Here is a 62,019-nt window from a genome sequence, read left to right as displayed (position 1 = left end):
GTTTCAGTGTCTCCAGGAACTTGTATTGCGCAATTTATTGTCACTGACCTTAGCAGACCTTCTGTGCAGAGTACTAGAACAGATTGCACAATACACTAGATTTAATGGGCCCAAATTCACACATGTTTCTGTTTGTTGGACATTTGGTTATTTTATCTGACCTTCATTCTAAACCTCCTTTATGTTCTGAGGCAGCCTGCTCACGTGTAAAATCATGTAGTGATTCCAGTGAGTGAGAGCTTGGTGTTACCACCCAAAACTTTTCTTAATCATTTGAAATTATAGACTGATCTAAGTACAGATGTTCCAGTACCAATATCAGATAAAATAATCAGAGATGTCATCAAGTAAAATCCTTTGTTTATGAACAATCAAGTGAATTCTAATGTCTTTAAGGTGTTCTCATGCGACCATCTCATTCTCAGCGGCATGGTGAAATTTGAGATTTGTACTGACGTGGTGTATAAACAGAATGTTCCCAACAAAAGCTACAGTTAAAGATCTTTTGCACTTTCACTTTCCTTGTGACTCCATGCACTGTTAATTAGTTTTGTTCCTTTCTTAACATAGCTGATTAGTACGACGCCGTTTTAAAGCCAAAAATATTTTTTTAAGTTTCGATTTCAAGAATAAAGTTGAAATTATTTCGAAAATAAAGTCGTGTAGGTTTTGATTTCAAGATTAAAGTAGAAATGATTTCGGGATTAAAGTCGAAATGATTTCGGGATTAAATCTCACTTTAATCTCAAAATCATTTCGACTTGAATCCCGAAATCATCAATCTGCACATCAGCACCAGTTTGTTATTAGTGTAAGGACGCTGAAACGGCTTTGCAATAAACTGAGTTTATTTAGAAGAACGTCACCAGTACTTCAGCCGAGCCTTATGGACTCGTACAATAAACTGAAGCCGTATGGCATCTCTATAAATGGTTGCACTGACGGGTTTAGTTGTCATGTTATGTGGATGGAAGCGTACACTACAAACGACCCTTTGGCCATAATATTTCGACTTTATTCTCGAAATAATTTAGACTTTATTCTCATAATCATTTCGACTTTTTTCTCAAAATTTAAACTTATACGACTTTATTCTCAAAATGAAAACATAAAAATATTTTTTTTTTACGGTGGCCCTAATACGTCGTTGTAGAGTAGTCTTAAAAATACCCAAGCACACTTAAACCCCAGGGAAATTTTCTGTTGGTCACAGCATGGAGAAAATTAGTTTATTTCTATTGGAAGTGAAAGGAAAAGTTCCAGTATCTGTGTTTCTGAAAACAAAACTAATTTGAAGACGTGTTTTGACATGCAGGCACATTTTAATAAAACAGAACAGCAACCAGGAGCTTGGGTGACAGAGGTCTATTATGGGAAATTTACTATATACAGTAGTGTTCAAAAAAATAGCAGTGGTTTTAAAAAAGTGAATAAAGCACAAAATCATTATGATAACTTTTATTTCCATAAATGCAAATGCACTGAAAATACTCCACTTTCAATTCTAAATCAAAACATTAACAAAATTTAGCCAGTTTGTGTTAATCCTTTACAGAAAGTTAAAAAAAATGAATATTAGGCTGTTCAAAAAAAATAGCAGTGCCAGCATTTTTCTTTAAAAACTCAAAAAATGTATCTATAAACTGAAAAAAATGTTTGAGGTTTCACTTTACTTTAATATTTAACTAATAATAACTAATATTTAGTGGCATAACAATTGTTTCTGAGATCTGTGTTGCATGGAGTCGACCAACTTCTGGCACCTCTGAACAGGTATCCAGTCCAGGATGATTAGACGACATTCCACAGTTCTTCTGCATTTTTGGGTTTTGCCTCAAAAAAACGCGTTTCAGATATCAGAACACAAGTTCTCTATGGGATTGAAGTCAGGGGATTGTGCTGGCCACTCTATTACCTTAATCTTGTTTGTCTGTAACCAGGATGGTTTGGGTCATTGTCATGTTGAAACACCCATTTTAAGGACATTTCTTCTTTGACATAGGGCAACATGATCTCCTCAAGTATTCTGATATATTTAATCTGATCCATGATCCCTCGTATGTGATAAATAGACGTAACACCATGGTATGAAAAACATCCCCATATCATCATTTTGTACCACCGTGCTTTACTACCTTCACAGTGAACTTTGGCTTGAATTCAGTGCTCGAGGGTCGTCTGACATACTGTCTACGGCCACTAGACCCAAAAAGAACAATTTTGCTTTTACCAGTCCACAAAATGTTGAGCCATTTCTCTTTGGACCAGTCAATGTGTTCCTTGGCAGATTTGAACTTATTCAGGACACGTCTTTTTCTTAACAATGGGACTTTGCAAGGAGTTCTTGCTGGTAACTTGGCTTCACTTAATCATCTTCTGTACTCACTGCTAACTTCAGATGTTCCTTGATCTTTCTGGAGGTGATCATTGGCTGAGTATTTGCCATTTTGGCTATTCTTCGATCCATTTGAACAGTAGTTCCACGCTTCCTTCTGCGTCTTTCAGGTTTTGGTTGTCACTTCAAGGCATTTGAGATCATTTTAGCTGAGCAGCCTATAATCTGCTGCACTTCTCTGTATGTTTTTTCCTCTACAATCAACTTTTTAATAAAAGTACGCTGTTCATCAGAACAATGTCTGGAACAACCCATTTTACCCAGTATTTCAGAAGGAAATGCGCTATGACCAACCTGTGCAACATTTGCCACCCTCCTAAATTAAATAAGGGCCAAAATTGACCCCCGTTCTTCTGCAGAATGAATGACTTCACCAATTGAACTCCTCACTGCTATTATTTTGAACAACCCACTTTCAATCAATGCTTCGATTACTCAGAATGAGTGGGATGCATGTCCTAATTGTTGGGTTTGTTTTGTTGTCATTACTCTACTACACTTTCAAGTAAATTTTTTGCTATGTAGAAATATCACTTCTACTAAAAACAGTGATTTATCAGGTTAATGGTGTTGGACTGCTATTTTTTTGAACACCACTGTATTACTACCCACTCTGGCTAAGATATGCATTCAAATCTCAGCAGTGCTATCAGCCAGTCAGGTATCTACAGACATGACTGGCTGTGTGTGGGTGTGTGTGTATGTGATGGTGTTTGGGAGGGGGGTCCTTGCAATGGATTGGTGCCCTTTTCAGTGCCCTTGCACACAGTATTTACCAAAAAAAACAGACCATGTGGTTGTTGAAAATAAAAAATGAAAGAACAGCAACATTCTGCCAGATCCATGCAGTTCATATGTTTCATGCTAAAAGTCAAAGAAATGAACTTTAATGTGGGCATCCACAAGGGGTTCCAGGTTTGTTGAGATTGTGTTTTTTTTTCACCATCTGGACCCCAGCGTTCCTCCTGCCAGCAACACGAATGAACAACAGATTAAAATCTTTGTTACTGTGTATTATAAATATGAAGTGATCTGAATGTTTTGTATTCAGTGACATTTTAGTAGAATATACAGTATTTCAGCACATATTACGTACAAAGATTTCAATATTTAATACCATTTAAAAATACTCTGCCTAACCCTAATTAAAGCAGTTAAACTACATAGCAAAAAATGTAGACATCTATACTAAGTACAATTTACAGCCAAAAGTTTTTGGACACCAATGGACTGACCTCTGTGTGATCTTTTCAGCTGTAACAGCAGCAGCTTATCTGAGAAGGCTTTTCACAAGATGTTAAAGCATGTCTGTGGGAATTTGTAAAATAAAGCCTTAATTGATGTTCTGGTTTATTCCAAAGCTGTTCAGTAGGGCAGAGGTCAGGGCTCTGTCCAGGACACTGGAGCTTCCTTAAACTGAGCTTTTCTTCATGTCTTTACAGATTTTGTTCTGTTCACAGGGGCCATCATGCTGAAACAGGAAAGGGCCTTGGGTATGTTCCGGGAGGGGGGGGGGGGGCACTTGTCAGTGCACCTGGCTTAATAGTCCAGTATGCAAACCAGCTCCACTGCAGGTCACCCTTAAATAAGGGCACAGCCGAAAACAAAACAAAAAAATAAAAAAAATAAAAACATGCTAGAACTGACCTGTAACCACAACTAGTGACTAGTCATAGCCAATATTTAAAATAAATTGTGCTTTATACAGAACAGTCACCTCATAAAGAAGTGAGCATAAAGAGCCCCAATTAAAGTGTGCAAGTTATCCAAGAGGACAGAGCTGTAATTGCAACCACAAAGTATTAAATAAAGGGTATGAATACTTCAGCAAATCAGATTATACATAAGGGTCAACATCTCTCTAAAATAGTCATGTGTGTCGATGTGTTACTTTTTTTTTTGTGAAAATCTAACATAAGAAATACATATGACCAGAAAGTATGTGGACACATGGCCAAAAGCTTGTTGGGCAGGTGTTGTAGTTTATTCAAACACTTAATCCTATTTAGATGTCAGGAGTACATAAAGGTTTTTAATTTGTATATTAATGTTTATAATGCTTGGTATTTTAATAATGGGTATAAATACTTCTGCATATCAGATTTTAGTTTTTGATTTTTAATGACAAACTATAAAAATTATTTTACATGATGCTTCTAAGCAATGGACTGATGGGTAAAAATAGCATTAATACCCATTTAAAATCAAATCAGTGATAGACATGTGCAAAGATTTTTATTTGTTTTAAAGTTTTCTGACTAACTAAATAAGGGTAGCTAACATCCATAAATTGGAAGTTGGTGGCACAGATTGGCACATCAATGCTCTTGGTGCCGATCCAAAGCCTGAATAAACAGGAGGTTTACAGCAGGAAAAGAATCCGGTGTAAAGCTGATGGGAATCATTCACTTACTTCAAATTTAACTAATTTTTTTAATTCACTTGTTAAGAAAAACTTCAACAAATCCAGCATCATGGAAAATAAACAAAGCTTTGAAGAGTAAAGCTACAAAGATCAACATTACAGCCATAATAAAAATGTCATGTCTATATTCATTACTGACTGCAGGAAGAGTCTTAAAATACATATAAAAACTTTGGTTCGTTAGTAAAAAAAAAAAAAAAAACAGATTGAAAGTCAATATATTTACAGGAAACTCATTACTAGCTTGGAGTAACAGGAATCACACATTGTGCCAGCATCTGGAATAAAGAATCACGTTTACAGTGAGTGCAGTAAACACTGATTATACGGACCTTGTACATTTCAATTAAACACTACCAGCTACTCTAAATCTCACTTGTATCTGATTGACCAGTCAACTAAATACAAAGCTTCAGTAAACCACAGTACTAAAAAACATGACTTCGAACCCCCTCCGCCATGAAGTTATTTAAAAGGTGTAGAAAGGCATCTCCGTTCATTTGTACACTTTAGGCTCGTCCCCCTCTTCGTTCAGCAGACATGTGCGAATAATCGCCTCAGTCACGGCGTACGGGTCGCAGTTAGCTGAAGGTCGACGATCCTCAAAGTAGCCCTGCTTCTCCTGGCCAACGGACCGTGGAATACGGATGCTAGCGCCTCGGTTGGCCACGCCGGCTGAGAATTCATGGATGTTGGACGTCTCGTGGTGGCCGGTGAGGCGTCTGGCATTGTCCAGACCCCCTTTAGGGTCGTAGGCACGAATGTGGTAGGAATGCCTCTTGCCCAGTCTCTCAATGGCCTCCTCAATGTGTCTGTGAGCAGAAGCAAAGAAAGTTAGCACAGGTCAGGTTAAATTCTGTATTTTCAATACATTTAACAGGAAGCAAGCCAAGACAACTGGACTTGTGTGTACTCAAGCCTCCTATGGGGCGCATCTTGTTTAACCATTTGTTTGGCAAACAGCACAGGGTTTACCCAGTTGGGTTAAACATTGTTTAAACTAGGATGCTGGGTTGTGGTGTGTGGATAGGGAGGATGTTTGAACCAGGTAATTCAACTAGATCTAATGCTTGTGTTGACTGCAAATTTTACAATCAAATTAGCTCTCAGATCAGAATTTAAATGCTTGTGCTAATAGCAGTCTTCCCTACACATGCATAAAAGCATATGCTTACAAAGTATGCACGTTCAAATAAATTGTAAAAACACCAACATACTAATGTCTAAAAATCTACGCTAAAGTCATTCAGTAATTAGGTTTCAGTAACGCCAACAGCACAAGAGGCTGTGAAAGCAAATTAACAACCAACAGAAGACCTGAAAGCAAAGCACAGATGACGCACAAATAATTAACCTGTCAGGTCTTATTGTGCAGAACATTGTTTTAAGCGTTTACATAACAGTGGAAGAGCCATTCATTACTACTGACTGCTCACCACTCACCCTGAACATCCTCGCTGATTAATAACCTGCGGCATCCAACCACAAAACGGTAACACTACTCCACCAGTTTGTTAACAAACCAGGATTAACGACTTTTGCTTGAATTAGGCGTCACCACACCATTCGTCAACTATGATCAGAAGCAGCACTTCAATTGGCAGAATAAGGAAAAGAACCAACATTTCTGATTAATTTCAAATCAGGTGTTACATTTAAAACAATGTATTGAGTGATGGTTTACAATCTGTCAATTACCTAATCTCAGCCCCCAACACATCACACAAAAGATAAAACCTACAAAACCCAGGACCTCCACACAGCTAACTTAACCTTTACATTTTTTTGTATTGCTAGGATTTTAATTAATTTGTTTAATACTGGTACAGATGTAGACAACTAATCAATATAATAATGCTATGCAAATGCTGACACCCCTGGTCCATGGTTACACATTTTATCTAGGTCAGTTTAGGTTAGTGTGTCAGTTTGTTTACATGTCTCTTAGCAAATACATAAAAATAAAATTTGGAATCTGACTAAGTGTCCCAAACTTGTGCAGAAAGAACAATTAATTGTATATGATGCTGAAGAATGTATACAGAGTCTGAACATCCTTCAGTAAGATCTAAATTCTCATTAAGATTAAACCCCAAGTCCAGTCTACTTGGCTTCCAAACACCATTATCCACCCTTTAAAAAGTGCACTTTAACATACTTCAGTCCACCCGCTTCCCTCATGGCCTTGGTGCTGAAGTTGGTGTGGCAGCCGGCTCCGTTCCAGTTACCGGAGATGGGTTTGGGGTCGAAAGAGACCACCATGCCGAAGTCTTCACACACCCTGTGCAGGATGAAGCGAGCAATCCACAAGTGATCACCCATAGTGATGCCTTCACATGGACCCACCTGGAACTCCCACTGTAAAGAAACAACAGTTATACTAAAGCAAAGTGTTTTCTTCTAGTTAAAATCTGTTGAAAACATGACTAGTTATTACAAACTCCTTAAGTGGACAAGTGGGTACTCTGGTGGTGCAGTGGTCTAACATACTAGCACTATAATACTGATTTCATTCAAAAACTCCTATAAATATGTTTACCTGTGCAGGCATGACTTCAGCATTGGTACCACAGATCATAACCCCAGCATACAGACAGGCTTTGTAATGCGCTTCCACAACGTCTCTGCCATAAGCCTTATCCGCTCCCACTCCGCAGTAATACGGACCTGTTCAAACATGTGCCGTCAGTCAGAATGAATAACTGGTGATGTACATCACTTGCTTCCAGATTACTCAACGGTTGACCTGAGAACAGGACAGTTTCGCAACAAAGCAACATTTACCTTGTGGTCCAGGGAAGCCATTTGAGGGCCAGCCAAATGGATGCCCATCAACAGAAAGGATGGTGTATTCCTGCTCCATTCCGAACCATGGGTGCTGGGTTTCTACCATGCTCATGATCTTTTCACATGTCTGACGCAGGTTGGTTTCTATTGGGGAAGAAATAAGCAAACCAGTCAGCATATACAATGACAAGCCAAAACCTGAAAACAGTGGCGAGTGTGTTCAGCTATTAAAATCCAGTGCTATCATTTTCAACTTCAAATGTGTTTTTAACCTGCAGTCTTGCGGTTGTATTTGAGGACCTCACAAAGAACCAGCTTGTTTGGGTCCTTTCTGAATGGATCTCTGAACATGGCTTTAGGAATAAGGTACATGTCACTATTTGATCCTTCAGCCTGGTACGTACTAGAGCCATCAAAGTTCCACTCCGGAAGTTCTGCAGAGAATCGAATGCATTAAACTAATTAGACAGAGCTCATGTAGTAATGTGGTGCAGTACCACCAGTCACAGTGCAAACAAAATCACAGCAAGTTAATAGCAGCATAAAACTTTACCTTCTATGGTTTTGGGTTCAGAATCTAGAGTTCTGGTTTTGCAGCGGAGCCCCTCGCCAGTGCCGTCAATCCAGATGTACATGGCCTGCACCTTGTCCCCCTGAGGCAGGTCCATGTACTGCTGCTTCACAGCTTTGCTCAGCTTGGAGCTGGAGGAAAGGGCCATTTTGTGTTTGGGCTATAAGAAACCTATGGGGGGAGGAAACAGGTCATTATGCTTCACTCCATGTCTTCAGGCTAAACTGATTAAAATTCTCATAAAGCAAGTTAAAACGTGCTGCTTTTGATTCACCATGTACATCGTTCTATAAGTATTTGGAGTTTCCATTAAATTTTGGCAATTTAAGTTTTTTTCTGGGTGGTATTTCATTTCAAACAATTGCTCACAATTGTTAATTTATTATTAAATCAAATAGAAAAAAAAACAAACTTACAAGCTTTGTATTTAAGCTTCCTTGGCCTAATGTTTATTAATTTAAAGCTACCAGTAAAACTAGACAATCATAAACTTCTTAAAATTGTACAGCGTACTAAATCAGAACTATTACAGCCTTTAGCTCTTAAGTGAATCATTTACAAAGCTAATAAACATTTACACACTTGAAACAGGAAAAATATTTAAATTAAATGATTAATTCTCAATATTGATTTTGCTTAAGCTGCAATCATCATAAAAATCTAGTAGTAACTTTTTTAGCTAGTATATTTAGTAGTTTATGATTAAATCCACAGACAAGAGGAGCTACAAGTTCCACCTTATATTATATAATTTTGGAGAAGTAGCTTCATCATATCAAAAACACACACGATTTTGGCTTAACGAGCAACTGATTTACTTAAAATCCTTAACTACTTGAAGAGGAGATCAAAATTTCTAGGAACTGAAGCCTTTTCCAAAACTCGTTCCAGAAGTCTATCCAGGTACTTTTGGCCTAAACTCACTGCTCACTTTGTGACCAGCAGTTAGAGTTTAAATGGATGTTATGCTTGTTCCTTACTTTTCATTCAAAGTTAAGCATTTGACAGCTCAAGCCATTTTAAAATAAAAGTTGTTTATAAACCCCCAGAACCATGGAAGAGGCCAACAAAGAAACCACCAGACACACAAAGGACACCATGATGGAGGAGCTACAAGCTTGGCTAACCTGCTCCAACCAGCTTTAACCAGATCACCACTAACAGATATGACTGCTCAAACCGTCTTGAGTGACTTACATCCTGACTAAAATGTAATTTAGCTGCATTTATCTGTAGGTTTTGACCACCAGCTTGTATCAAATTTAAACCCAAACAAATACATCTTTACATTTCCCATTAAATTGATATTAAAATACTATAATTTGCAGGAACATATGCATTTCTATTACCGAATATTAATAGAACAGCGGTTAAGCCTTCAGTGGTAATATGTACAAGCATGACCACAGACTTGGAACTGATCACAGACTACATATAGCCTATATCTAATTCAACATAACTAAAGTATAAATCTATGGCAAGTGACTTCAGTATTAATGGGAAAACAATGTGGATGGATGCCAGGATGAAGTGACTAAAGCAATACAAATACTGTAAAAATTCTATAATGCAAAAGCAACGTAATGGTACAGAGACAAATAAACACCAAGACAAACCTATACTTCTACATGTCTACTTAATGGACCATTAATGATGTAAAGATAAAGTATGTTTGCTACACAACATCAGCTATTCAAAAGGGATTTATTCAGAGCCCAGGTACTTAAAGTAAGAAGGTTTTACTTTATTATTGTTGTAACAATAAAGTGAAGTTTCTTCATTTGGGTGGGTACAAAACTGACCTAACAAAAGCTACAAGAAAGGGACACAGACAAATGTATGTGGCAAGAACGAATAGTACACAAGCTTATATACCAACTACATTAAACTTAATTATAACAAAAATCCCACAAATTACTCGTGGGGCATTTAATGCTGTACAGCCTTTAAATCTTTCCAACATTAACTATCCAAAACAACTGAATTAATCTGGAGTCTTGGTTAGTATGACAGATCTAGACTGAAACAAAACAGGACAAATTAAACATTAAGGAGCTATAAAAATGCAGTAGGACTTGGCATTAGAACATAAATAAAGACTGCAAAAGAAAACACTAATTTTTAAATATGCACACACACACAGCACCTTTAATGCCATGAGAATAGCGCATGCGCAGATGAACATCGATGAATATAAACTTATAGAGGAACGTGAATGATGAAACGGATAGGATAAATTACAAGCAACTGTAATAAATAGTAAAACAATAAAAAAACTAGTCAATTTACCATATAATTAAACGCTAAATGACACCGCAATACACCAACTTCACTACATAATTCTAATAACACAGAACTAAGCTATATAAATAAACACGACAGGAAAATGTCAATCTGCGTTTATAAAATAATTAAAAAAACAGACGACTTACCGTTCACACTAGAAGAATAAATAAGGATCGACTGGCTGTGTTTCCAGTTATTAGTCGAATAAACACCGATCTCGTTTCTCTCATACTTTATAGCGTCACAGCGACCATGCGGCTGCCCTTTATAGTCGCGCTCACAACTGCACGCTTCTGATTGGAGAATAGAGAAACACGTGGTTTGGAAACGTGGCCAGTGTGATGTAAGAAACTATGGGGACAGTAGTATCTGTACGCCGAAGATGACGCAATAAAAGCGGAGAGACATGATTGGACGTAACCCAACTGGGGCTGAGTTCCAAACCGCGCCCTACACACTAGATAGTGTGTCAAATGTAGTTTTGTTTACATGGTTGACTTAGCACACTTTTGGTAGAATATATTACAATTTGGGACGCGATCTTTCCGTACATTTTAATGTTTATCAAGTGTTAAAGTAGTCCACGAGCTCGTTTATTTATTTATTTTTTATTTCAGATCTTTATATAAAAAAGTCTATAAATTATAAAAATGTTTATAATTTAATAAGACAGATTAATGTAATAGTTGAACATCGTCTTCCTCGTGATGTTTTACAATGGCGACTCACAGTGGCTTGTTAAAAAACACACTAATGCCAAGTTCACACTACACGACTTTCCAAGTCGTCAGGTCGCTGTACAGTTCACACTACACGACTGAATCTCCTGCACTCGGGAGTCTTTCAGTCGGTGTATATTTCACACTACACGACTGATCGGTGATAGGGGGTTTCACACTACACCATCTATCACCAACTGGAATCGCAGGCGAGCTTCTCTGGTCTCCCTTTTTTTATTTTTTTTATTATTATTATTATTTTTTTTTTTACAAAAACACACGTGAGAAGTGACGAGAAGTTTAATGAAATTTTCCACGTCCAAAAAAGGAACGTCAACAAGTAGCGAGAGATCAGAGGGTTTGTGCGCTGATGTGCAGCGTAATATCAAGGAGGAAAAATAAATGAATCTGAGAGGATTTGGCAACACGAACAGTATATAGGCTTGTTCGACTTAACCCGGCGCTGCGCAGACCGATCGCCGCCTGGCTCGGTACGGTGCATGCCGGTTAGTTTTTTTTGTCCGACTTGCGTCGGCGCCACCTGCGCGTCACGATGACAGACTGGTTATAATCTCGCGAGAGCGCGGCGGCTGCAGGCGGCGGAACCGGTCGCTGCAGTTGCTCTCCACGGGCTGCGCTGCCTGAGAGACGGCTTGATGACGACAGAGCTTAATCCTCATTGGCTAGAAGCTCCGCTGAATCCTCTGGCGGTTGTTTCGTTTCATTCTAAAATGTGAATCTCAGTTTATTTGTCTTAAAGACCCGATATGTGCGAAATACTATCATGCTTTCTAGTAGCATGACCGTTTATTTTCGTACAAATTGCAACATATGTCATAATTATCATTCCATATCATGAAAAGACTCAAGTAGGCTACCTGATATTTCTTTAATGTAACAGATCTTTTTATCTTGATGTTTTTCTAGAACTTCTGATGGTTCTTGTCTTCTAATTTTATTAATATAAAGCAATCTGAATTGCTGTAATATTTTATATCTTAACTGTTTTATTACCACTATTACTATTACACTTTGATTTATTTTTCATTCTTCTCTGTAAACTTTGTAAACATTTTAAAAATGCTACATGAATAAAAATGTGTGGATGAGTATGGTGTCATGTTTCTTTACAAGAACCAAGGTCAGAAGGTAAGCTGTTCTGGAAGAACAAAACAATCTTGTTCAGATGATGATTGTGTTAAGAGATTCATCTTCAATAAACCACAGCCACTATTCATCATCAATGCCTAAATAACTGATGTGTCCATGCTCGAAGAAGCACAAACTTCTACACAATTGTACAATGTACTTATTAACCACATTATTCATTAGTGACTCATACTGGGCACATCGGTGAGCATACTGAAGTATACTGTTTAACAATGCATCTATAAAATACAGTGGCATGCGAACATTTGGGCACCCCGGTCACAATTACTGTTACTGTGAACAGTTAAGCAAGTTGAACATAAAATGATCTCCAACAGGCATAAAGTTAAAGATGACACAAAACATTTTTTTTATTATGTCTCTATAATAAACTGCATCTTGGTTGTGAGGTTGTAGTGAATGCTGTTCATCATTCTCTTCATCCTGCACATAATCACCTTGGTCTCCTGGCTCCAAGCAAACATTGTGTAGAATGCAACAAGCTGACACTGCTGAGCTGATGGACTGGACATTCCTCATGTGCAGGCATCAGAGTCTCCTAAACTTTGCTTTCAGAAATCCAGTGAGAATGATAAAATAGAACTGTTTCCTCTTAAAATATGCCAAGGGGTTGTCACAGTGTGGCTTCTGAATATGAATGTGGCATCCATCTACTGCACAGATAGTGTTTGGAAATCCAGCTGCTTGAAAGCCTAACAAAGAATTGTGCAGGGTTTGTCCTAAAGGACAGGAAATGTGGTGTGCCATGTGTGTATTTACCAGAGTACAAAACTCATGGAGATGTTTGGCAAGAGTGGATTTTGTGATACTGAATCGGTCTGAAATACCCCTATATGACTCCTGGTTCGACAGTGTCCATAGACAGGCTAGGACACTCTTTGTCAGTGGCAATTTTGTTTGCTGTGGATTCATATAGACAGGGCCAAACGTGTTTATAAGATCCTAAATAGTAAGTGAGAGAAAAGACGGTTATCATGATAACATTGAAACCATCTGGATGATTATGTGGCTTCCACATACTCTACGTACCTCCACTTGTCCTTTGGTGAGTCTGAAATGACCTCTAAATTCTGAGAATTTAGATGTTGTCCCCCTATAGAGGGGGACAACATCCTCTACAAAATGTTGTGTTTTTGGAACAAGCCTAAAGAAGGGTAAATGTGATTAAGTCCTTACGTAGACAAAATAATTATGTAGACCAGGGGTCCTCAAACTTTTTAACCAAAGGGCCAGATTACTGCTCTTCAGTGTTTCGGGGGGCCGGACCGCAGGTGAAATAGTAAACACACCCAAAAAAGCTATTTACTATGTATACTGGATGTATTGTCTGGGCTTTGTATAATTGTAGTTCATAATGATAATGCAGAAATTTTATTTATTTCAATAATTTCCATTATCCTACCTCATACAGTGTTTCCTTAAAAAATCAGTGTGAACTGTGAGCCTACTTTTGCCTGACGAGAGTAAGCGTCGGGTTCCATATTTGTTACTGCCAGTCATAATAGCTAATAAATGTTGATCAGTGAGTCTGGATCTGGTTGGAGATTTAAGGTGTTTCAACTTCGAAAAAGTCTGCTCACAGAAGTAGATGCTGTCGAAAACGGTAGTTACTTTGAGTGCATGTTTTATTGAGATCGGGGAGCAATGGAAAGAGAAGCATAAAAATTAAACAATGTGTTTGAGTTTTGATTTTGGATGCATAAATGCATCGATCTCCGGGAGCAGGTCGTTAAAACATTTCAAAACTCGCCCCGACTCAGCCAGCGGATCTCAGTAAAGCACATCTTCAGCTCAGACAAGAATTCCTTGCTGCCTGTAGTTAAGAGCATTAGCTTTAATGAAATTAACACAGGACACAAGGATTTTCATAACAAAATCCCACTTTGCAACACAGTTCAGTGGCTGCGGTCACTCATCTCTCTATTGATGCGCCAATCACTCCCCTCATGCCAATTTTCCTCTGTTATTTTTCCCCCCCGCTATAATACTGTGAGTTCGAAGATGAACAGGGGCCAGACAACATGTATTGCTGCAGTGGTTAAAGGGGCCGGTCAAATTAAAGCATCGGGCCGTAGTTTGATGACCCCTGATATAGACAGTTTGGACTTTAAGCCACTTTGACACAATATAATTGCAGTCTATTTACCATATACACAACCATAATGATTAAGGTTTGATTGAGTGCACTTTATAATTTCCATCTAATTATTTTTGGAACACTTTTACATTGTTTATCACATTCACAGATTCTACCTTGAACAAACCATATATTTGGAATTATGTATTCTTACGTTTTCATGTGAAATGTTTCAATAGTCTTGAAAAATAGGCTACTTAGTTTAGGTCTATTTATTTAAATTGTTGTGGACAGATATTTAAATCTATTCATTAACATAAATATATGTTTGATAACATGTTTGTTAGAACTTTTCTTTCTTTTTTTTCAATCTACAATCTACAAGATAAATGAATGATGAGTAAAACTATACCCAGCTAGCAAAAAATGTATGGCCCAGTTCTGGGCCATATCCGGCATGCCGGAACTTTTTGTGTCGGCCCACATCCGGCAGCCGGATCTGGCCCGGTGTCAAAATGAATGACGGTTAGATTGTGGCCCGTATACGGCTGCCCGGATCCCAGCCATGACTGCCAGCAATATGCCAGCACTTAACCACCTGCTAGCCAGAACAATCATTATCGGGCCAATAATGGCCCAGTTCTGGCCTGCAGTAGATTTTTAATAGGCTTTCCCCAGCCATATGTAACCTTTAATGGTCACTGGGACTACTACAACTGTTCTTGCTTCTTATTGCTATGAAAATACTCTGTAATATATATATACTTTATTATAATTATATGTAATAATAATAATAGAGTACAATTAAAACAGTAACAGAAAAAAACAAATGTACACCAAAACACATTTTTCAATATTTTATTCAAGTATTTTTATTTATTATAAAAATGTTTTGTCCTGCCATAATTGACTGCTGATCTCCTGCCTCCTGACACTGGTCTGTAATTCTGGAATGAAAACAAAAACTATTTTTCACAGATCAATGTGGATCTTATTCAACATTTCTTTTCCATCATTAAGTGGAACTGCAAAATTTGAATAAGAAAAAAAGTAACTGTAGTTTAAATATGTTTACCTGGTTAGAAATGGTTTATTGATTCACTCAGGCAGCAGGAGTGGCATCACGAAAAGCATACAGCTGTAGGTATAGGTAACTAATGTAATCGTTTTAAAATATTATGTGTGTAATATAACTTGGCTATATTGTTAGATGGTTTATATCGTATTTATAATATCAGTGTAAGTTTCCTTTAGGTGTATGTTTTAAATTAATATTGATAGCCTTTGCTGCCATATTTATGTATAGCTGGCTAGATAGTTAGTTTACCGTACCTGCCAAGCTAGCATTTTTGGCTAATGTTAAAACATAGCTATAATAAATTAATTATCAAAAATAAGAAATTATTTGATTATATATATTGTTCTGTTACTACAATATATCAGTATTTTTAATATAATGTTTTAGTAAGTTTTTAGTCCTAAAGAGCAGCAGTTAACGTTACCTTGAAATCCTCAGTGTCAGTGTAAAAAATAACGGTTTTCCTATTTAAACTGAACTAAGTGCGCGAGGCTCCTCACGCATGCGTACAGGGAACCTTTCATGTTGAAGTAGTGAACTGATCTCTCACCACCATGTACGTATTAACATTAAGGTAATAGTTAAAAATCACTTGTCAGTTATCATTGCTTACGGACATCTGGTTCAAGTCAAACAAGCTTATCAAGCGACTGTAAAATAATGGTATACATACATATACAACTATTATATTGGTTTAAAAAAAAGTTGCTTTGAGTCTCAGTCAGCCGATAGTGCCGACATGCAGCCATAATCGGGCCAGATGCGGGGTGCCGCAATTCCGCCGAGTCTCAGTCAGCCGATAGTGCCGACATGCAGCCATAATCGGGCCAGATGCGGGGTGCCGAGCCGACAGACAGCCGACACTGCCGAACCTGAGCCGGAATCGGCCCAGATCTATCTTGCTAGCTGGGTATTTATTTACAGAAACTTAATTTGACACTTTATGGTCATCTTTAATTCACCACTATGGATGTGGAAAACAAACGCTGGGCTTAACCTGCTCAATGATCAAGAATGTTTAGTTCGATTTCACGCAAAAGCAGATCGATTTCTACTGCATTCACTTCATCAGCCACGCAGAACGCAAACGCCGCGAGATCCGCTGTAGCTCACGTGTGTTGCAGGTGGCGACTGTCCGACTTGACGGCTTTCTTTTAACCTCCTCCCCCAACTGCAACCGGCAGCTCTCGCTGACCACCAAGGCGAGGCGCAGTTCATCTCGAACAAGCCTTATGGCTTGTTCTGTAGTAAGTTTTGCAATGCAGCGTGGGTATTATGTTTTGTAGGATTGTCATAGAAAAGTGGAGTGAAAGATAAGCTTGTATTCCTTTCATGGTTTGTTAAGGTATGATGTAACTAAAAAAAGAAAATCAGATTTTGATGATTTACATAGCTATTTAAAAATCAGTTGACAAAGACTTCGTAAAATCAACACCTAGAGCTGAAAATACCACTTTTCTAGAAATGTCACTTAAAATGGTCTTTTTATAAAACACTGCTGATGTCAAAGTGCGAGGTGAAACAAGTCTTTGGTACCACAGTGGACTTTGCATCGCTTGACCAACTAAAGGCTGCCCACCCAAATCATCACTAAAAACCAGTAGCAAACCATGGCTCTTAAACCTCAGCCCTTATCCCACCTTCATCTGAAAAGTTTACTGTGTCCTCTTCTAAAGTGCTACAAATGTTAAGAAACAAAAATGAAGACGATAGTTCAGCCTTAAAAATGCAACAGGCAAACAGCACAGAGGGTTCTCACCTAAACAAAACAGCTAAATGCAAATTCTCCTTACAAATAACTGCATCATCACACAAGTCCCCTGAGTCCACACAGCGGGTGGAACTTGTAATAAACTTAGCAATAACAAAACTTCTTCCTTTCTTTAAAAAAAAAAAATGATTGGTCAATTATACTGTAATTTGAAATTGGTCTCTAATTGAATTGCTATTGCTCTGCTAGACCACCAATCACTAACATTCTTACCAGCAACAGTAGAGGGAGACAAAATGACTTAAATGAATTTAACTGTTTACATTTCAACACAAGTTAAATAGGCAGGTATAAAGAATTTATTTGCTTAGATTTGTATTTTTAACGTTGCTTGTCAAATTATAAGTAGATAAAATAGAATGAGAACTGCTCACTTTAAAAATATAATGCGCATGACAGGTCCTTTCATTTAAAACATGTTACATGTTTACTAGTCCACCAGGGGGCGGTATGTGCTCATATATACAGTCTGATGTTTCTGTTTTAATAAAGCCTTCTGTTTTTTCTGTTGGTTAAATTTCAGTTTTTTCTGTTGGTCAAATTTCTGTCATCGTTTTAAGTGACGTCCCAACTCTCTTTGATTTTTTTTGTTTGTTGTAAATATATAAAACTTGGTGTTTTTTTTCTCACTTTTCCCCCCAATTTTCCCCCTAATCTAGTCGTGTCCAAATACCCTGAATGCGTCCTCTATACTGATTCGACCCTTCACCAGCATGTACAGTTAGTACAGACTGCATTCTTCACCTGCACGAGTCCAGTTCATACACCGACGGGCACTGTGTACCGGAGGGCCTCACCCCAATCAACACTATTCCTCAGTTTGTGCAGGCGCCATCAGTCAGCCAGCAGGGGCCGCAGTTGCACCAGTTATGAGGACCTATGATCTGACTTTTTACCCCTAACCCTGAACAACAGCGTTGTTCATGCAACCGCCCAGCCCAGTCGGAAGGCAGAGCTGAGATTCGATATGATGTATTTGAAACCCCAACTCTGGTGCGCTAGCGTACTTTACCGCTGCACTACCTGAGATGCCCAACTTGGTGGTTTTGTTGACCAGTTCACCAAATTTAACTGTTGTTCAACACAATCAAGCTTTATTAAAGTCTTGAAACTTGAAACCAGCAGTTCATGTACAAGAACCTGATTTAAAGTTCATCCACACTGAGCTAAAATGCTAATATTAAGTTATACAGTGTTTATTGTCAGTCACTCGTGAGAAAAACGTGAGATATTTGTAAAGATTGGTAAAGATTGATATAAATAAATAAATGAATAAATAAATAAAATAATTCAAGTGTTGTATGTGTAATATCTTGTTTTGTTTAATGATTTCAAATCACGCATATACAAAAACAAAGCCAGATGCAAAGGCAACCTTTTTATTTTTAATAGATATTTTAGTTACATATCATGTATTAAAGTGATAATATTAGACTAGTTAGTTTAGACTTGAAGTAGTAAAGTTATTTTTGTGTTAATTAAAAAATAAATTGTTTTGTTAGGGACAGTGGTAGCTTTGTAGTTAAGAGATGGCGGCGCGTGCAGACACAACGGCTCGGAGCTTTTAGTTATACAGCAGCATTTTTGTTTTTTTATGTGTATTACCTGTCACCATGCAAATACTCATTTCATATTTTTTTTATTTCTTGTATTTTAGCCTATTTTGAGTTTTTTATATTTTATATTTTTTGTACTATATTTGATCTTTTCTAATATATTAATATTTTTATCCCATGTTTATTTTATTATTGCTCCTAATCTCACTGAGAGCTACCAAACAAAGTCTTGTTGTATAAATACAATGACAATAAAGTCTATCTTGTCTTGTCTTGTCTTATATTGGACTAGTAATTGCTGGTTCAAGCCCCAAAACTGCCTGGTTGACAATGTTGGTCCCCTAAGCAAGGCCCTTAACCATTAATTGCTTTAATTATATTTGGCTATAATTGTAAGTCCCTTTGGATAGAAGTGTCTGCTAAATGCTTAAATGTAATTATATTGTGAACAACGTGTGTGATGATTTTAATAACTGAACATGTTTGTGTTAATGAGAGGCTAAAACAGTAGAACAGAATGAACAGAATGCCTTTATTTGACATATATACAGTGTATCACAAAAGTGAGTACACCCCTCACATTTCTGCAGATATTTAAGTATATCTTTTCATGGGACAACACTGACAAAATGACACTTTGACACAATGAAAAGTAGTCTGTGTGCAGCTTATATAACAGTGTAAATTTATTCTTCCCTCAAAATAACTCAATATACAGCCATTAATGTCTAAACCACCAGCAACAAAAGTGAGTACACCCCTAAGAGACTACACCCCTAAATGTCCAAATTGAGCACTGCTCGTCATTTTCCCTCCAAAATGTCATGTGACTCGCTAGTGTTACTAGGTCTCGGGTGTGCATAGGGAGCAGGTGTGTTCAATTTAGTAGTACAGCTCTCACACTCTCTCATACTGGTCACTGAAAGTTCCAACATGGCACCTCATGGCAAAGAACTCTCTGAGGATCTTAAAAGACGAATTGTTGCGCTACATGAAGATGGCCAAGGCTACAAGAAGATTGCCAACACCCTGAAACTGAGCTGCAGCACAGTGGCCAAGATCATCCAGCGTTTTAAAAGAGCAGGGTCCACTCAAAACAGACCTCGCGTTGGTCGTCCAAAGAAACTGAGTGCACGTGCTCAGCGTCACATCCAACTGCTGTCTTTGAAAGATAGGCGCAGGAGTGCTGTCAGCATTGCTGCAGAGATTGAAAAGGTGGGGGGTCAGCCTGTCAGTGCTCAGACCATACGCCGCACACTACATCAAATTGGTCTGCATGGCTGTCACCCCAGAAGGAAGCCTCTTCTGAAGTCTCTACACAAGAAAGCCCGCAAACAGTTTGCTGAAGACATGTCAACAAAGGACATGGATTACTGGAACCATGTCCTATGGTCTGATGAGACCAAGATTAATTTGTTTGGTTCAGATGGTCTCAAGCATGTGTGGTGGCAATCAGGTGAGGAGTACAAAGATAAGTGTGTCATGCCTACAGTCAAGCATGGTGGTGGGAATGCCATGGTCTGGGGCTGCATGAGTGCAGCAGGTGTTGGGGAGTTACATTTCATTGAGGGACACATGAACTCCAATATGTACTGTGAAATACTGAAGCAGAGCATGATCCCCTCCCTCCGGAAACTGGGTCGCAGGGCAGTGTTCCAGCATGATAATGACCCCAAACACACCTCCAAGACGACCACTGCTTTATTGAAGAGGCTGAGGGTAAAGGTGATGGACTGGCCAAGCATGTCTCCAGACCTAAACCCAATAGAACATCTTTGGGGCATCCTCAAGCGGAAGGTGGAGGAGCGCAAAGTCTCGAATATCCGCCAGCTCCGTGATGTCGTCATGGAGGAGTGGAAAAGCATTCCAGTGGCAACCTGTGAAGCTCTGGTAAACTCCATGCCCAGGAGAGTTAAGGCAGTTCTGGGAAATAATGGTGGCCACACAAAATATTGACACTCCAGGAACTTTCACTAAGGGGTGTACTCACTTTTGTTGCCGGTGGTTTAGACATTAATGGCTGTATATTGAGTTATTTTGAGGGAAGAATAAATTTACACTGTTATATAAGCTGCACACAGACTACTTTTCATTGTGTCAAAGTGTCATTTTGTCAGTGTTGTCCCATGAAAAGATATACTTAAATATCTGCAGAAATGTGAGGGGTGTACTCACTTTTGTGATACACTGTACATATACAGGTTTACAGTACAACGAAATTCTTTCTTCTCATATCCCAGCTTGTTTGGAAGCCATCGTACGGTGCCCCTGGAGCAGGAGTTAAGGGCCTTGCTTAACCTTTCGGTTGATAGCCCAAAGCTCTACCCACTAGGCTACCACTTTTGTTTATACCAATTAATGGTATAAACAAAAATTCATTTTTCCCTAATTGTCAAAAGTGTTTTACACCACAGACAAAATTTGAGTGAAACAGTTTAAGTGGACGGTTGAATTTTTTAAAAACGTTCATGAATTCGAGAATTTCTCAGTATTTGATGTGCTCATATTTATGATACAGTAGGTGATCCATCACTGCAAATGCATAAACATAAAGGAGCTGCTGATGAGACAATTAAATCCACCTGCTGAAAGTCGTCTGAGCATCTGCTTCAAAGGAAAGGACCAGACTTCAGTAAATCTGAGCTTTTGTACAAAGAAACTGACGTGATCACTTACACACATAAAACACTTATTATTCAGTAGCACCAAAAACTAAGAAACTGTAACATTTGTGGAACATTTTCATTGATTTAACACTCAATTGTGATTTAATAATCGTTCTCAACTGCTTTATCCTGGTCAGGGTCACAGCGCGTCTGGTTGCACGGGAAAACACTGGGCACAAAGCAGGTACACCCTAGACAGGGTGCAGATCCATCAGAAAGCTCATGTGATTTGTAGAGACAGTGGTAGCCTAGCTTCAGGCTATCAATTGGAAGTCTGTGGGTTTAAATCCCAGCTCTGCCATGCAGCTCTTGCAGGGCCATTGAGCAAGATCCTTAATCTTTCTGGTGCCGTACAAGTTCTGACCCCAGCTAACAAACAAGCTGAAATATTTAATAGTACTGCACATACACTGATCAGCCATAACATTAAAACCACCTCCTTGTTTCTACACACACTGTCCATTTTATCAGCTCCACTTACCATATAGAAGCACTTTGTAGTTCTACAATTACTGACTGTAGTCCATCTGTCTCTCTGCATGCTTTGTTAGCCCCCTTTAACCCTGTTCTTCAATGGTCAGGACCCCCACAGGACCACTACAGAGTAAGTGTCTTGTATTTGGGTGGTGGATGATTCTCAGCACTGGAGTGACACTGACATGGTGGTGGTGTGTTAGTGTGTGTTGTGCTGGTATGAGTGGATCAGACACAGCAGTGCTGATGGAGTTTTTAAACACCTCACTGTCACTGCTGGACTGAGAATAGTCCACCAACCAAAAATATCCAGCCAACAACGCCCTGTGGGCAGCGTCCTGTGACCACTGATTATGGTCTAGAAGATGACCAACTCAAACAGCAGCAATAGATGAGCGATCGTCTCTGACTTTACATCTACAAGGTGGACTAACTAGGTAGGAGTGTCTAATAGAGTAAACAGTGAGAGGACACGGTATTTAAAAACTCCAGCAGTGCTGCTGTGTCTGATCCACTTATACCAGCACAACACACACTAACACACCACCACCATGTCAGTGTCACTGCAGTGCTGAGAATCATCCACCACCTAAATAATACCTGCTCTGTGGTGGTCCTGTGGGGGTCCTGACCATTGAAGAACAGCATAATAGCAGGTTAAAAAGTATGTAGAGAAACAGATGGACTACAGTCAGTAATTGTAGAACTACAAAGTGTTTCTATATGGTAAGTGGAGCTGATAAAATGGACATTGAGTGTAGAAACAAGGAGGTGGTTTTAATGTTATGGCTGATCAGTGTATGTAGGTGTATTTATGACAAATAAAGGAGTTCCATCTGCCATAGATAATTATTATCACTAAAAAAGGATTACATTTGAGAAAATAAAAAAAAAGATTAATTTTTACTACTAGTATTAATTTTTTGGTCTCACTGTTAATATATATTTTAATATTAGATTTTTTTTCTGTTACAAATATTAAGATTATTAATACATTTAAAAAAAAAATGAAATGTTTTATTTAATGCAGAATTTTAAAACTGTTTTACTATTTACTAAATATTTTTGTCCATTCATTTCAGCTTTGTTTACCTGTAATGAACCTGGTTCAAAGGAAAACAAGTATGCGTAACTAAACCTAAATAATATTTAAAATTTTATTAAATATAATATTATATTAAATCAAATTCTATTTTAAATTTATATTATTTATTGTTTTTTAAATTATTATATTAAATAATACAATATAGAATTTTACTAAATACAATATTGTGAATTATAAGATGTAATATTGTAAATTATATTATATTTTATTTATATAATAATATGTAAAACAATATATAATATAATTATAATATTATTATTATAGTATGTTCTTTTTGTGTCCACATACAATGAGTTTTCTTCCAGCACGTCCCTGTGAAGCAGATGTTCTTCCATCTACAAAAAAGTGGCTGCCCTAAATTACCTCTAGGTGTAAATGAGTGTGTAAATGGGTGAGTGTGTGTTGAACTAGTGCCCTGTCTAGACTCTATTCCTGGCTTTTGATTTGGCCTCACAAACTGCTCATACTCATGCCAGTGTGTGTGCGTGTGTGTGTGTGTGTGCGTGTGTGTGTGTGTGTGTGTGTGTGTGTGTGTGTGAGATAGAGAGAGAGTTAATGAGAAGAATAATTCCTAAATTTCATTGACACCCGGTGCACCATGGGAACTCGTTAATGACCGAGTCAAAATATTCAGCTTCAAATTAACACACAGAGAAAATCAGCTTTTCAGTGCTCATTAAAAACAGAGACGAGCATGAAAAAAAAAAGAAACGAGAAAGCATGAGCGTCCTGGGTTTGATCCTCGTCTGTGATGATCGTTTATAAGGAGAATGCTCTTACAGTGTCTGCATGGGTTTTCCACAGGTACTGATTACACTCTTACATGCTGAAGGTTGCTCGGCTGATCTAAACCGCTCCGAGGTGTGGATGAGTGAGATGATTGAATAAATGGGTGAGTTTGTGATTTCTTGAGATAGACTGATGCCATGTTGAGTGTATACCCACCCTGCACCCAGTGTTTACCAGCAGGCTCTGTTCTTATCCCCAATCAGACCTTGCTATGTTTCTAAGAATATTTCTATTTCTATTCATTTTCTGGTTGCTGTAGTTCTTAGATTGCACATCCAGTTGACAGTGAGACACCAGATACGTTCTGTACATCATTTATCAGTGAAAAACATCAGGCTTTAATAAACCCACAGTCAACCAGCAGTGTGTACTGCTTATGTTATCTGCATAAATATTTTTAGATGTTAATTTCTTGTAGTTCCAGCATGTTTTTCCACCTGAATTGTACCTGAATTTATATACACACATACTCGTATCTTTTAATTCATCAGTAAATAATGCAAAAAAGCACGTCCCAGATCCCCTCCACAAAGAATCAGAAATTAAATGCATAAAAAAATCATTCAAATGCTGTGAATGAAGCTCAGAAAGTCTGAGTACACTGGCTGTTACCTCAATCCATACAAACCTATAGACAAAATCTGTTTAAAATGAGTAACAGTGTACAGCAACATGATATAAAGTACACTACGTATATAAACAAAAGTATTAGGACACCCTTTCTAATTTTTCTAATGCTTGTGTTTCAGCCACAACAATTGCTAACAGGTGTAAAACAATCAGTTATATAAAGGAAAATATATGCTTCCAATCCACAAAGTTGAATCAGTTCATCTGGACACAAGTTTGTTGTAGAGATACGTTTCGTCACTCAATCTGAATGCTTCCAACTTTGCAGCAACAGTTTAGGGAAGGCTCTTTCCTGTTCTACCATGACTGTGCCCCTGTGCACAAAACACGCTCTATAAAAACTTGTTTTAAAGAAACTCCAGTGGCCTGCACAGAGCCCTGACCTCAGATCCACTAAACAGCTCTGGAATGAATCAAGGGTTCCTTATCTAATATCAGTGCCCTGACATACAAATGCTCTTTTGACTGAATGGGTACAAATTCCCACAGACATGATGCAACGTCTTATGAGAAGCCTTCTCAAAGGAGTGCTATTTTAATAGTCTCCAACAAGCTCAGGGTCAGGTGTCCAAATACTTTTGGCCATATAGTGTATGTGCAATTGTAATAGAATGCTGCTTAATGTTTATCTGGTCAGCCTGGTCTGAGGCTATACATTTTTGAGAAGTAGTAAGCTTGATCACCATCATATTTGGATAAATGAGTTTATCTGTTTAAGGGCGCATTTCTGTCTGGCACTCAGCATTTTCGAGTGCCCACTGTGACCCTGATCATAGATGAGTGGTTATTATCAGTTATGAATGGATAAATGAATGAATGTCACATTTGGATTGCCAAAGTACTTATAAAAAGAGAATGTAATTAAGCAACATGGCTTATGTGACCTGAGTTCATTTACCGCTACTGGTCAATGTTTATGAGGAGTTTTGCATGTTCTCTTTGTCTCTGCATGGCTTTCCAAGTACTCTCTCTGTATCCTCCTATTTTCTGAAAACATGCAGAAGGTAAACTGAGTAATCCAGTCACTTCTAGATTTGAGTAAAAGATTGAATAGGTAAATGTGTTCTGACCTGTGATGGACTGGTGTCCTCTCCAGTGTGTACTTCCTTCATGTGCCCAGTGTCACCTCAACCCTGACCAGAATAAAGCTATTTGTAAAAAAAATGAGTGAGAAAAGTATAGAATAATTACGATATTTTTTTTAGATCCACCAAACAGCTTTGGAATGAACTGGAACATCAACTGAGGCTTTCTTAACGAAACATTAGTGCCCAGCCATACAAATGCTGTTTTAACTAAATGGGTACAAATTCCCAAAGACTTGTAAGAAGCCTTCTCAAAGGAGTGCTATTTTAATAGCATTTGTTTTTGAAATGGGCTCTCCAACAAGCTCAGGGTCAGGTGTCCAAATACTTTTGGCCATATAGTGTATGTGCAATTGTAATAGAATGCTGCTTAATGTTTATCTGGGCAGCCTGGTCTGAGGCTATACATTTTTGAGAAGTGCTAAGCTTGATCACCATCATATTTGGATAAATGGGTGAATGATGCTGCGACTGATTTTCGCCCTGTTTGAGGGTGCATTTCTGTCTGGCACCCAGTATTTTCGAGTGCCCACTGTGACCCTGATCATGATTGGGTGGTTATTATTATTAGTTATGAATAAATAAATGAATGAATGCCACATTTGGATTGATTAAGAAGAATCACAAAGACAAACTACTAACAAAAAGAGCATCAAATTAAACAGAGCAGCACGGTGGCACAGCAACATGGCTCATGTGACCTGGGTTTAATTAACGCTTCTGATCACTGTTTGTGAGGAGTTATGCATGTTCTCTTAGTCTCTACATGGCTTTCCAGGTACACTCTTGGTGTCCTCCTACCGCCTGAAAACATGCAGAAGGTGAGCTGGCTTATCCGGTCACTCCTAGATGTGAGTAAAAGACTGAATGAGTAAACGTGTGTTGACCTGTAATGAACTGGTGTCCTGTCCCCCTTCATGTGCCCAGTGTCACCTCGACCCTGACCAGAATAAAGCTATTTGTAAAAAAAAATGAGTGAGAAAAGTGAATCCTAATTACGATTTTTTTTTCTACACTTTTAATAAGATTTTAATAAGAGGCTCTGTTGTGAATTCTTGCTCTTAATAGCCGCCGCTGAAATTTAGTAAGTAACGAAGACTTAGAAGAAGATCAGATCACATTTTAGGAGCCATTTGTGCAGAAATGAAGATAATTCCACAGCACTCACCCTGTTTTTCTTCTCACCACGCTATTTTCAGAGGCTCAGTGCAATCAAACAGGGCCAGCCTGCCCATTAAAAAGCAAAGAAAAGCCCGTTTCAGAGCTGGCCATTTTCCCCGAAATCATAATTGCATCATTTTAGCTTTTACGTGCAATAAAAAGGCGTAAGATCTCGCGTTAATTATAGCCTCGGCTGCACACAATAGAGCAATCGTGTCAAATTAGTATGCAGAACAATGCTTTACGTTATCAGAAAATTAATCTACACTGGTAATTTGAATTAAAAGTTTTCCAACACGGAATAAGTGGGACAGTTCAGTGGAGAATCCTTTTTACTAATGTGGACCGACTCGTTTTAAAACTACCCCCCGCCCGCGCTTCCTTTGTTACTCTCGGAGAAAAGCAATTAAAAAAAGCAATTGAGCGCACGCATGTGTTTCTATTCTCTAAAAACCTGTCAGCTCCAAACCACTTTGGGGGAGAGAAAGGCGAGAAGAGAGTGGAAGTGGATGAGAGTGGCGTGTCGGGCCTGTGTGGAGATGATTGCCCGCTGTGTGTCAGTGTTAGGAAAGAATGAAGCAGTGAGACGGAGTGGGGGGGGGGGGGGGGTGTCACGGTGGGCGATGGTGGATGGCGTGGTGGTCGGCTCTGCAGTCTCCTTCCTCCTCACACAAGGCCCTGTTTGTCTGAGTTATCGTTAGAGAGAGGATGAGCCTATCTGATCAGACGTCAGAGTTATTAAAAATGACGGCGTGTGCAGCGTGAAGCCGGCTGCCGTCGGCCCTGTCGGCCCTGTACTCTCTCACCACGTCCCCCGTGAAGCTGATCTATTCAGGCGCTAACAGCAGCAGCTCTCCTGCTAGAAAAAATCACACAGATCAGCTCCTGCTTTTTTACGCTTTTCAGACGGGAATGTTTGGAAGCTGTACAATTAATTATTTTTGTTTATCACGACTCTTTATTGGGTTATCAGAGTGAAAAACACAAGCTCAGCGGGTTCGGGGAGAACAATAATACTACAGTGTATAACGGTGTCAAATGAAAGAATGTAAAGTGATGAATCATAGTAACTTTTAATTCTATTTCTATACGTAGGGCTAAATGTACTAAACTCTTTGTGCCTGGTTTCACTGGGATGTCAGCAAAAAAGGGTGAAGTTATTGAAAGTACACCACATCATATATTCTGTTTTATTTACTAAAGTTTGGCAATTATAGCTGCCTGCTTTTTCTTTTCTTCATTTGACATCATTTATTTCACTCCAGGTGAAATAAACCAGGTGTAAATCATCCACAGCAGTGTTACTGGGAGCTGTTGCCAGATTCCTGTTTATTCTATTCAATTTAATTCATTTTTCTACTCAGAACTGGTTTAACAGGCCTGGATGCATATACACTGATGAGGCATAACATTATGACCACCTTCCTAATATTGTGTTGGTCCCCCTTTTGCTGTCCCTTAAGCAACAAACTGTGATGCACTGTGTATTCTGACATCTTTCTAACAGAACCAGCATTAACTTCTTAAGCAATTTGAGCTACAGTAGCTCGTCTGTTGGATCGGACCACAGGGACCAGCCTTCGCTCCCCACGTGCATCAATGAGGTTTACCACTGTTCCTTCCTTAGACTACTTTTGATAGACACTGACCACTGCAGACCGGGAACACCCCACAAGAGCTGCAGTTTTGGAGATGCTCTGACCCACTCGTCTAGCCATCACAATTTGGTCCTTGTCAAATTCGATCAAATCCTTACACTTGTCCATTTTTCCTGCTTCTAACATCAACTCTGAGGATAAAATGTTCACTTTCGTCCTAATATAATATATTCCACCCACTAACAGGTGCCATGATGAAGAGATAATCAGTGTTATTCACTTTACCTGTCAGTGCTCATAATGTTATGCCTGGTCATTGTACACACACCTGCAAGAATAGAAAATAACCCACATGCAAATGTTTAATCAAGGTAGAACAAAACATCACCAACAAAAAAAGGGGGACAATCACAAATAAAAAGGGAGGCCAAATTAAAAAATGGAACGAATGAAAGACACAAAAAGAGCCACAGACACATCGGAGAAAGTGGACAGAACAGGAACAGCGCAGAACTGAGAACCGGATATCACAATATAGCAGGCTTCTCCGGCTCTCTGTGACAAGCCAGCTATCAGAAAAAAATAAAAACAGGGTCCTTTCAGAGCCTGCCAATTTCACCAATGCACAAATGGCACCACAACCTTGCCCACTGGTGCACCCTGTACATAACTTGGATTTACAGGTGGGAAAAGGGACGTCTGGAAGAAAGACGTCACCAGGGGCGTAACTACAGGGGGGGCAGGTGCACTGGGGCCCATGGAAGGAAGGGGGGGCCCTCCACAACCTGCACTCGCCAGGTTGTTATTATTATATTACAATATTTTCGTTAAGTAAAATTAAAATAACTAAAACTGTGCACTAAAAATACCAGAGCCATTCACATATATATATATACAGTATTTACAGTATATATATATATACAGTGTATCACAAAAGTGAGTACACCCCTCACATTTCTGCAGATATTTAAGTATATCTTTTCATGGGACAACACTGACAAAATGACACTTTGACACAATGAAAAGTAGTCTGTGTGCAGCTTATATAACAGTGTAAATTTATTCTTCCCTCAAAATAACTCAATATACAGCCATTAATGTCTAAACCACCGGCAACAAAAGTGAGTACACCCCTAAGAGACTACACCCCTAAATGTCCAAATTGAGCACTGCTTGTCATTTTCCCTCCAAAATGTCATGTGATTTGTTAGTGTTACTAGGTCTCGGGTGTGCATAGGGAGCAGGTGTGTTCAATTTAGTAGTACAGCTCTCACACTCTCTCATACTGGTCACTGAAAGTTCCAATATGGCACCTCATGGCAAAGAACTCTCTGAGGATCTTAAAAGACGAATTGTTGCGCTACATGAAGATGGCCAAGACTACAAGAAGATTGCCAACACCCTGAAACTGAGCTGCAGCACAGTGGCCAAGATCATCCAGCGTTTTAAAAGAGCAGGGTCCACTCAGAACAGACCTCGCGTTGGTCGTCCAAAGAAGCTGAGTGCACGTGCTCAGCGTCACATCCAACTGCTGTCTTTGAAAGATAGGCGCAGGAGTGCTGTCAGCATTGCTGCAGAGATTGAAAAGGTGGGGGGTCAGCCTGTCAGTGCTCAGACCATACGCCGCACACTACATCAAATTGGTCTGCATGGCTGTCACCCCAGAAGGAAGCCTCTTCTGAAGTCTCTACACAAGAAAGCCCGCAAACAGTTTGCTGAAGACATGTCAACAAAGGACATGGATTACTGGAACCATGTCCTATGGTCTGATGAGACCAAGATTAATTTGTTTGGTTCAGATGGTCTCAAGCATGTGTGGCGGCAATCAGGTGAGGAGTACAAAGATAAGTGTGTCATGCCTACAGTCAAGCATGGTGGTGGGAATGCCATGGTCTGGGGCTGCATGAGTGCAGCAGGTGTTGGGGAGTTACATTTCATTGAGGGACACATCCAATATGTACTGTGAAATACTGAAGCAGAGCATGATCCCCTCCCTCCGGAAACTGGGTCGCAGGGCAGTGTTCCAGCATGATAATGACCCCAAATACACCTCTAAGACGACCACTGCTTTATTGAAGAGGCTTTTAATTCTATTTCTATACGTAGGGCTAAATGTACTAAACTCTTTGTGCCTGGTTTCACTGGGATGTCAGCAAAAAAGGGTGAAGTTATTGAAAGTACACCACATCATATATTCTGTTTTATTTACTAAAGTTTGGCAATTATAGCTGCCTGCTTTTTCTTTTCTTCATTTGACATCATTTATTTCACTCCAGGTGAAATAAACCAGGTGTAAATCATCCACAGCAGTGTTACTGGGAGCTGTTGCCAGATTCCTGTTTATTCTATTCAATTTAATTCATTTTTCTACTCAGAACTGGTTTAACAGGCCTGGATGCATATACACTGATGAGGCATAACATTATGACCACCTTCCTAATATTGTGTTGGTCCCCCTTTTGCTGTCCCTTAAGCAACAAACTGTGATGCACTGTGTATTCTGACATCTTTCTAACAGAACCAGCATTAACTTCTTAAGCAATTTGAGCTACAGTAGCTCGTCTGTTGGATCGGACCACAGGGACCAGCCTTCGCTCCCCACGTGCATCAATGAGGTTTACCACTGTTCCTTCCTTAGACTACTTTTGATAGACACTGACCACTGCAGACCGGGAACACCCCACAAGAGCTGCAGTTTTGGAGATGCTCTGACCCACTCGTCTAGCCATCACAATTTGGTCCTTGTCAAATTCGATCAAATCCTTACACTTGTCCATTTTTCCTGCTTCTAACATCAACTCTGAGGATAAAATGTTCACTTTCGTCCTAATATAATATATTCCACCCACTAACAGGTGCCATGATGAAGAGATAATCAGTGTTATTCACTTTACCTGTCAGTGCTCATAATGTTATGCCTGGTCATTGTACACACACCTGCAAGAATAGAAAATAACCCACATGCAAATGTTTAATCAAGGTAGAACAAAACATCACCAACAAAAAAAGGGGGACAATCACAAATAAAAAGGGAGGCCAAATTAAAAAATGGAACGAATGAAAGACACAAAAAGAGCCACAGACACATCGGAGAAAGTGGACAGAACAGGAACAGCGCAGAACTGAGAACCGGATATCACAATATAGCAGGCTTCTCCGGCTCTCTGTGACAAGCCAGCTATCAGAAAAAAATAAAAACAGGGTCCTTTCAGAGCCTGCCAATTTCACCAATGCACAAATGGCACCACAACCTTGCCCACTGGTGCACCCTGTACATAACTTGGATTTACAGGTGGGAAAAGGGACGTCTGGAAGAAAGACGTCACCAGGGGCGTAACTACAGGGGGGGGCAGGTGCACTGGGGCCCATGGAAGGAAGGGGGGGCCCTCCACAACCTGCACTCGCCAGGTTGTTATTATTATATTACAATATTTTCGTTAAGTAAAATTAAAATAACTAAAACTGTGCACTAAAAATACCAGAGCCATTCACATATATATATATACAGTATTTACAGTATATATATATATACAGTGTATCACAAAAGTGAGTACACCCCTCACATTTCTGCAAATATATATTTTATTATATCTTTTCATGGGACAACACTATAGAAATAAAACTTGGATATAACTTAGAGTAGTCAGTGTACAACTTGTATAGCAGTGTAGATTTACTGTCTTCTGAAAATAACTCACAGCCATTAATGTCTAAATAGCTGGCAACATTGAACATTGAACATTGAACCCCACAGTGAACATGTCCAAATTGTGCCCAAAGTGTCAATATTTTGTGTGACCACCATTATTATCCAGCACTGCCTTAACCATCCTGGGCATGGAATTCACCAGAGCTGCACAGGTTGCTACTGGAATCCTCTTCCACTCCTCCATGATGACATCACGGAGCTGGTGGATGTTAGACACCTTGAACTCCTCCACCTTCCACTTGAGGATGCGCCACAGGTGCTCAATTGAGTTTAGTCCATCACCTTTACCTTCAGCTTCCTCAGCAAGGCAGTTGTCATCTTGGAGGTTGTGTTTGGGGTCGTTATCCTGTTGGAAAACTGCCAGTTTTCGAAGGGAGGGGATCATGCTCTGTTTCAGAATGTCACAGTACATGTTGGAATTCATGTTTCCCTCAATGAACTGCAGCTCCCCAGTGCCAGCAACACTCATGCAGCCCAAGACCATGATGCTACCACCACCATGCTTGACTGTAGGCAAGATACAGTTGTCTTGGTACTTCTCACCAGGGCGCCGCCACACATGCTGGACACCATCTGAGCCAAACAAGTTTATCTTGGTCTCGTCAGACCACAGGGCATTCCAGTAATCCATGTTCTTGGACTGCTTGTCTTCAGCAAACTGTTTGCGGGCTTTCTTGTGCGTCAGCTTCCTTCTGGGATGACGACCATGCAGACCGAGTTGATGCAGTGTGCGGTGTATGGTCTGAGCACTGACAGGCTGACCTCCCACGTCTTCAACCTCTGCAGCAATGCTGGCAGCACTCATGTGTCTATTTTTTAAAGCCAACCTCTGGATATGACGCCGAACACGTGGACTCGACTTCTTTGGTCGACCCTGGCGAAGCCTGTTCCGAGTGGAACCTGTCCTGGAAAACCGCTGTATGACCTTGGCCACCATGCTGTAGCTCAGTTTCAGGGTGTTAGCAATCTTCTTATAGCCCAGGCCATCTTTGTGGAGAGCAACAATTCTATTTCTCACATCCTCAAAAAGTTCTTTGCCATGAGGTGCCATGTTGAATATCCAGTGGCCAGTATGAGAGAATTGTACCCAAAACACCAAATTTAACAGCCCTGCTCCCCATTTACACCTGGGACCTTGACACATGACACCAGGGAGGGACAACGACACATTTGGGCACAATTTGGACATGTTCACTGTGGGGTGTACTCACTTATGTTGCAGCTATTTAGACATTAATGGCTGTGTGTTGAGTTATTTTCAGAAGACAGTAAATCTACACTGCTATACAAGCTGTACACTGACTACTCTAAGTTATATCCAAGTTTCATGTCTATAGTGTTGTCCCATGAAAAGATATTATGAAATATTTGCAGAAATGTGAGGGGTGTACTCACTTTTGTGATACACTGTATATATATATATATATATATATATATATAATGACATTTAGTTGAGGGGGCCCAAAACATTTTTTTGCACTGGGGCCCATGAGCTCCTAGTTATGCCACTGGACGTCACGCCACCTCTGAGCAATCTGCTCTCCCAGGGCGTTTCTGCGACACCTGGGTGAGTTCAGAGAAAGATGCAGTATAGTGTAGTACGCTGGCATTGTACACCAGCAGAAAACCAAACCGGACCAAGCATTCCAGCACCAGGGTTTCAGAAGAATGCTAGTATGCCAACAAAAGAGATGGCAAGTGCTGAAAGGGAGAAGCTGTGATGTATAGAAGTACTTTTAACTGAAAGTAATAAATGCATATGAGACACAAGTGATTGCCAATCAAGGGAGATACACACATTAATCATCCTGCCTGCATGCTCCCTCTGCTGGCCTAAAATGTTAGTGCAGAAGGTCACGACTCAGAATACATTTACATTTTTGTCATTTAGCAGATGCTTTTATCCAAAGCAACTGACAGTTGTGACAGTATACAGTCTAAGCAATTGAGGGTTAAGGGCCTTGCTCAAGGGCCCAACAGTGGCAACCTGGCAGTAGTGGGGATTGAACCAGCAACCTTTTGATTACTAGTCCAGTACCTTAACTGCTAGGCTACAGCTGCCCCTAGAATAGAATAGAAAGCCTTTATTTGTCATGTATGCATGTACAGGTGTGTAGTACAATTAAATTCTTTTTTCCTCGTATCCCAGCTTGTTTGCCACCCCTGGAGCAGAAAGGGTTAAGGGCCTTGCTCAAGAGTCCAACAGTGGCAGCATGGCAGAGCCACTGTCCCACATACCGGGTCATAACGGGTCAGCTGTAGAAACACATTGCCACATTAGAGCAGGACTACTTTTTACTTTTTCCGTATTGAATATTAGCTGATTGACACGTTTTAGATCTAACATTTATTTTTAGAATTTTTAATTAGTTTAGGTGAAAAACATGATTTTAAACTGCTCATCCACTGAGTCTTTTCTTTAATGTTTCTTATTTCCAAAACTTGTAATCATGACCATAATGACACGCACCACCATGTCAGTGTCACTGCAGTGCTGAGAATGATTCACCACATAAATAATACCTGCTCTGTGGTGGTCCTGGGAGAGTCCTGACCATTGAAGAATAGCATGAAAGGGGGCTAACAAAGCATGCAGAGAAACAGATGGACTGCATTCAGTAATTGTAGAACTACAAAGTGCTTCTGGTATGGTACCAGGTATGGCAAGCGGAGCTGATAAAATGAACAATGTGTGTAGAAACAAGGAGGTGGTTTTTATGTTATGGCTGATCAGTGTATGTTATATATTGCATTTCCGTATGGGGTGCTGTCGAATCAGACCCACCATGTCCCTGACCAGGATAAAGTGGTGGTATAATAGACTGCTGTGCCACCCGGGCATTTAGGAATGAATCTTTTTTAGTGATTATACAGACGACTTGTGCAAAATCAGAGCAGGAATAAAAGCAAACGTAAAGTCAATTTAATTTCGGATGTCTTTCATTTTGTCGTTCAGCTGGATCACCATTTCCCAACACAAACAGCTTTTAATAATCATTTAAAATATTAATTTCATTTGCATTCTCACTTTCATATTTATCTTTGTGTACAGTTCATGTGCAGCTGTTTTGGATTCGAGGTGTTTTTATAAAAATAAATAAAATATGAGGTAGGAAACGATTCACTCGGAAACTTTCATCACAAACAAGTCGTCTCACACATGTCAAATCCTGCTGGGTCACACACACCACTGGTACACACACACACACACCCACACGTTCACACATTATCTAAATGTCATCAGAGTGAGGTGTGAGTGAGAGGCGACCCAGGGGCGAGAGTCGGCGCTTAATTTCTCTAAAATGTGCTCTTTTAATTAAACCAATGCACCGCCAAATGGCGGCACACAGATAGTGGCACAATTCCCAAACGCAGAGGAGTTCATTAATGTTGAGGAGGCCGGCGGGTTAGAACAGCCTACTCTCTAATGCACCAGTGCACACACCCACACTGCGACACACACACACACACACACACACACACACACACACACACACACACACACACTGCAACATATACGCACTATGCAAAACACACACACACACATACACACACATACTGTAACACACAAAGACCTACACTGCAACACCCAGACACACATACTGCAACACACTACAACATACACACACATATTGCAATATACACACAATGCAACACACACACACACACACACACAAACATACACACACAGCACACACACACACACACACAATGCAACATACACACACACACTACAACATACACTCACACACTGCAACATACACTACAACATACACACAAATATTGCAACAGACACAAACTGCAACACAAACTGCAACACACACTGCAACACACACTGTGGCATACACACACTGTAACATGCACACACATAGTGCAACATACACACACTGCAACACACACACACTACATACTACAACATACACAAAGAGCAGCACACTAACATGCACACACTGTAACACAGAGTAACATACACTCACACTGCAACACACACTGCAACATACACACTCACAAACACTATGACATGCGAACACACTGCAACACTGCAACATATAACACATACTGCAGCATACACTGCAACACACACACTACGACACACACACAGCAACACACTGTAACATGCACACAGTGCAACACACACTACGACATACACACACAGCAACACACTGTAACGTACTCAAACACTGCAACACACACTACAACATATACACACACATACTGCAACATACACACACAGTAACACACTGTAACATACACCAATCAGCCATAACATTAAAACCACCTCCTTGTTTTTACACTCACTGTCCATTTTATCAGCTCCACTTACCATATAGAAGCACTTTGTAGTTCTACAATTACTGAATGTAGTCCATCTGTTTCTCTACATACCTTTTTATCCTAATTTCACCCTGTTCCTGAGTGGTCAGGACCCCCACAGGACCACCACAGAGCAGGTATTATTTGGGTGGTGGATCATTCTCAGCACTGCAGTGACACTGACATGGTGGTGGTGTGTTAGTGTTAGAGTTGTGCTGGTATGAGTGGGTCTGATCCAATGTTATGGCTCATTGGTGTATACTCCCACTATGACATACACACACTGCAACACACACAAAGTGCAACATACTAGGGACCAACCAGGTGAAGATCACATGTTTGTAAAGCTGATGAAAATGACCTGTGCATGTCCCTACCAGTCCTACCCAAATCTACACTCATGACACCCTCAGTTCCACTAAATAAATTTTAATATTTTCTGGATGCACTTTGAGTAAAGTCAAGGATTCGTCAGTGTTTAGACCTGATCATGGTGCTGCAGCTGTGTGTTTGGTACAGTTAGTAAAAGCAGAGTTTGTTACGATTACGTGGCGTGTTTTTGGCTTGAAGGGGTTTTTCACACACCGTACACGAGGCTGGAGCTCCCCAACACATGACGGGAGGCTGTCAGCTACTTCATCTGTCTGTCTAGTGTCAGCTCGTATCATGTTCTCTCTCTCTTTCTCTCTCACACACACACACAGCTTTTACACGCTACATTTACCATTAGCTCTCTGTGATCTTTTATGTGACAAAGGACCAGTTAGGTCGACCATCATGAGTTGAAAGAGCAGATTAGAGATCAAACTGAAAGTTTATTATAGCATTAGCTGGTCAACAGTCATAACATGGTCACACTGACCAAGCTGATTTTCACAGGGTGCTTTATGTAAATACACGATATGGACAAAAGTATTGAGACACTTTTGCACTGGATGTTCTTACAGACATAGTGATCAGAGTGGCTGTTGTTATAGCTGAAAATATCATATAGAGGCTTTATATTATATATATTTGTCTAATGCATTTGTTTTTGAATTTGGATGTCCAACAACTCATGGTCAGGTGTCCAAATATTTTTGGTGATATAGTGTACATACAAAAATACATACATTTCCGAATTTGTTATTACAGCGGAACCTTGATCTAACGAACTAAAAAAGGGGGAGGACTGGTCTGTAAAATCCAACTGTCTGAATTGTCTGAGCGAGGTTTTTTTTTCCCAGGGGGTGCAAAAATATACGAAAACACACAACACTAAGGTCCACAAAAGTGCTAAACATGCACATATTTTATGCACATAAACAGTAAAATGAACAACGTAAATAGACATGTAAATATCAAATGTAAAACCTGTAAATAAATATTAAAATTGGTGTTCTGCAATACTGGGGAGAAATTGTATTTACCTTGTGTGTGGAGATGTTTCGTATAGTGGGGGCTCTAAAGCTCTGCTGGTGGGAGCAGCGCTGGTGCATAACTGAGCACTAAAACTTGCAAACATTTAGCATAAAACACAGAGAAAAAGGTAAGAACAAAGCGAGCCTCCCGACAAAATAAAGCAGATTACTCATGTAAATACAGAGACGTGCGCCGGCTAGTGGACAATTACTGAACTACCGGTCTTGGTAAGCTTCTCATTGTAATTTTAAATGATCGGACCGGACGTTTGGTTTACCAGATTTTGTCCGTTAAATCCGAAATCCGTTAAATTGAGGTTCCACTGTATTTGGCTGTACTGAAAAGCAAATGACGACATTAATTCCTAGAATCTGTTCCTTTCCATTGAAGCAGATGATCAAATGAATTTCAGCAGTTGAATTTGTTTGACTTGTCAAAGGCTTCTTTAGATTTAGAAATTTGCAGCTTGTTCACTTTTTTAAATATAATCGCACACAGACAGGTTTCCAGAATTTTGGTCCCCTCCAGTATTGATGGTGGGCATGGTTCGAATTAAAGAGAAAGGGGGGTTGGGGGGTTTGATCCTCCTAATTTATATTTACATTTACATTTTCGGCATTTAGCAGACGATCTTATCCAGAGCAACTTACAGAAGTGCTTTCATAGTAAACATTTCCTTACTCTAGTTCAAGTAGACAACAGTCCAAGAACACAAATCTGCTGAAACCGTTAGAACCAAAGATGTTTTTTTTTTGCAGGAAATGAATAAGAGTGTTAGTAAGTTAGTATATATTAGCTTAAGTGCTTAGTAAAGAGGTGAAAAAGGTTTTTAATCGTCTTTTGAAGACAGCGAGAGACTCAGATGTTTGGACAGACAGAGGAGGTTCATTCCACCACTTGGGTGCACGTACTGAGAAGAGCCTTGATGCTCGTCTTCCCTAAGTCCTGGGTGGAGGATCAAGTCGAGCGAGACTAGTGGCTCAGAGGTTGTGTGGTACCGAGCGGGCTTTGATTAGACCTTGAAGGTAGCTTGGGGCTGGTTCATTTTTGGCTTTGTAGGCCTAATTAATACTTGGACCCCCCAAAAAGAGGTAAAAACGACAAGACAACAGTAACTTTAGGCAAAACTTGAACTAAGCATTCATTAATATGCAGTGGACACAATCTAATATAATAAAGCATAATAAACAAGCTAGCTAGCTACTTACATTAACCTACAGCAACCCCCCACCCCCAATTGTAACTGTATAATTAACATTCTGATGATGGGTTTAGGCGCTCATGTGGCACAGCGGTCTATTACCTCAGCCCACCACTACGGCACTCGGCTAGTCGGGCGTCTACACACACACACACACACACACACACACACACACACACACACACACACACACACACAATTGGCTTTGTTTGAAGGAGAAGGGATGGCAGAAGCCCTGCAATAGATTAGCACCCTGTACAGGGTAATTCCGCCTTGTGTGCAGTGTTTCCTGGTGGAACCGGACCTGCCGCGACCCTGACCAGGATATGCGACTGATGAAAACGAAATGAAAACTGTTACGTTTAATCAGACGTACTGGGTGCACTGTGTATGCAGCTGGAGGCTGAAAACTGAGACAGAGAGCGAGCGAGGGTTCTTAACGTCACATTTTTCCATGGAGAATGTCAGATGTGCCTACATCAGCGAACAGCCATGAGCCCCAATAGCTATCCACTCTCCTGATTTATCTGCCGCACCATCAGGAAGCATACACACAGTGGCATTGAGCAGCGCCACGGGAGGGTGCGGTTAAGAATAGCAGAAGCCGTGTCACATCGCATGTTTGAGGACGCATTCTCTGAGACGTACTGCTTAGTGCCAGGCTGTGCCAAACGAGAGCCTTCTTTCCCCCTTCTGCTCTGCCATGCCGCTGCCGGTCCTGTGCTGTCACACACCCTCAGAGCTCCGTGCTGGAGGTTCGGCCCTCAGGTTGACATAATCCTGTCGAGTGCTGCATTATTAAGATGATTTCTGTCCTGCAGGGCCATCGGATCACAGCAATGCCTCTGTGCTCAGAATGTGCACCCACTGCGCCTCGTCTTTTGTCCTCTCTCTGTGTATGGATGTGAAACACGTTGATTAGTGAGTAAATTGGAGAAATGAGACAGTGATATGTTGTCAGGAGGAGGATGTTTCAGGTGGTTGAGGTTTAAGATGGGGTACTAAAATCTTCCAACTTTTTTTATGTATTTCTTGACAGTTTTTTTAAAAAAGTGACTTACGTCTGAAACAATCCATTTAACGAAACATAAACAAGGGCCCAACAGTGGCAGCCAAGATGGGCCTCGTTCTTCTGATAAATAACCCTTTTTATTAATAGTCTACAGAATCTAGCGCCTTCAATCCCTGAGCCCCCACTACCCACAGGTTCTAGTAAACGTTTGTAATTATGGTTTGTTATGTTGTGACCGCAGCATAACACTGCATTGATTTATTTTATTCCCATGCACAAGAATCAATACAAAACTCAGTGGTGGATGTCAAATCTATTGAAGTCCATTTGGAACATTGTTATCCCACTTAGTATTTGATAACTTGCTAATTTACTCGACCAGTCACTGTTTTAGGAACGCTAGTACATCTGCTTTTTGTGTAGTTATCATGTCACAGCAGCAAAATGCATAAAACAGGGTTAGGTCACAAACTAAGTTCTCTATAGTGAGAGTTAAAAAAATCATTAAATTGGCAGTAGTTCTGTGGGCAGAAATGCCTTGTTGATGAGAGAGGTCAGAGAAAAATGACCAGACAGGTTTCAGTTGATAGGAAGGCTACAGTAACTCAAGTCACAGTGGTAGCCTAGTGGGTATAACTGTGGGTTACTAACTGAAAGGTTGTGCATTTGAATATCAGCTCTGCCATTCAGTCCATGCAGTCAATGTTGGGCCCTTGAGCAAGGCCCTTAACCTCTCAAATCCAGAGGCTCCAGAAAAGCTACATATACACTGATCAGCCATAACAGTAAAACCACCTCCTTGTTTCTACACTCACTGTCCATTTTATCAGCTCCACTTACCATATAGAAGCACTTTGTAGTTCTACAATTACTGACTGTAGTCCATCTGTTTCTCTACATGCTTTGTTAGCTTCCTTTCATGCTGTTCTTCAATGATCAGGACCCCCACAGGACCACCACAGAGCAGGTATTATTTAGGTGGTGGATCATTCTCAGCACTGCAGTGACACTGACATGGTGGTGGTGTGTTAGTGTGTGTTGTGTTGGTATGAGTGGATAAGACACAGCAGCGCTGCTGGAGTTTTTAAACACCTCACTGTCACTGCTGGACTGAGAATAGTCCACCCACCAAAAATATCCAGCCAACAGCACCCCATGGGCAGCGTCCTGTGACCACCGATGAAAGTCTAGAAGATGACCAACTCAAACAGCAGCAACAGATAAGTCCAAGGTGGAGCAACTAGGTAGGAGTGTCTAACAGAATGGACAGTGAGTGGACACAGTATTTAAAAACTCCAGCAGCACTGCTGTGTCTCATCCACTCATACCAGCACAACACACACTAACACACCACCACCATGTCAGTGTCACGGCAGTGCTGAGAATGATCCACCACCTAAATAATACCTACTCTGTAGTGGTCCTGTGGGTGAACAGGGTGAAGGCAGGCTACAAAGTATGTAGAGAAACAGATGGACTACAGTCAGTAATTGTAGAACTACAAAGTGATTCTATATGGTAAATGGAGCTGATAAAATGGACAGTGAGTGTAAAGGCAGGAATGTGTGTTTTAATGTTATGGCTGATTGGTGTATATTTTGCAGCAACAGATTAGGGAATCTAAAGAAACTCCAGTGTCCTGCAAAGAGCCCTGACCTCAGCCACACTAAACAGCTCTGGAATGAACTGGAACATCAACTGAGACTGACCAACATCAGTGCCCAGCCATACACATGTTCTTTTTACTGAATGGGCACAAATTCCCACAGACACACTTAAAAGTTTTATGAGAAGCCTTCTTAGAAGGGTGGCTGATGTTTTAGTTGAAAAGATTGCAGACAGATAACTGCTGGTATATTCTCAAACACTGCACAATTTTTCTGCACCCTATATGACTGCTGCTATGTGCCTTTTTTACTGCCTTAGTTTATTTCTATTTTTATTCCTTTGTATATAAAAAGTTTTTATAGTTTTATAGTTTTTATATTTTAAAAGTATTTATTCTGTTAGTTTAATTTTGTTTTATGTATAATATATAATTATAACTGACGTTTGGAGGACGAACAAAGTAAGAATTTCATTGTACAGTGTAACTGCTGGTTCTTCTGTGCACAATAAAACTCTTGAATCTTGAATGTAATACTGTTACATTTTTTTTTACATGATTTTGAAACAGAATGTCTAACAAGCTCATGGTCAGGTGTCCAAATACTTTTGGCCATACAGTTTATGTCCAAATGGAGATAATGCATCTCAGTTTGGTTTGGTGCAGTGTAGGAGCCTTGGTGTAGTGGTATAGTGTTCCTGTAGAAACCTTTACTTTAGACTGCTTGGCTAAAGCTCTGAAATCAATCGAATAGCTTTCACTTCAAATACTGCAAAAGATCTGACCTGCAGACCGGGTCTGTCTTAAATCCTGACCTCTAATCCATACACACGAGAACAAATACCTCACAACGAGCAGCTTCAGGCTGAGTGTCTGTTCCATGCATATCTGAATCTATAAATACGCTGGTCTTCATTATGATCCCCGGAAAGCCTTATCATTACTGTTAATCCTCACTGGATCTGAATGTACGAGCTCATTCCGAGAAAGCCTCTGGATTTAATCAGAATCAGACGACACCATGGTTTGCTTTCTTTCTTGCCTGCGATGTTAGATGATGTGGGTTTTAGCTGAAGAAACTGTGATATTTTCTTTTCCAGCTGCCTGTGTGTTCTGCGTTTGTTACGGACCTTTATCATATGATTAATTAAACAGTGACACCTGGTCTCAGATGCTATTTAGCCCAGGAGCTAATGAAGATACTGATGTGATGGTCTGGTTTAATAGATCCTCCACAGCCCAAGGACAGAGGAACCCAGATGTAGACAGTCATTGTCTGGAACAGGCATTAGATGCTGATTACAGTTAGATGATGTTTGTGAAATATTGTAAATCCTGCATGCATGTCGAGTCAAAAGTTTACATACACATGTATAGTGTTGCAGTTTTGGGACTTTCATGGTTTCTGTAACTTTTTTTATCTGTGACTGAATAATTTGGACACAATTCTTTGTGCAATATAAATTTTAGTACTTAAATGAGTTTGTTGACTGTTTATAGAAAATGTAGAACGCCTTTATTTTTATTTGTCATATATACATACACTGATCAGCCATAACATTAAAACCCCCTCCTTGTTTCTACACTCACTGTTCATTTTATCTGCTCCACTTACCATATAGAAGCACTTTGTAGTTTTACAATTACTGACTGTAGTCCATCTGTTTCTCTACATACCTTTTTAGCCTGCTTTCACCCTGTCCTTCAATGGTCAGGACTCCCACAGGACCCCCACGGAGCAGGTATTATTTAGGTGGTGGATGATTCTCAGCACTGCAGTGACACTGACATGGTGGTGGTGTGTTAGTGTGTGTTGTGCTGGTATGACTGAATCAGACACAGCAGCGCTGCTGGAGTTTTTAAGTACCGTGTCCACTCACTGTCCACTCTATTAGACACACCTACCTAGTTGGTCCACCTTGTAGATATAAAGTCAGAGATGATCGCTCATCTATTGCTGCTGTTTGAGTCGGTCATCTTCTAGATCTTCATCAGTGGTCACAGGACGCTGCCCACGGGGTGCTGTTGGCTGGATATTTTTGGTGGGTGGACTATTCTCAGTCCAGCAGTGACAGTGAGGTGTTTAAAAACTCTTACCAGCCCAACACACTAACACACCACCACCATGTCAGTGTCAATGCAGTGCTGAGAATGATCCACCACCCAAATAATACCTGCTCTGTGGTGGTCCTGTGGGAGTCCTGACCATTGAAGAACAGGGTAAAAGCAGGTAAAAAAGCATATAGAGAAATAGAAGGACTACAGTCAGTAATTGTAGAACTACAAAGTGCTTCTATATGGTAAGTGGAACTGATAAAATGGACAGTGAGTGTAGAAACAAGGAGGTGGTTTTAATGTTATGGCTGATCAGTGTACATGTATTTTACATGTGTATGCAGTGTATAAACCTTTATCGTCTACTGTGTGTGCTTTTTTTCTGAAAGGAGGATGATGTGCAGTTTGTGGACTATCGTAAATCCCTCTACGTGTCGCTATACATTTCTGTCAGACAGAATTTATGTGATGAGATGAGATCCGAACTGTCCGGTGTTTGACGTGAACATCCCTCATGCAGCCGTATTTTGTTTTCACCCCGTCAGAATCAGTCATATTAAACAGCACCGACTGTGAATCCGCTGACACGGACAGCGAAACGCAAGATGTTTGACACGTGTCAAGACTTTCCGCTGTCTCGGCAGTGCTGTGTTAAAGAATAAAAATAATAAAAGAGATTTACATTCAATTAAAAAAGCCTGATTGAAAAAAAAACTTTTCTATAAAAGCCAAACGTTTCATCAAGAATCCAATTACCTCCTCCTGAAGAAGAAGGGAATAACGAGTTTTCCAAGAATGTTACTGTTAATGATGGACCTGGAGTGGAATAACTCATGCCAATTAACCCTTTTCATTTGATTTAGATGGACTAGATAATGTTTCACAATATCAATTACACGACAAGCTTTGAACGCAGAATCTTAATGATGAAAAGAGATAAGAGAGAAGCCTAATTAATGCCTCCCCACCACTTTTTCATTTTAGACATTAATTAGCCCGGGCAAATCACATTTCTAGGTCAAGAGTATACGCTGCTCGCTTGGGCCATCATTAAAGGTGACATTCAAAAGGTCCACCGATGCTTTATGTCGACTATGAACAATTTAAAAAGGACTAAATGTGAAACAGCTGACAAGCTTTTTATTCATTGTCCTTGTCCACAATTTTCTGTATTTATTTCATTTTTGTGTTCAATTTTTGCTTAACGTACTTTCTTGTTAGTTATGTAGTTGCTGTTATAACTTCTGAAGATTCATAGAGCTGCCAGTGGGTCCAAAAGCAATATACACCGATTAGGCATAACATTAAAACCACCTCCTTGTTTTTACACTCACTGCCCATTTTATCAGCTCCACTTAGCATATAGAAGCACTTTGTAGTTCTACAATTACTGACTGTAGTCCATCTGTTTCTCTGCATGCTTTGTTAGCCCCCTTTCGCCCTGTTCCTCAGTGGTCAGGACCCCCACAGGACCACCACAGAGCAGGTATTATTTAGGTGGTGGATCATTCTCAGCACTGCAGTGACACTGACATGGTGGTGGTGTGTTAGTGTGTGTTGTGCTGGTATGAATGGATCAGACACAGCAGCGCTGCTGGAGTTTTTAAACACCTCACTGTCACTGCTGGACTGAGAATAGTCCACCAACCAAGAACATCCAGCCAACAGCGCCTCGTGGGCAGCGTCCTGTGACCACTGATGAAGGTCTAGAAGATGACCAACTCAAACAGCAGCAATAGATGAGCGATCGTCTCTGACTTTACATCTACAAGGTGGACCAACTAGGTAGGAGGGTCTAACAGAGTGGACAGTGAGTGGACACGGTACTTAAAAACTTCAGCAGTGCTGCTGTGTCTGATCCACTCATACCAGCACAACACACACTAACACACCACCACCATGTCATTATCAATGCAGTGCTGAGAATGATCCACCACCTAAATAATACCTGCTCTGTGGTGGTCCTGTGGGAGTCCTGACTATTGAAGAACAGCAGGTGAAAGCAGGTTAAAAAGTATGTAGAGAAACAGATGGACTACAGTCAGTAATTGTAGAACTACAAGGTGCTTCTATATGGTATATAAGTGGAGCTGATAAAATGGACAGTGAGTGTAGAAACCAGGAGGTGGTTTTAATGTTATGGCTGATTGGTGTAAATATATTAAGTGCTATTTACATCTATGGCATTTAGCAGATGCTCTTACCCAATGCGACTTATAGCTGTGACCAAGTTGTGACCAACTAGGCAGTGATGGGGGCTTCAAGCGGCAACTCTCTAATTACTAGCCCTGTACATTAACCACTGATCTACCATTGCCCTCTTGGTTGCAGATAGTATGTATGTGATGGTAGTGCTGAGATTTTAATGATTTCTGAACTGTTTCTTGTTTGCTTGTTTTTTTGCAAAGACATATTTTAAATTTTCCTTTTTTAAACTAGCACATACACCGACAAGGCATAAGATTATGAGCACTGACAGAGGAAGTGAATAACACTGATAATCTCTTCATCACGGCACCTGTTAGTGGGTGGGATATATTAGGCAGCAAGTGAACATTTTATCCTCAAAGTTGATGTTAGAACTAGGAAAAATGGGTGAGTGTGAGGATTTGAGCGAGTTTGACAAGGGCCAAATTGTGATGGCTAGACGACTGGGTCAGAGCATCTCTAAAACTGCAGCTCTTGCGGGGTGTTTCCGGTCTGCAGCGGTCAGTATCTATCAAAAGTGGTCCAAGGAAGGAACAGTGGTAAACCGGCGACAGGGTCATGGGTGGCCAAGGCTCATTGATGCATGTGTGGTCCAATCCAACAGACGAGCTACTGTAGCTCAAACTGCTGAAGAAGTTAATGCTGGTTCTGATAGAAAGGTGTCAGAATACACAGTGCAGCACAGTTGCAGAGCTGTTTTGGCAGCAAAAGGGGGACCAACACAATATTAGAAAGGTGGTCATAATGTTATGCCTGATCGGTTTGTGTGTGGAGGCTAAATGATCAAAATGTAATAAATTATAGGAATGATATGCTTTCAAAATTTGGGGAAGACCCTTTCAAGTTCCAGCATTACTGTGACCCAGTGCACAAAGCGACGTCCATAAAGACACGGGTTGATGAGTTTAGAGTTTAGGAGCGTCCTAAACTCAAACTCACTGAACACCTTTCAGATAAATAGGTACGTTACTTGCAAATTTCATCCAACGTCATGGCCCAACCTCACAAATCCTTTTTTTTTACTAAATGGGCTGAGACTCTGACAGACACTCCAAAATCTTATAAAATCCTTCCCAGAGAGTGTGAAAGAGTGTGTCAAGCAAGCTCATTATTAGGTGTTCACATACTTTTGACCCTTAATTTGCTGCCTACATTTGCTTAGAAATGACTCTGTGTGACATCCTCGACGTCGAGCTCTATGCAGAGCTTCCAAGACTTTCTCATTGTTGTGCTTGTGGCTCAGTCTTATAGATGCAGTCAAACTAGGCCTATTTATATAGGCAGAAAGCACCAGCTGTTCAATGAGAGTGAAATGTTAAGTGAAATGGGCTAAGAAGAATTAGTTTAACCCCTCAGTCACAGAAGAGGTTGCAGGAATGCCATATCAAGGGGTCGACACAAAATGATTTTTTACAGTTTTAATGCTGGATGCCCTTCATGAAGCAACCATCCTATTTTTATCCAGGCTTGGGACCAGCACTAAGAGCGGACTGACAAGTGCACCCGCAGTGACCAGGCTACTCCCCCTCTCCCCAAGAGATTAGCCAATCATGTCCGTGCAGGCACCCGACTGGCCGACAGCACTGCTGAAATTTAAACCCTGGATCTCAGCGATAGTGTGCTTGCATGCTTTATAGCTCCTCCACCCGATTGCCGGCATTTAAATCTCTTACAAGTGTACGTAAACTTCTGACTTCTGCATTATTATTATTGTTATTAATCTGTAAAGTGCTGCTGTCACTTCTGCGGATTTGATTTTGACACCTTGCTGCAGATAGATGAGATAATCTACTGCAATCAGACAATATACGTCTTGATGATGAAAACCAGCAGATCTATTGGGGCTGTCAGGCGGGCGGGTGGATGTATGAGTTCAGGTGATGCTCGGCTCTGCGTGCTGATGCCCATCAATCTGCTGCTTGGAGCTTTTATTCAGCACTCTGATAGTCACTGATGCCCACTGTGCACTTTGCAGTTAATTTGCAGGCGTGACAGTGATGTTCGGCTGGACATGCAGCAATTAAATTCAGCGTGACAAGCCCGTTTGTGCTCTTCACCCAGGAAAACACTATAAACTACACGCCAATGAAACCTTTCTCATTTATCTCCAGTGCAAATTCTCCACTGCTGAAGTAATGCTGACATGGGGAGGTTAACTGTTGCACTGCTGGAATGAACCTGCAGTTAATATTCACCCAGTATTAATCAACACCTGACTCATTTAACAATTCATTAATTATTGAATTCATTCATACAATACATCAGTTATCTGTTATCTGGAATCGATTTTCAATTTGCTAAAGCTGTAGCTCATCACTTCAGTTTCATCTGATTACCCTGACAGTTGCTGTAAAAGGATCAAGCATATGCTCCAGAGTTCAAAAGCTTAAAATTACATTATATTCACTTCATATTTATGTTTACCATCTCTTTACCCTGGTCAGGTTTGTGGTGGGTCCAGTTTCCCCAAAATCACTGGGCGTGATGCAATAACACATCCGGAACAAGGTGCCAATACATTGCGGGGCCCCCCTCCTAAAAAACAGCCAATCATGTCCGTACACAGATGCCCAACTTATCAAAAGCATCGCTGGGGAATCGAAATCAAAACCCAGCGGTAGTGGGCTAGTATAATTTAGTGCTGTGCCACCTAAACAATTATATTACAAATTAAATATTACAAACAGTTGACATTATTATTATTTCTGCAATGGATTGGCACCCTGTTGTGGGTATTCATGCCTTGCGCCCAGTGTTTCCTGGTGACACTGGACCCACCATGGTTCTGACCAGGGTAAAGCGATTGAAAATTAATAAAAAATGAAATGAAATGAAATTGAATTAATAGTCCTGTTAGTAAGGAGTGTTGAAGAACTGGTGTCCACATGCTCTTGGACAAGAGTGCATCGTTTTTCAGCTAATGAATGAATGTAACACCTTGTTAAAAAAAGAAGTGGGGGTCAAAAGTATACATACACTGTGGGCAGTGGTAGCTCAGCAGTTAAGGTACTGGACTATTGATCAGATTTGCCACTGTTGGGCCCATTAGCAAGGTCCTTAACCCTCAATTGATTGCGCTGTATTCTGTCACTATTTAGAACGTCTGCTAAATGCTGTAACGTAACGCATCATATTCTTGAGCAAAGTAACACGTTCTATAAAATAATTTAACTTTGTGATTAAGATTGACTCCAGCCAGAACACTTAGGCAAGGCTGGGAAGAGAACCTGCTACATTTAGCTGAGAAAATGTGTCAGATGTAATACAGATGCATCAAAAACAGCTCTGCCTTAAATTGGTGGATTATAAGTGACACGGTCCAAATGCTGCCATAGAAAAAATAAAACCTGGTTCCTGCCTTCCTGTGCATTTGGATGCTTTTTCTTTTCCTATGTATGAAGAAAAAAAATTCTGTCATGCTGTAATGTGATAATTTTCAAACAGGGCTTTTTTTCTTGCATGACATCTAAATGCACAAATATTATTATTATTACTATTATTATTATTGTTATTATTATTATTATTGTTATTATTGTTATTATTATTACTATTATTATTGTTATTCTTGTATTATTATTATTATTACTATTATTATTGTATTATTATTACTATGATTATCGTTGTTATTATTACTATTATTATTGTTATTATTATTGTTGTTGTTGTTGGTACTATCATTTTATTATTGTTCTAATTACATAATTATTATGGTTGTAGTTATTATTATTAATATTATTACTTTCATTTTTGTTATTGATTAGTTGTTGTTGTTGTTAATATCTTTTATTATTGTTACTATTACATAATTATTATTGTTGTAGTTATTATTTGTATTACTATTATATTATTGCATTATTATTATTAATATTATTATGTCAAATTAAAAATGCATTACAATTTGCAGAATTGTTGTATTTAAGTTGTTCCTGTAGAACATTTATTAGCAATTTTTTTGCTTTTAAAATCAACAAAACATGAAATTTGCACATAATTGTATTTACCAAATATTAGGTTTGAATCACAGGTTAGGTTTGAATATTAGGTTGAAAACACATACGGGTTTCAAATTCTAAATGGTTTCTGTTTCACATCTAGAGGTAAGACCGCAAAAAATAATAATAAATAGACTCGAGTCCCTGCTGTGCAGAATAATCCTCATATCATATTTTTTCTATCTGAATCCAGATCCCTCCGTTCTCTCTTTCTGTTGGCTTCTCTAAGCTCCGTGGTTGTTTTACTGTAATAAATGGTTTAGTGCCACATTTGGTCAGCAGGGGGCAGTGTGGGTGAAGATCTGTGTTTATTGAAAGAGAAACCAGCTCACAGTGCTACAGCCTGTACCAAATCCCAAATGCCTCCTTACTCCAAATGAAAAAACCTTATATAGGCTAAGAAATGATGGCTACTGCTCTGTATGTAGGACACTATATGTATCATAGCAAGTATTTTGGGATTTACTCCCTACCTAAGTACCCTACACAGGTTATAAAATGCTTTCTACATCATTTGTACTGCAAGTGGCGTGGTGACGCCGCTGTTACAGTGGGTGCCGCGCAGCATTTGGTTTTTGTAGAGCTGAGTTCAATCCTCGCCTGCGGTTTGTAGAAGGTTTGACGTTATTCTGCTCTTTTTGTGTACGTGTGAGTTCTCTGGCTTCATCCCAAATCTTCAAGACATGTAAAAGGTACAAACCCATTGTGTAACATGTAAAAGGAATCTGTGATTTAATTCTCTAGACTCTTTATTTAACTGACAAAGGTAAAAAGAAAATATTTCCAATGTTTTCACTGATCAACGTCATTGTATTCTTCAAATAACTTCATTTAAAACGTAATGCCTGCAACACACTCCAAAATAGTTGGGACAGAAGCAAAATAAGAACGAAAAGTGTATATAATATTCAAATTACAGTGTTCCACGATTGGGTATTAAAGGAGGATCCACTAAATGTTCAGTCTTTACAAGCAATGATGGGTCGTGGCTCACCACTGTGTTCCAAACTTTCAGAAAGAACATTTCTCTATGTAAGATTGCAAATAATTTAGTTGTTTACCATCTACTGTACATAATGTTGTGAATAGATTCAGGGAATCTGGGGAGATCTCTGTCTGTGTAGGACAAAACTGGAACCACTTTTTGAGCTCTCAGACAGCACTGCATGAGAAACCGTCATGGTACTGTAATAAATATAGCCATTTGGCCTTGGGAGTACTTCAGAAAACCATTGACACTCAACACAGTTCACCGCCGAAACACTATTACACCAACAGAAACATCAATTCTATGAGTTCTCTGGGCTCGAGCTCATCTCAGATGGTCCAAAACAGTGGAAGTGTGCTGTGGTCAGACGAGTCCATGGTTCAGCTTGTTCTCAGGAAAAACGGACGTTGACTTTTGTGTGCTGAAGATGAAAAGTACCATCCAGATTGTTATCAATGAAAGGTGCAAAAGTCAACATCTGTCATAAAATGTGGGTGCATCAGAGCCCATGTCATGCGTGACCTGTATATGTGTGAAGGTACCATTGATGTGGAGGCATTTAAACTGGGATGTTAGAGAGAGACACATGCTGACGATGCTTACAATGATGTCTTTCAGGCGATGTCAGGCCTCATTCTGTACATGCTACAACAGCGTGGCCTTATAGACACAGAGTGCAGGCGCTTGACTGGTTAGCCTGCAGTCCAGATGTGTTTCTATGAAAATATAAAAATATATGACACATCAGGAAGATGAGAATCAGAAAACAGTGACCACAGACTGTTGAGCAGCTGAAGTCTCAGGGAACACAGGGGTAAATGCACCTCTGTCCCAACTTTTTTAAAATATATTTTGTTTACGCATTTTCTCCCCTTTTTCTCCTGACTTTTAGCACGTCCAATTGCCCAATTGCATCATGCTTCCTCTCCACTAATGGCAACCCCCTCTCTGATTTGAAGAGAATGAAGGTAACCCATGCCCAATCCGACACGTGGGCAGCAGCAGTATGCTTTTTTTTACCCACACTAGGCGAGTGCATATATGCGAATCAGCCTTGTGTACGGAGAGACACACCCTGATCCGCACTCTTTCCCCGCCTCTGTGCAGGCGTCATCAATCAGCCAGCAGAGGTCGTAGTGCATCAGTTATGAGGAGTGTCCCTATCCGGCTTAATGCCCCACCCCTATACGAACAACAGGCCAGTCATTGTTTATGTGGCCGCTCAGCCCAGCCGGATGGCAGAGCTGAGATTCAATACGATGTATTCGAGATCCCAGCTCTGGTTGCAGCATGTGTTTTTACCGCTGCGCCACCTGAGCAGCCTGTCCCAACTTTTTGGAGTGTTATGCAAGCATCTAATTTAAAAATGGTTAGCCGCTCAGGTGGCGCAGCGGTAAAAACACACGCTGGAACCAGACAGCACCTGCCGGCTAAGGCTGAGCGGCCCCATGAACAACGATTGGCCTGTTGTTCAGATATGGGCGGGACTAAGCCGGATGGGGTCTCTCTCCCATGACTGCTGCAATTACAACCTCTGCTGGCTGATTGATGGCGTCTGCACAGAGATGAGAAAAGAGTGCTCTCAGGGTGTGTCTCTACGTACACGCAGCTAGGCTGCACTGCACTCGTCAAAGTGCTGGTGATGAGATGCATGCGGCATACAACATGAAAAAATACAACATGGTTGATTCATAAAAAAACACATTAGAAATTACTCACTCTCTGAGTACACTAAAAATAAACTGGCTGAAGCACCATTTATGCCCACAAAAGTAACTTTCTGTAAAAAAAGTAAAGAAAAAAAAAAAAGTAAAGAAAGACTGGAGGTAGTGAAATTATTTGTTGGTCCCAGGATGCAGGACTCTTTAGGATCCACATTAATGTATGAAGTTCTAGATAAAATAATAGTTCCTACTCCAAACGCAGAGAGTTATAAATCTAATGTGAGGCTATTTCTTCTACTTAGGTATGCTACACTGGTTATGAGATAATAGTCTCCACACCACATGTGATTCACTGGATGTACCATAGGGAGAGATTTGGCTCTCAGATTCCAGCTCCCTAGCTAAATACCTTACATGGCTTATAAAGAATGACTTCTACACCCTATAAAGTGAATTAGATGTCGTGAATGGGGAGTGAAATGGAAGAGAAATGGAACTAAAACAATCCTGCCGTGTGAAACCTCATCTGATTTGAGTTGCTACATTTGATTAGCATCCTGCAGCAGCTCAGAAGCATTTCGAGGCAGGAGCGAGATTGATGTGAGTGCTTGTGTAGTCGAGAGCCTAAATAAACGTCCGACTGTGTGGCGCTCGGTCGCCGGGTCAGCGCGGTCTTTCTGAGCGCGCTTGTCGGGTGAGCAATGACTCGGCTACTCTCTGATGTAGGAAAATAAACCTCTCAGATCTGACATGCCGGCCCTGCTCGAGGACGGGAAAGGCCAAACAGCAATCAGCCACCTCCCTCTGGGGCTATAGGGTTCCAACTATTGGGAAGAAACATACCATGCCCTCGCCGAGTGGGAACACGGGGAAAATATTTATATACTCGGAGAAACGCAGCGATGAGCAGTGCTCACTTTATACATGTGCTCAGGTCCTTTTATCAGACAACAGTGTATAAAGAGACGGGTTTTACAAACTCAGGTACTGAAAAACATAAATGAACAGAAAATGAAATGTTCATGTTTAGGGTCCTAAAGTTACCTTCCTTGGTTTATGACTAACATAACAAATGAGTATTTATTTCCATCTTGTCTGAAATTAGATACCAACTCATTCACCCACATCAGTTTGGATTAGTCATTATACACTATATGGGCAAAAATATTGGGACACCCCTGCTAACTATGCAATTCATGTGTTCCAGCCTCAACAGTTGCTAGCAGGTGTAATACATCAATTAAATAAAGGAATTTTTATGCTGTCAACTTTGCAGCATCAGTTTAGGGAAGGCTGTTTCCTGTTCCAGCATGACTGTACTCCTGTGCACAAAGCAAAGTCTATAAGACATGAAGAAAAGCTTGATTTGGGCAGCCTTGGAATTAACTGGACACCATTTGAGGCTTTATTGACCAACATTAAGCATGCTGTACAAATGCTCTTTTGGTGAATGAGCACAGATTTCCACAAACATAGTTCAAAGTTTTGTTTTACATAGAGGTCACTTTGTTTTAATACCATTTGTTTTTTAAATGGGATGTCCAACAAGCTTATGGTCAGGTGTCCAAATACTTGGCCATGTAGTGAATATAGTGTTGTACAATAATACTTGTGTACTTTAATACTTAATTTAAATACTTGTGTAATTTAAATACTTGTGTGCTTTAATACATTTTGCTTTAATGTATCTTGAGCTGCTGCAATAACTGACTTTCCCTAAGGGATTAATAAAGTTATCTATCTATCCATCCATCCATCCATCCATCCATCCATCCATCCACGAAATCTGTGTATCTATCTATCTATCTATCTATCTATCTATCTATCTATCTATCTATCTATCTATCTATCTATCTATCTATCTATCTATCTATCTATCTATCTATCTATCTATCTATCTATCTATCTATCTATCTATCCGTCTGTCCGTCTGTCCGTCCATCCATCTGTGTACCTGTCTATCTGTCTATCTATCTATTGGTCTGCCTGTTTGTCCGTCCGTCCATCCATCCATCCATCCGTCCGTTTATCCATCCATCCATCCATGTATATATCTATCTATCAGCTTAGATCCCATTGTAATGTTTTTGTTTTTATTGTGTTATCTAGATATTTGTAATTACTTAAGTCCTTAAGTCCTTAAGTACTTAAGTTCCTTTCCTAGTTCCTCTGATGCTTCCTGTATTGTTACCATTAGCCGTGGGTTCATGCTTGAAATCAACTTGGAGAACCAAATCAGGTTTTATATTTACACAAAGTGTAAGTTTTATATCTAAAACACACAATTAAAAAAAACTTTTGGAACATTCAGTAATTATTTGGTAACTAAATATGCCAGTTGTAATTGTGAATGTTCTCTTCAGCACTAGCTGTTCAACCGTCCTGGGTCTTTGTTGTTGTATATTGTGCTTTAAAATGCATCATGCATTTTTAATGGAAGACAGGTTGGACTGCAGGCAGGCCGGTCTAGCACCTGCACTTTTGCAATAGGATTCATACTAATTCAGACTCCTAAGTGAATGGGAATGAAATCGCTCTGTTTTTAAAATGTAATTATTTGTAGTTAGGTAAGGTAAAACTGTCATAGTACGCACTTCTGTCATTTTGATTTTGAACTTTTGTGAACGTGAGCACTTTAAAGGTTATCATCTGAGCATCTCTGTAAAGGTCAACACATCAGAGCAGCTATGGGTCTCAGATGCAAATTTCACCAGTCAAAGTTCAACAATTTGTAATCTGCACATTTATGTAGCAGCAGTTAACATTGCTGAATCGCTTTCCACAAAAAATCTTGTTGAAATGAGTGTTAATTTGCACGCAGGACTTGGACTTCATATTAAGAAATGTCATTAAACCTAATTGGTTTTGCTTCTGGCTGAAAGTAGTATTGAGAGGAATTGGATTATTGAGTGACTCATGAAGAGCCAGAGTTTTTACCATCGATACATATAAACCTGTTGATTGAATTTCATCTTTAGGGTGTTTGATTTTTTTCAGTACGTAAACACAGTCATTAAGGAAAACGGGGATTCGACTTACTGTATTCCTGGCTGGTTAATTAATCTGCCAAAGTCAAGCCTGATTCCATTGTTTCATCAACACTGAGCTACAAAACACGACTGGTTTATGCATGAAGGTGTTAAAATTTGATAAAGGTGTTAAACTCAGGAATTGCAGTATTTGATGTGACAGTATAGCAGCTCTCACCTCCTGCAGTTCCAATCTGCACAACTGCTTTACATCATTGCCTAATTCCCACAGCTGGGGGATTTTTAATGATTTACGTTTTAACGTAATGAGGAACCAGGGCCGAGTCAGAGAGGGGCACGGGAGAAGGCGAGCCCGGCGTCTGCGATCAGTCTTCCTCCCTCAGTCGCTCCGTCTCGTCCCTCCGGTCACATCTGCATGAGTTTGTTTTATAAAGCCTGCCCCCTCTCTCTCGTCGCTCCACCTCACCCCAGGTTAATGGTGCTCTTTTAAAATTAACGACCCCTAAAGATATACAAGCTCTCCGAGTTAGGGCCGTGATATATGATTTTCTCTTCCTAATTACCGCAAGGCCACCGTTCCTCACATATGAAAAGAATAACAGCAGCTTTTGTTTTTGTAGGCTTGACTTGCTTGTTGTGAGAGTCTGTGAGAATGTAGTCACAGACCTGAGAACACAAACTGATATCAACAGCTAGTGCCAACAAAAGGTTTTGCTGATACGTCTCCTCAAACGTAGGTCTGAGAGCAGCTGATGTTGAGAAGCCTGGAGCTGTTATTGTTCATCAGAGCAGTTGGAGGTTCTTAGCTGTCCAGTAAACAACAGGGTGGGTAGTAAATACGCAGTAGTTATGAGTGAAAACACATCTTTTTTGATGAATACTAAATGCTTAATGAAAAAAGTGCCTCTATTTAATAAAAACACCAAAAGCCTGTCAGATTTTCATGTCTAACTGCTTTTTTTGGTTCATGAAGCCATATTAGGGCTTTGGTATGCCATTGGTTAGGGTACTGGACTAGTGATCAGAGGGTTGCTGGTTCAAGCACAATGACAATCAAGTTGTTTAGAACTGTAAGTCGACTTGGATAAAAGTATCTGCTAAATTAAGCTCTTTTATTTTATAATATGTTTACAATGAGAGAAAGATTTATATAAAATTGTAAGTTATATATATATATATATATATATATATATATATATATATATATATATATATATATTAGGGAAAATAAAATAAATAAAAAATAAATAAAATAATAAATAATAAAAAAATAAAATAAAGTATTTGTTCTTATTTTTTATTTATCAAAATAATGAATGCCATTTTATTTCTGAGGTAGGTACAAACTATGCAAAACAATTTTGAAAAAAACTGACTTTGGCAACCAGGCGTATAGCGCCAGTGACGTCAACCAGGCAAGGTGTATTGCACCAGTGATTAAAAATATATATATAAAAAAAATAATAGCACAATTTTTTATAACTTTACATGCAATAATTCCTTGAAGATTATTGTTTACAAAAAAAATTTTGACTTTGAGTATTGAGGAGGCAGCATTGAGGTTTAAACATGAATTAACCCCACCTGTAGGATGTCTTGTACAATGCAACCAAATGATATTTGTACAAAGATTCATGCCTTTATATAAGCACAGGAGAGGAGACGAAACAAACATTCACTGTACATCTGCATAGCTGAATTTTCTTCCATATCCTGATACAAAATCCGATGTCAATTTCTGTTCGAAGTATTATAATTATAAAAGCATCTGTGTTCAATAAATATTGGTCCAACAAATTTCAAAGCAAGACACATTTTTTCCTTTTTCTCCCAGTGTAGTCATATCTAATTACACCAATTACAACCTGGCCGAGGACTGCTGTACCTACCACACTCTCCCTCTGACACATGTGTAGTGCGAACCTCTACTTTTCACCTGCCTGAGGCGGGCTCACACAGAGATCAGAAATCAATATTGCTATCCATTATTCCCTGTCTCTATGGAGGCGCCACAGCCAGCCAGCAGAGGCCGTAATGAATCCCTTTGGACCTTCCACCCGGCAAACACTAGCAAATCATGTCTGTGTGTAGATGCCCGGCTGGTCGATAGCTGAGCTGAGATTTGAACCTAAGAGCCGACATCCTTGGTAACAATGATTGAAATAAAGATCATGAAAATGTGATTGTTACATTATCTGTGGTCTCGTCTTTTTCACCACTTTTTTATATGATGATATTTGATGCTAAGTATTTTATAATGTAATAAAATAAAACATAAAATGGCTTATATGGAGTATTTAAAACTCTTAACTTAAGCGACTCTTAACTTTAATACTGCACCTCATGTGTCTACACAGAACCTAAACTTTTTCAGCAATGCTGATACATACAAATATATATCAGATGAATTGGTATGTCAGGGTCCTCAGATCAGCAGATAAGGATGTTGCTCTTCATTGTGATTAGAAAAATGAGTTCTTTATAAAAGAAAAAGACTAAAGATATTTTGAAACTGTATTGATTTGTGATTCTGTCACAGTTTTTCATCAGTCTGATATTTAACAGAAAGATTGTCGGCTGTGACTCCTGCCTTCAGAGATTCTCTCAAAAACGCTGATCAGAGCTTCATCTGAACGACGTATTTCACTGATTAAAAATAAATGACTGCTGAATTGACATGAGAGGCTCCTGGGTGACGTTTAAAACATATTCACTCTGTAAAGTGCGAGACGAGAAGATCTCTTGCTTTCCTGCCTCTTACTACAAACTTTTTCTGAAATTTCCTCTCCGAAGCTGACAGCTCCTCGTCCTCGGCGGATTCGATAGCATTCGAGGAGCGTCGGAGATCCACACAGAACAGAACGGGCTCCGGTGTGACGCAGCTCCTGCCTGATCTCCCATAATGCTTTGTCTTGATGAGACAGTGAAGAATGGCCTGCTGCCGACGTGTCAATATGAGCTCGGGAGAGGCTGGCATTTTTTATTTTTTCCTTTTTATTTAATCCCGTTTTTCCTTAAGATGATGGCACTTGTTACATTTTTGCTGGCTGCCTGTCAGCCTGACACGGCAATATATACCCCTCTCTTTCCTCCCGTCGCTCCCCCGGCCTTCCTGGTCGGTTTCATTTATTTCAAAACACCATTTCACACACGGCTGGCTTTAACAAGGCATTATACAGTGTAGAGGGGGAGTCCAAAGATAGAATCATGACAGATACAACATTTTTACCATGAAAATACAGAATATTGTAAACAGTCGACTTCATAAAGCTGGCAGGGTTTTTTTATTGACAGGCTTCTGATGGATGCATCACATTTATAACACAGGAATAAACTGTGAATGTATGTTACCGCTGGTGCCTCGTATCAGTGTAAATATAAGTAAAAGTACAAATATTTATTTGGCTTGGAATGTAATGTTTTACTTAACTAGGAGTATAAATGCAATTTTTAAAAAATATTTTACAGATTCTATCATTATTGTTTAAACACAACGGTTTGTACATATTATTAAATGATAGTATATTTTTTAAATGATAGTATATTTTTAAACTGTAATTTATTTTTTTAAATTATAGTATATTTTTAAAAATATACTACATTTTTAAAATGATAGTATCTTTTTTAAATTATACTATATTTTTTAAATTATACTATATTTTTAAATTATACTATATTTGTAAATTATAGTTTTTTTTTTTATTAAAGTATACTTTAAAATAATAGTATATTTTTAAATTATAGTATATTTTTTAATTATAGTATATCTTTTAAATTATACTATATTTTTTAAATTGTATATTTTTTTAATTATAGTATATTTTTAAATTATACTATATTTTTAAAATTATAGTATATTTTAAAATTATACTATATTGTTTTAAATTATATATATATATATATATATATATATACGTATATACGTATATATACAGTATATTAAAATTATACTATATTTTTAAATTATACTATATATTTTTTTAAATTATAGTTTATTTTTGAATTATACTCTATTTTTAAATTATAGTATATTTTTTAATTATACTATTTTTTTATTTTAGTATATATATTTTTAATTATAGTATATCTTTTAAATTATACTATATTTTTTAAATTGTAGTATATTTTTTAAATTGGAGTATATATTTTTTAATTATAGTATATCTTTTAAATTATAGTAAATTTTTTATATGATAGTATATTTTTTAAATGATAGTATATTTTTTAAATTATAGTATATTTTTTAAATTATAGTATATTTTTAAATTATAGTATATTTTTTAAATAATAGTAAATATTTTTAATTATAGTATATCTTTTAAATTATACTATATTTTTTAAATTGTAGTATATTTTTTAAATTGTAGTATATATTTTTTAATTATAGTATATCTTTTAAATTATAGTAAATTTTTTAAATTATAGTATATTTTTTAAATTATAGTATATTTTAAATTATAGTATATTTTTTAAATTATAGTATATTTCTTAAATTATAGTATATTTTTTAAATGATAGTATATATTTTAAATTATAGTATATTTTTAAACTGTAGTTTATTTTTTTTAATTATAGTATATTTTTAAAAATAAACTACATTTTAAAAATGATAGTATATTTTTTAAATTATACTATATTTTTTAAATTATACTATTTTTTTTAAATTATACTATATTTGTAAATTATGGTTTTTTTAAATTATAGTATACCTTTAAAGGATAGTATATTTTTTAATTATAGTATATTTTTTAATTATAGTATATCTTTTAAATTATACTATATTTGTTAAATTGTATATTTCTTTAATTATAGTATATCTTTTAAATTATAGTAAATTTTTTTAATTATAGTATATTTTTTAAATTATAGTATATTTTAAATTACAGAATATTTTTTAAATTATAGTATATTTCTTAAGTTATAGTATATTTTTAAATTATAGTATATTTTTTAAATTATAGTATATTTTTTAAATTATAGTATATTTTTAAATTAGAGTAATTTTTTTAAATTATGGTATATTTTTTTAATTATAGTATATATTTTTTAAATTAGAGTATATTTTTAAATAATAGCACATTTTTTAAATTATAGTATATTTTTTAAATTATAGTATATTGTTTTAAGTTATAGTATTTTTTTAAATTATAGTACATTTTTTAAATTATAGTATATTTTTTAAATTATAGTATATTGTTTTAGGTTATAGTATATTTTTAAATTATAGTATATTTTTTAAATTATAGTATATTTTTTAAATTATAGTATATTTTTTAGTTATAGTACATTTTTTAAATTATAGTATATTTTTTAAATTATAGTATATTGTTTTAGGTTATAGTATATTTTTAAATTATAGTATATTTTTTTAATTATAATATGTTTTTTTAATTATAGTATACTTTTTAATCAATCAGTGCCCTTCAACAGTCAAATATTATGCAGAATTAATTCTGAATTATTTCTTAATAATATTTATATTATAATTTTTTCATTCATTTACATTTACTTCCTGTACATTAACAGACCTTTAAAGATGAGTCTATTAACAATCTATAAGCACCCAGTTAATTTTCTTAAGACGTATTTATTAATTATTATGTATTTTATTATTTTTTGTAAACAGTTAGTCTCTTACTGTATTATTAACCTCATAAACAAAGTCCACATTTATTGTCATTTCAGCTACATTGTACTGTAAATCCAAGTTCTTCCAGGACCAAGCTCCACAAAAAAAAACAACAACGCTGGACTACGTCAAATGCAAATGTGCAATCACAAGTGCAAAAAATACAGTAAATACACAAACAGGACAAAAGACACAGTAAACACAGTAGGAAAGTGAAGACACAGACACAGTACATGCTGCTCAATGTTCATATGTTTAAAGACCGTGCCGAGGTGTGTAGCATGCTGTGACACATGAGGTGTTCAGCAAACACCTTAACAGCTTAGATCACACATGAAGCTACAGCAGTAACACTTACTGAGATAAATATAACAAATACTGTATTTTTATACTACAGTATATTCATGTAAATGTTCTTTAATGTGTGTGTGTGTCAGGTGCAGGGGTGGGTATCAGTTTTAGTGTGTGTGGGTTTGTGGGGTTAACAGTTCATTTCTGGCTGAGGAAGCTGATGGCCTGGGGGAGGAAGCTGTTGCACAGACTGGCAGTGACGGCCTGGATGCTCCGGTACCTTTTGCCAGACGGCGGTAGGAACTAAAAATTTTGTTTGGGTTGGGTGGGGTCAATGTGTGTGATAAATATTCAGGATGGAGGAAAGAGGGACCCTGATGATCTCATCTGCTGTCCTCAACTCCTATCCCATCTTTTTACTAGCTACCAACGAGCGCCTACCTTTCTTCAGTGGTTGACCAGACAGGACTTCAGTGGGGTTGAGGTCAGGAATCTGTGCAGGCCACTTAAGTTCCTTTAAACCAAACCATGTCTGTTTGGATCTTGCTTTGTGCACAAAGATACAGTCATGCTGGAAGAGGAAAGAGCCTTCCCAAACTGATCCCTTAAAACTGGA

The 62,019-nt window shown here is 38.8% G+C and overlaps 1 protein-coding gene and 1 long non-coding RNA gene across 2 annotated transcripts; both read right to left on the bottom strand.

The window, feature by feature from the left end:
* Positions 1–4,613: 4,613 nt before the first annotated feature.
* On the bottom strand, positions 4,614–10,714 carry glulb (glutamate-ammonia ligase (glutamine synthase) b). The gene is made up of 7 exons (XM_062997307.1): positions 10,611–10,714; positions 8,161–8,349; positions 7,880–8,041; positions 7,605–7,751; positions 7,360–7,487; positions 6,979–7,178; positions 4,614–5,632 (listed from the first exon to the last, which is right to left on the bottom strand). The coding sequence occupies exons 2-7, from the start codon at positions 8,324–8,326 to the stop codon at positions 5,317–5,319; spliced, it is 1,119 nt and encodes a 372-aa protein (XP_062853377.1). The 5' UTR covers positions 8,327–8,349; positions 10,611–10,714; the 3' UTR covers positions 4,614–5,316.
* A 4,558-nt stretch (positions 10,715–15,272) lies between these two features.
* LOC134316212 (uncharacterized) lies at positions 15,273–15,926 on the bottom strand. The gene is made up of 2 exons (XR_010013060.1): positions 15,506–15,926; positions 15,273–15,377 (listed from the first exon to the last, which is right to left on the bottom strand). It is a non-coding gene; the product is annotated as an uncharacterized LOC134316212 (long non-coding RNA).
* Between the last annotated feature and the right edge of the window lie 46,093 nt (positions 15,927–62,019).

The sequence above is a fragment of the Trichomycterus rosablanca genome, chromosome 6, assembly GCF_030014385.1.
Source record: "Trichomycterus rosablanca isolate fTriRos1 chromosome 6, fTriRos1.hap1, whole genome shotgun sequence".
NCBI lineage: Eukaryota > Metazoa > Chordata > Actinopteri > Siluriformes > Trichomycteridae > Trichomycterus > Trichomycterus rosablanca.
Note: the sequence above shows the minus strand (reverse complement) of the source record. Positions and strands in the feature narration are given on the sequence as shown.

Bases quoted from the DNA above. Each gene is read 5' to 3' on its own strand.
- glulb (XM_062997307.1), bottom strand. From the start codon at position 8,326: ATGGCCCTTTCCTCCAGCTCCAAGCTGAGCAAAGCTGTGAAGCAGCAG. The intron at 8,042-8,160 runs GTAAAGTTTTAT...GATTCTCTGCAG, and splicing joins TGAACCCAAAACCATAGAAG to AACTTCCGGAGTGGAACTTT. The intron at 5,633-6,978 runs GTATGTTAAAGT...TTCTGCTCACAG, and splicing joins AGGGAAGCGGGTGGACTGAA to ACACATTGAGGAGGCCATTG.